The sequence below is a fragment of the Protopterus annectens genome, chromosome 7.part0 (genome assembly GCF_019279795.1).
Source record: "Protopterus annectens isolate FY-2018-M chromosome 7.part0, PAN1.0, whole genome shotgun sequence".
Classification (NCBI taxonomy): domain Eukaryota; kingdom Metazoa; phylum Chordata; order Ceratodontiformes; family Protopteridae; genus Protopterus; species Protopterus annectens.
Window position 1 is genome coordinate 1,800,782,634 of NC_056739.1, and position 72,089 is coordinate 1,800,854,722.

Consider the following 72,089-nt stretch of genomic DNA (forward strand, 5'->3'; position numbering starts at 1 on the left):
AGCTCTGTACTGCAATGTTTAAATTTATATGCAAGAAGATGAGGAGACTATAGAAAATGGTGGCCTGACTTGCTAAATAACCTGGATTGCAACATTTTTATGGGAATAATACAAGAGAGACTGGATGGAAGGATGAAGGATATTATGGAAGAAAGTATATATAGTATAAAAGGGAAGGGGTGTCAGGAATTGCAATTGGTTATGAGATAAATTGTGAATGATCCGTCATCCTTCCTTCAATTCTCCCTTGTAGTATTCTCATAAAAATGTTGTAATCCGTGTTGTTTAGCATGATGGGTTACCATTTTTTTCATTCTCCTCATCTTCTTCCATATAAATTTTAATATCTCATTACACAGGAAGGAAGGTTGTGAAACTTATGGTGGGTGATATTACTAAGGCATTTGATACTGTAGGACATGATGCTTTGTGAGTAAGATATTATGGAGAAGTATGGAACAAGTAATAGTGTGTATGTCAGCATATCAAAACAATAGAGTGAGAGTGTTAGTAAATGTGTGGCTGAGTAAAAAAATATGAATGAAGTGTGATATAAGACGAGGGTGTTCCATGAATGGAATGCTGTATGCACTGGTGATGAATATGATAGGGACTGAAGTAGCGTATAAAATTAATGATGCTAGTTATGTGATGCAGAAGGAAGTGGTGATACAGTTATAGCTGCAGACATAAAACTATGGATGAAGGAAGCATTGGTTTGTCCGAATGGATGTGTAAAGGAAATGAGAATGACCTTGAATAACGATAAAAGTGAGAATTTGGGTGATGTTTTGACAGTTGGGTGTGTGTATCTTTCTTTAAATGCACTGTCTTTGCTTGGCATAAAATATAGGAACAATGATGCAATTATGATACAATGGGAAGGGTGGTTAAAAGAAATTAAAGAAATATGTCTTTTCTGTAGGATTGATGAGCATTCTGGAAAATGTTTTGTGGCAGTCAATAGTAACTGCTACCATATGCACATACACAACACGCACATATATGTATGTGTGTATATATATATATATGTGTATATGTACACATATATGTATGTATGTATGTATATGTGTGTGTGTACAGGTATAGGTGACAAGTTGTCAAACAACTTGTCATACCCAAAAAGATATATACTCCATTGTATGCGGGGAGTTAGAGTAGAATATCATGTTCTTCTAATGAAATCTGATGTAATGTTTTATTTTTTTCTGCAGTAGAAATGTATTAATATTTGAGATTGGTCTTCGCTCTGTCTTTTCTTGGAAGATATTGAGGAGACTATGTCAATGTAAGTTTGCCGTTTGCAATTTCTTCCTGTTATCTTGTAGGATCTTAAAACAGTAAGTGTAAGGGTTCAGTATTGTTTAAGCTAAAGATGCATGTAAATAGCCCAAGTATTTTTTTTTTTTATTTTAAACAGTTCTAGCTATGTAATCAACTTTATTTTCATATTCCTTGTGTACTTTCTATTCCTATATATATATATATATATATACATATTTACCCTTTTAACTGCATTGTTTGCCTTATTGTTTAAGCAAAGTTATTGATTCACTTTTAAACTCACACGGTCTATTATATACATATATATATATATATATATATATATATATATATATATATATTTTTTTTTTTTTTTCTTGATATTTATTATCTGAGAGGAGGGTAATCATTTACCAATTTATGTTACCATCTGTGACCCCATCTCTTGTTAGATCATCTGGGCCTACTACCAGTGAAAAATATTAATGTATATGATTTTATATTTTGCTTAAATAGGAACAGCAGATAACTGAAGGTCCCTGGCCATTCCAGGCTGGTGGTGGTACTACTTTACCAGGAAGAAAGCTGTGGAGAATTTTGCCAGCATTCTTCATAAATTGTGTGTATGTGTGTTTATAAAAATAATAACTTGTGTGAAAGACAGTTACCATGGGTAAGGGAGCACCGAAAGACAGTGTAGTCCATAGAGAAAGTGTGAAAAAAGGGCCTGGGGTTGCTAGGACAAAAATTTAGCAATGTAAGTGGCTTGTGAAGTGTAATCTGAGAATAGAGGTTTGAAGACTCATACCCAGGGCAGCGGTGCATATATTCCCTTTAAGCTCTTGGGGCTAGGTTGCATGTGGGAAACTGATTACTGAGTTAGACTTGCATGTACATTCTTTCTTTTATTTGTACCTGATTGATACCTGCAGTGAGACTCAAGAGACCATAGGTACCTGTAGTGAGACCCGAGAGACCATCACTCTTATGCAACCTAGTACCTTTTCTTCTGTACCATTCTGACTGAGATGGGTATTTTGAGGCAGTATAAGAACTGTCTCATGCTGTCTGATGACCATCTATTACTTAAACAGCATAACATAGTCTGTGAGAGCTATGCATATATAATATCCTTGTAGACAAAAATCTCACACACAGTAAACTCAGACTCCAAAACAGTCAGCAGTACATTACATATCTCCAAGGCCATCACAATCCACATAATCTGTCATATAATGAGGTTCTAAAGATTAACTTGATTAAACATTAAAGACCTCTAAAATGCAACACAAGCAGAAAGCACACTTAGCAAGTTGAGACTAACCCTTCACATAGCACAAGAAGTCCCAAAGTCACAGATGCTTGGCCTGTAAGGCAGGCATCTAACCACCCAAACATTCTAGTTATAGGTGACTCCATTGCAAGGCATACAGACGTGCCTCTTACTAAGCTGAGTAAGAACAGAGTTATAGTTATTTACTTGTCTGGTGCTAAGATCCGTCAGATCACTCACGCACTAAGTCCATGAATAGCAAGTACCAATATGACTCTGTCATAGTTCATGCCAGTGTCGATGACTTGAGATGCATCTCTGTTGATTATATGAAGAAAGGCATGTTGGAGCTCTGACTGTGTGTCCAAGGCAGATATTTATTTTATTTATTTATTTTACATTTGTTGACCGGGCTAGTCTAACTGGATACATGTCCATTTTCAGTAGAGGCCCGGGGAGAAAAGCTCCAAGCGCAATAATTACAACAATGCAGTAAAATTAAAATTGATACAGTGTTTACATTAAAATATAGGGTTAAGCAGAGTTATTTAGAAACATTTATGCTAGAATAAAATACCATGAGTAGAAACAAAAAAAAAAAACAGAAATTTTTTTTTTTTTTTTCTGAGAAAGAGCAGGATAGGCAAGAGATATCAGTCAGGGTTAGAGCAGGATGGGCAAGAGATATCAGTCAGGGTTAGAGCAGGGGCAAGAGATATCAGTCAGGGTTAGAGCAGGATGGGCAAGAGATATCAGTCAGGGTTAGAGCAGGATGGGCAAGAGATATCAGTCAGGGTTAGAGCAGGATGGGCAAGAGATATCAGTCAGGGTTAGAGCAGGGGCAAGAGATATCAGTCCGGGTTAGAGCAGGATGGGCAAGAGATATCAGTCAGGGTTAGAGCAGGGACAAGAGACATCAGTCAGGGTTAGAGCAGGGACAAGAGATATCAGTCAGGGTTAGAGCAGGATGGGCAAGAGATATCAGTCAGGGTTAGAGCAGGATGGGCAAGAGATATCAGTCAGGGTTAGAGCAGGGGCAAGAGATATCAGTCAGGGTTAGAGCAGGATGGACAAGAGATATCAGTCAGGGTTAGAGCAGGATGGGCAAGAGATATCAGTCAGGGTTAGAGCAGGATGGGCAAGAGATATCAGTCAGGGTTAGAGCAGGGGCAAGAGATATCAGTCAGGGTTAGAGCAGGATGGACAAGAGATATCAGTCAGGGTTAGAGCTGGATGGGCAAGAGATATCAGTCAGGGTTAGAGCAGGGGCAAGAGATATCAGTCAGGGTTAGAGCAGGAGCAAGAGATATCAGTCAGGGTTAGAGCAGGATGGGCAAGAGATATCAGTCAGGGTTAGAGCAGGGGCAAGAGATATCAGTCAGGGTTAGAGCAGGGGCAAGAGATATCAGTCAGGGTTAGAGCAGGATGGGCAAGAGATATCAGTCAGGGTTAGAGCAGGGGCAAGAGATATCAGTCAGGGTTAGAGCAGGATGGGCAAGAGATATCAGTCAGGGTTAGAGCAGGGGCAAGAGATATCAGTCAGGGTTAGAGCAGGGGCAAGAGATATCAGTCAGGGTTAGAGCAGGATGGGCAAGAGATATCAGTCAGGGTTAGAGCAGGGGCAAGAGATATCAGTCAGGGTTAGAGCAGAATGGGCAAGAGATATCAGTCAGGGTTAGAGCAGGGGCAAGAGATATCAGTCAGGGTTAGAGCAGAATGGGCAAGAGATATCAGTCAGGGTTAGAGCAGGGGCAAGAGATATCAGTCAGGGTTAGAGCAGGGGCAAGAGATATCAGTCAGGGTTAGAGCAGGATGGGCAAGAGATATCAGTCAGGGTTAGAGCAGGGGCAAGAGATATCAGTCAGGGTTAGAGCAGGTGCAAGAGATATCAGTCAGGGTTAGAGCAGGATGGGCAAGAGATATCAGTCAGGGTTAGAGCAGGATGGGCAAGAGATATCAGTCAGGGTTAGAGCAGGGGCAAGAGATATCAGTCAGGGTTAGAGCAGGGGCAAGAGATATCAGTCAGGGTTAGAGCTGGATGGGCAAGAGATATCAGTCAGGGTTAGAGCAGGGGCAAGAGATATCAGTCAGGGTTAGAGCAGGGGCAAGAGATATCAGTCAGGGTTGGAGCAGGATGGGCAAGAGATATCAGTCAGGGTTGGAGCAGGATGGGCAAGAGATATCAGTCAGGGTTAGAGCAGGGGCAAAGCCAGTGGGATTTAAGATATTCTTTAAGATGCTTCTTATAAAGTAGAGTAGAAGTAAGGTTGGAAAGTTCAGAAGGAAGATGGTTCCAGCTCTTTCCTACGGTGTTTGTGAAGAGTGAGTCCCCAGCTTTGTTGTTGGATTTAATGGAAGAGATTTGAAGTTTATTTGCTGAACGTAGGGTTGCAAGGTTTTTGTAAGGGGAGATGAGATTAGTGAGTATAGGGGTATGCTTGGGGTAGTAGAGTATCTTATGGGAGATAACAAGTTGTTGAAAAAGTAGTTGGTTTTGCAGTTCTAACCAACCCAGTTGTTTGAGGTTGTGGCAATGATGAGTTCTATATGGGGTACCAGTAGCAAATCTGGCTATGTTATTATAGCTGGTGGAGAGTTTGGAAAGGTTGGTTTTGGAAAGATTAGTATATATAGCAGAAGCATAGAACAGGGTAGAGATTAGATGGGTTTGGGCTATAGTAATTTTGGCTGCAGGGGTAAGGAAGAATTTTATTCTGTATAAGGTCCCTAGTTTTTTGTTAACAGTCTTTATAGTGGAATTAATATGGTCATTGTAGCTAAGGTTGTTGTCAATTGTAACACCCAGCAGGCGGGTTGTAGTATCAGGGGATATGATAGTTACATTGTTAGAGGTTAATGTGAAGTGTGGTTGAGGTGACTTGTGAGTAGGAGAAAAGCAATAGTTTCGTTTTCTTGGGGTTGAGAAGAAGGCAGTGTTTCGTGAACCAGTTCTCAACACTGTTAAATACTGTCTGGGTGAGGCACTGGAGAGAGGTTATGGACTTGGCTGAACAAATTAAGGTGGAGTCATCTGCATACTGTATACAGGTGGCTTGAGAAATACTAGTATGTAGATCATTGATAAACAGAGAAAATAGAAGTGGTCCTAGAATAGAGCCCTGTGGTACTCCAATGTTTACAGAGAGGGATGAAGAAATATTATGATTCCAGAGAACTGCTTGCTGTAGGATATAAACCATTGTAATGCTTGTGGGTCAAGTGATTGGGCTTTTAGAATGTTGATAAGTATGGTATGGTTCACCATATCAAATGCTTTTGAAAGGTCTATGAAAAGAGCAGAAGAAAAGTAGTTATTGTTACGATTTTTGTTTATAGAGTCTGAGAAGGATAGCAGAGCAGTTGTTGTGCTATGGTAGGGCCTAAAACCATGTTGGCAATTCGCAAGTAGATTATTTTGTAGTAGGTGGTCAAGCAGTTGTCGGTGTATACATTTCTCCATTATTTTAGCTAATGGAGAGAGTAAGGCAATAGGCCGAAAGTTAGAAAGCTCAGTTGAAGACCCACCTTTGTGTAAAGGGATTATATGGGAGATCTTCCACAGAGAAGGGATTTTGCTTTCTGAAATTGTTCTATTTATAAGTATGGAGATGGGTAGGCTATGGCTTTAGCTGCAATTTGTAGGTATTCGGCTGGAAGACAGTCTGCGGAGGGGGTGCATGGCTTGAGCTTTTGAAGGAGGTTTCCAATGAGGGATGTAGGTACTGGGTGTATATGGAAGGTAGGTGATGAGGTATTAGGTGTATTTGATGGGAGGGTGGAGGTGGTAGGTAATGTGTTAGCTAGGGATAGGATGGCTTCAGTAAAATAGTGGTTAAAGGCATCAGGAATCTGGTTAGAGTTATTATGGTCGAAACCTGTAGGGTCAGGAGTTTTAGAGAGTCCTGGTTGAAGAAGTTTGTTAATGCTAGACCAGAATTTTTGGGGGTGTTGATGGTGGGTTTGTTGTAGGTGGAAGTAATAGTCTTTTTTGTCTTTGAGAATGTCCTTCTTAGTTGCATTTCATAACTGTTTAAAGTAGAGGTGATCTGTTGGGTTTCTGGAGGTTCTCCATTTGGCCCAAATTTTATTTCTGAGAAGGATCTTTTGCTTGGTTGCCTTTGTGAGCCAGGGGGCAGTTTTGGTTCTTATGCGGGAAGAGCGAGAGGGAGCTTGGTAGTCTGGTATTTGGAGAAATCTAGTATTGAAGTAGGTTACTGCTTCATCAAGTTCAAGATGAAACATAGGAGACCAGTCACATGCTATGAGTTCATTTTGGAAGCTCTCTGGATTAAAGTTTTTTTGGAGCGGGAGGTTTTAAAAATATTTGTGTTGGGGGTATAAGATTTTTGTTTGATGATGTAGGTTAGCATGTGGTCACTCATATCTGGGGGTGTTCCTGGCTTATAAGAATCAATATGACTATTTAGAAGGATCCAGTCTAAGATGGTTTCTTTATTGTTTTGTTTATGGATTCTAGTAGGAGTGGTTATTATTTGTGTAAATCCATAGAAATGTATGTGGTTGGTAGGATTGGGAGAATTACATGTTTTCCAGTCTATGTTAAAGTCTCCTAAGATAATGGTTTCTTGGGGTAGGTGGGAAGTGAGGTAACTAAGTAAGTTTTCTAGAGTATTGATGTTATTTCCAGGGGGGAGGTAAGTGCAGATTATATAGATAGATTTGGAGTTATTGATTTCTAGTTTTGCAGTGAGGGTTTCTGAGTTGGGAACTGAGGGAAGTGACAAATTGGAGGGTGAAAGTTGTAGTTCATATTTATACAAAATGGCTACTCCAGCACCCTTTTTGGTGCTGCGATCACATCTCAGGATGTTATATCCTGGAGGGGTGATTTCCTGGTCGAGAGTAGAGGGCTTTAGCCATGTTTCAGAAAGACAGAGAATATCAAATGAGTGAACATCTAGGAGTGCATGTAGGTGGGAAGTTTTCTTGTTAATGCTGCGGATATTAATTTGAGCTATTAGGAGGGAGTTAGGTGGTCTATTTGGTGTAAAGATATTTGAAGTAGTTAGGTTGAGGGGCTTTTTGGTAATGTCAGTATTGGGGCCTGGGTTAGGATGAATGTCACCATCTATTAGTGGGTGTGATTGTGGATAGTGTATAAACTTGTAGATTTTATCATAATAATTTGTGTTTTTTTTGGTAAGAATGTAAGTAATATGGGTAGATCTATGATACTTTGGAAGTATATAAATGGAGGTAGAGGTTATGTTAATATGGTTGAGATAGTTATCGAGAGAGAGTGATAGAGTTCCTTGAAGGGGGTGGAGATGTTCTTGAAGAGAAATATGTTCAAATGAGGTTAATGTGTAAGGTATTGTAAGAGAAGCAAGAGTTGTTGTTAAGAGTAGTATATATGGGTAGAAGAATTTATGTGTTGGGTCCATGTGGAGGTATAGATGTGTTATAAGTGAAGGAAGGATAGAGGAGTGAAGTAGATAAGGGAGATGGAGGGAGAAAGGAGGAAAAGTGGTGTGAGATAGCGTAGGTTAAAGGATAAAGGTACTTATAAGTGAAGTAAGATGGATTTAATAGCTTAACTGAAAATAAAAGTAATATGGTGTAAGCTAAGAAAGAGGTTAGAGTGTGTTATATAACAAATATAATAAATATGAGCCTGGCATTGAGGATCAGTCTACCTTTTCCAAACATTATGCTGGAATTTGGGCAAAATATAATTGGCTTTAATAATTAGCTTAGTTTTAGTGTCATTTGAAGAGGGTCCAATATTTGTCAGCCTGGGAGGATATTATCAACAGACTGTGCTGCTTCACCAAGGATAACCTACATCTGCACCCACTAGGGTTTTAATTACTGGCAAAGATATTGTCCACCCCCATTGTAATTTTTTTATCCAATGCCAAACTAATAAACCTACCAACGTAAAGAAGCAAGCAAGGAAAACATAAAGGTGTAACTGACCACTGCTAGGAGCCTAAACAAGAGACTTTATTCCCTACAAGACCTTCTCACCCTTGAGTACTGGGTGTCTGTGTAGTAACTTAGGCATGGTTTAAAATGTCGGCAAGCACTGTGGCTGTGCAGGGCTATAACTCCTAAATAGGAGGTGAAAAAAGGTGGAGGTGACACAATCTTCGTCCAGAAGAGACTCACATCAAGACTGATAAAGCAGCATGATGCATCATTGCTGTTTCATGCCCAAATAGACACCATGAAGGTCCTGTAACATATATTAGCTAACTGTAGAACTCTTTGACTCCAGAAAGCCACAATGCATCAACAAGAACTGAAATTACTCATTATTACACCCAGTACCATTTTCCTAGGTGCTCTAAACTGCCCAACTATAGACTGGGAAACCTACATCACCATTGGTGCACAAGCAAAGGGATTCCTGGACTTTGTCAGTACAGATGCCCTGGAATAATTAGTCAGAGTACCCACTGGGGGGACAACATCTTGGATCTTGTCCTTACTAATATGGGAGGCATATTTCACTTCCCCTGTGTACCTTTATCACTTGCTAGGTCAGATCATAAACCCTCTTCTTCAAAATAAAATTGAAACCAAAGACTCCTTCCACCAAATGTACCTTCAAAAATATGTTTGACAAACTCTGCTGAACATATGGAAATGTAAACCACCAGAGTATACCAGCATGCAAACAGCTGCATAGATGTTGCTGTACCATGTAGAAACAAGCACAGTGCAAACTTCAGAAACAAACTCAAAAAACAACTACTATCTCATATAAATACACCCATATTCTGAACAATACCCCTTAGCAGTGATATTCATCCCATCACAGGACCCACTTCAGCTAACCTATCTACTCATCCCAATTCCTCCAAGTCCCTAAACAGTCACACTTAACGTTCAAAGCATTCAGAGCCTTTCGCACCTGGATATCCCACAATCAACCAGACATTATTGCCGCCACAGAAACTTGGCTCAAGCCACAGACAGAAGACTCAGAATCCGTCCCTCCCCCAGGTTTCTACACCTTAAGACTAGATAGGCAGCACAAAATAGGAGGTGGAGTCACACGCCTGTATCTTAGTTCCCACTGCATACCCCCTTTCTCTGATCCCCAATTCTCCACTGTTGAAATCCTCATCTCATTCCTAAAAAGAAATAAATTCCAAAAAACTATGCATTGTAGTTCTTTATATTCTCCCAGGCAGTAATATTCCCATTCCAGAAGACATCTGTACCTGGATCTCCACTACAATTAAGAGCAAAACTACCATACTGGGCGATGTAAATATTAATTGTTGAAATTCTGCTCAAAGTTTCCATCCTCTAATAACTTATACAACTTCACTCGATTACATCTGCTACCAGATTCAGTAAAGATACCGTGAAAAGCTCCATCCTAGATTGGATACTGGTCAGTGACCCAAACAAAATCTCCTCAGCAGGTACCCTTCCAAACACTGAGTGACCATCTCCCAGCCTTTGAGCTCAGAACATAACCCTCCCTTCAAAAAGAACATCAGTATAAACAAACAAGGAATTTGGCTAACTTTGAACCTCAAACATTCATCAGCCTGCTGAAGCATATGAACTGGAATATCCTAAAAGCCATCTCCCTAGAGGAGGTTGTCACTTACTTCAGTAGTATATTTTTGAAACCCTAAATAAACTTGCTCCTCCAGATTGAAAAGGATAAAATTTAATTACACCCTTTGGCTAGCCAAATCAATAAAACAGATAATGCAAAATAGAGAAAAAATTTGGAAACAATGGCAAAAAAACAGCCAACCTACAGAATTATAGGCAACTCCACAATCATGTTAAAAAAACAAGTAACCAAGGATAAAAAATAATACTATATAAAATATTGACCGAACAATAGGTATAACCCCAGAAAATTCTGGACAGCCATTTCACTGCTAAACCCTGGGAGATAAACCAGACCTACGCCATTTCCTAATAAAAGTCACCTAGATATAGCCCATCTCTTCAACCCCCATTTTACTAACACCATATCTAACGTCTCATCTAACTTCTCCCAGCACCACTCAGACTCAGATCCATCAAGTCTATTCCACCTCTCCCTCCCCGTCCTCTCTCGAGTATACTAATTTTTCCACTAATCAAACACCTTCTTTTACCTTAAAACCCATTCCCACTGCCACCATAAAGCGACTACCCCTCAAACTCAAACCCGGCTGTAATGCAGCAGATGATCTGCCCACAGAATACCTCAGACTAGCTGCAGATGCAATTGCTTACCCCATTAACATACTTATAAATAGATCCATCCTTGAATCTTATGTCCCAAAAACCTGGAAAATGTCATTTATACTGTGCTATTGCTATTCTTTCTCTTGATTCCAAGATTCTTGGAAAATGTATACAAAGTCAACTCCTTGACTTTCTCACCAACAATCAAATTCTTTCACCTACACAACATGGCTTTAGACAGTGTCACAGCACAATGACTGTATTAAGTTCTTTCACAGACATAGTCAGCAATGCTGGAGACTCTGGCAAATTTGTCTCTTCCCTATTTTTGGACCTTTCTAAAGCATTCAATATAGTAGCTCATCCACTACTTAAAGTTACTTAGCCTCATTTCTGATGTGTTTGTACATAATTAAAGCTGCTTGAACAGAACTAAGTGAACCAAGAGCAAAAAAAGGGCCAGAAATGACTAAAGTTAATGAAAATTTGCACAAATGATTTATTTGTTAAAAAAGATAAAACTGAGAATTCCAAGGGCACAAAACGCAATACCAAGCAAATGAGTAGCACGGAAATGTTTATTAAGCAAATGAGAAGCATAAAAAGCTTATTAATCAAATTAAATGTTTGAAATTAAGGTATTTGATAAAACAATCATCAGAAAAGCACATAAGGGGTTCAGAATTACCTTGGAATTGCAAAATGAGCATGTTTAGAATTAAAACGAGCACACGAAAGTATAAGGGTCATGAAAAGAGACTAAATGAGTAAAACGAATATAAATAAGGACAAAAGGCACATTACGCATAAATAAAGCAAGGTGACTGCATGTTTTTTGGCAGATTACTGTCTTTTGGCATAATCTACTATTTTGCATTGATTGGAGCTGTTCAGAGCATAACTAGAGTTATTCGAAGTATCTCCAAGTGTGTAAAAGTGCTTACAATGTATGTTTATTACTGTGCATTTACTCTGAAGAGTTTGTTGTGTACAAAGTGCAACTATTTCTTAAAGTGCAGTCAAAATACAGCCATTTCGAAAAAGTTTCTTGGCCTGTGTGTGTCTGTTCGCAGAGTGCCACCATTACAGTGTGTTTCTTGCACTGTACAGAATTACTTAGCAAAGTACAACCATTTTGGGGAAGTTTAGTGTGCTGTGTATGGTTTATTCGCAAAGTGCAGTTACTTCGAAATGTTTCTTATTCTCAGCTTCACCTCCCCAGCTTATTTGCACAGTGCAGTTATTTTGAAATGTTTCTTACAGTGATAAGAGGTGATTTTTTCAGTACAGTGATTTCATGAGTATTACAGTGCCCAGGAAACATATTTCGCAAAGTTCAGTTATTCAGAGGCTTGTTGTGCTATTGGGCGTTGTTTCAAGTACTGGCATATGTATATGTGTGTGTGTTTGTGCATACTGCAGAGATCTTCACTGAGATATGTTAATATGGCAGAGGCATTTCACAGACCAGGACCACTTGTATTTGATCAGAATATTGCAGTGAATTGAAGAATATTTGAGCAAGAGTATGATATATACATACAAGCAGCTTATTCTGATAAAGATGCACGCACTAGGGCATTCATTTTGCTAAACCTGGCTGGGTCAGAGGCCACTGAAAGAGAGCATTCATTTGTATATGCATCAGTAATGTATGAAGGTGAAGGGGAAACTCATTATATTTTGTACAGGCTGAATCAAGGGAAGACCCTAAGTGTTTGAAGCGCAAATTCAGAGAAGTGTGTAACCCCCAGACCAATGTTACATTAGAGAGGCATTTGTTTTACACAAGAGATCAAAAGCAAGGAGAAACTTTTGCAGCTTATATTACTGACCTGAGAAACAAAGCTAAAACATGTAAGTTTGGTGATTTAAAGGAAGAGTTAATAAAGGACAGTATTGTGTGTGGTATTAATAGTGCTGCTGTGAGGAAGATTTTGCTTTGTGACAGTGATTTAACTGAGCAAAGCGACTGAGATTTGTCAAATCCATGAAGGTACAGAAAGGCACACAAATATGCTTGCAAGTGATAAGCATGGTTTCAGCAGGCTGCAGAGCAAATGTAGGTAGCATGCAACATGTGACTAGCAAAAGCTGGCCTAAGCGCATGGTAGCTGCAGCCCCTACGGGTTTTCCTGGAGATCCATAGTTTTCTTGCAAATTTCAAGACCATCTCAGTAAAGCAGTACAAGGATGAATCAGCAAAACCCAATCAAGCTTTATTGTTAGCTGTCACAATTGTGGTGCCAGTCATGAGTCTAAAAGAGAAAAGTGCTTAGCATTTGGTCAGCAATGCCATAAATGTAAGAAATGGAACCATTTTCAAAAATTTTGCAAATCAAGTAAGCCTCACACTGTTATAAAGAAGGGTCATTTGAAAAAGCAAATTGATCAAGTAGGACTGCAACATTCTACTTTGTGTGGATGGTGCATCAGTAATTGGTGAAGAGATTGATGCAGTAGATTTATTGCCAAAGAATGAAGTATTTTGTACTGTCCAGATCAATGGTAAACCCACCGAGCTCAAAGTAGACACTGAGTCAAAGTGTAATGTTATGTCTGCAGATACTTTTGCTAAGGTGAGAGCTGGTGAGCAACTTAAATATGACCAGTTGTGTGAAACTTGTTGCTTATGGAGGTGAAGAAATTCAGACTGAAGGCTCAGTAGTGCTTTCATGTTATTTAGCCAAGAACTGTTACAGTTTATTATTCTGTGTAGTCCGAAGACCTGTGCAGTCATTACTGGGTGTCAGAGACAGTTTGAGAATGAATCCGCATCCTTTTACCAAAGAAGTTCATCAAATAACCACATGCCCCAGATCCAGCTTCACTAACACTATTTTTTCACAGTATGCTGATGTTTTCAATGGCAAGTTGGGCAAACTTCCAGTTGTGTATTCTATGAAGTTAGACCCAGAGATCAGTCCAGTATTCAGACCAGCAAGAAAAGATCCAATAGTTATGCAGCATAAAGTCAAATCTCAGTTGGACAAAATGGTGAAGCAAGGTGTAATTTGTCCAGTTACAGAACCTACTGAATGGGTGTTGTCCATGGTGACAGCTCACAAAAATGGCTCAGATGAAATCAGAATATGCATTGACCCAAGATATTTGAACAAAGCATTAAATATTCCACATCATCCTATGTATATAGTTGAAGAGGTCGCTGCTCTAATACCGAATGCCACTGTATTTTCTGTCTCAGATGTAAAAAGTTCATTTTGGCAAGTGATGTTTGATCACAAATCTTTATTACTGACTACATTCAGTACCCCATTTGGAAGATATAGATTCTTCAGAATGCCATTTAGAATAAATTCTGCAAGTGAAGTCTTCCAAGGTGCAATGGAGCAAATTTTTGTGTGTTATCCTTGTGCCATAATAGTAAATGATTTATTGGTCGGAGACAATGGTAAAGCAGAGCATGACAGAAATGTTGAGAGTTCTAGACAGAGCACATGAAGTGAACTTACAGCTCAACCCTCTAAAGTGCAAATTCATACTACCAGAAGTTACATATATAGGTCATTTGTTTACTAGCATTAGCTTGAGACCAGACCCGTCCTAGCAAGCAGCCATTCTTGAGATGCCAGCGCCCAATAATGTTCTAGCTCTGCATCATTTTCTTAGTATGGTCAACTATTTAGGCAAGTTTATACCAGACTTCAGTGAGTTGACAGCACCTTTGAGAGAGCTCACAGGTAAAAATGTTACATGGTCATGGTTAGAACAGCACCAGAAAGCATTTGAAGGCCTTAAGCAGAAAATTGCCACTCCACCTACATTAAGATACTCTGATGTCAACAAACCAGTAACTCATTCCTGCGATGCTTCAAAATTTGGCCTTGATGCATTTATTCTTCAGGAAGACAGCCCAATAGCCTATGCATCTAGAACACTTACTCAAGCTGAGATATAATATGCTCAAATTGAGAAAGAACTTTTGGCAATAGTGTTTGTGTGTTCCAAATTTAATGATTTTAGCTTATGGTTGAGATATTCAGATTTAAACTGACCATCAACCACTAGCTACTATTTTAAAGAAGCCTATGCATTCAGCTCTAGCGAGATTACAAAGGTTGATGCTTAAATTGCAAAAATTGTTTGTTTGTCCTTTGGCTTTTCCCGGTTAGGGGTCGCCACAGCGGAACTCTGGTCGGTTGATAATGATTGGCAGTAGATTTTCAGGAATGCCGAGGTGCCAGCTCAATGTCCAACCTTCAACGAAAGCACGCCCATTTACGCATGTCTTTCAAATGCCCACCCCACTGCGGGGAGGACATGCAGACTCCACACAGAAGGCACTCTCTGCACTCCAGCCGAGAATCAAATGGGAGAACCTCTTGCTGTGAGGCAACAACGCTACCGCTGCCCCACCGTGGATGCACTTAAATTGCAAAAATACGACTTCAAAATGGTCTACACAAAAGCCAAACTTCTTTATCTGTCTGATACCTTATCCAGATTGCCTAGAAATACAACAGAACAGCTTGACGCAGAGAATTTTGACTTCAGTGTCATGGAATTGTGTAATTTTTCTACCAGAAGACTTGAGCTAAGAGGTCATACAAAGACTGATACTGTTTTGCAAAAGCTCAGTCACTACATTATTGTTGGATGGCCGTCAAAGCAATCTAGCATACCATCTGCAGTTCAAACTTACTTTCCTTACAGAGATGAGATGCTGATGGAAGATGGAATTATTTTCAAAGGTCCTAAAATAATTGTTTCTGCTTCCTTATAACAAGAATATATCCAGATTTTGCATCGTGGTCACCCAGGTTCTGAAGCTACCAAAAGAAGGGCAAGAGGACTAGTATTTTGGACTTCTGTAGCAAAATACATTGATAAAGTACTTTCTTCTTGTTCAGTATGCAAGAGTACTAAACCGCATTTGTAAAAAGAACCACCTCAGCTAAGTCAAGTTCCTGAACTACCTTGGTCAACAGTAGCTACTGACATAAAGTGGAACAATCAACATTACTTAGTATTGGTAAACTCATTTGAACTGATTTAAGATTGATCTACTACCTAACCTAATTTCCACTACTGTTATTCCTAAAGTTGAAACATCATTTCTCAGTTCACGGAAGTCCAAAGAAGCTTATCTCTGACAGTGGTACCCAATTTACCAGTCAGTTGCTTCAGAAATTTGCAAAAGAATGGGACTTTGTACATGTTACTACTAGTCGTCCAGAATATCCGCAGTGAAATGGACTAGCTGAATGTGCAGTATAGAGTGCAAAACAATTATTTAAGAAGTCAGTGTGTGACAATACCAATGTCTTTTTGAATTTACTCAATCTCAGAAACGTACCTCATGATGATATACTTGGCTCGCCTGCTCAGAGACTTCTGTCTAGGCAAACCAGAACAATATTGCCTATCATTTATAGTTTGTTGAGGCCTAAAGCTAAAAACAACAAAGCAAATAAAAGCCCGATTATTCAGAAAACATTCTTTCCAGAAGTCCAGCTATGACAAATCAAGCAGATTTCATGGCCCATTGAAAAAAGGAGACACAGTGAGGATACAAATAACAAAAGGTTTTGACTGGATTGGTCAGGTAACAAGTATATCTGCAGAGCTGAGATCCTATTTTGTGAAATCTGAGTGTGTGGAGTACAGGAGAAATCGCAGAAATCATCTTCCTGTATCAGAACCGATATTGCAGCATTGTTCCTGTGATACAAACTCTAAATCTCAGAGCAATCCAGACAATGTTCCTGTTCCAGAATGTGTCTAGACTCCTACTAGCATTCCTGATGTTCCTGATGTCCCTAAAGTTGAGCATTTAGCAGAGACAGTCCCAGAAGCTAAATCTAGTTCTAATTTCTGTCACACGATTTGGTCGTACATCCAGACCTAGTGTGAAATACCCAGCAACCTGGGCGTAGTTATATATATGTATCTAGTTCTGTATAACTGCATGATGAAAAATTATTTGTATCACTTGCATGTCAGTCAATGTTGTCAATAATGCATGACTCATTTCTCAAAGAGGGAGGATGTAGAATAATGTTGTACCTTTAGGAAGCAGCACATGCATATAAATAGCAAGAATAAGCATATACTAGGTTCAGTGCTGTTTTGAGAGTACAGCCAGTGTGTGATAGCTAGTTTGTTTATAAGTTAAAGTCACTCAGCCTCATTTCTGATGTGTTTGTGCGTAATAAAGCCGCTTGAACAGAACCCACAGTGTTCATCTATTTCATCCTGAGTAGACGAGCAACACAATTCATAGTAATTGTTCTTATTTGTTACATGTAATGTATTTTCAGAGCTTTTCATGTAATGTATTTTTGGAGCTTTTTTCCTCGGGCCGCCACTGAAAATGGGCTCTTAATGGTCCAGTGGACTATCCCAGTAAACAAATGCCAGTAAAATAAAACCATAATATCAACAAACATATTACAATAAAAGGAAGAGAATTTGACTAAAAGTAAGAAGAGTAATTCTCAGATTGATAGAGCCCTCATAATTGAAATAAAAAACCCAGGAACTTAAAATCCACCAAAGCCAATGATAATCACAAAGCCTTTTTTAGATATGTTCATAATTTCAGAAGCACAATGCAGCAGTGTGCTAAACTGATTTTGAACAATGTTACCTACAATAACACTGAAGATATAGCGAAATTACTGGCTAATAATTTCACTTCAGACTATACTTCTGCCCCCCCCCCCCAATATCCTGGGAGATGCACCTGAAATTGACTTGCTTCTAACTGTCACACAAGACCAAGTCCTAAAAGCCCTATCAAAAGCTAAAAATACATTAATGAGCCCTGACAATATCCCTGGAAGCATTTTAAATAGAATGAAGCATAATTTAGCCACGCCCCTAAGGGCACTATTCAATCTCCGCATCCATACGGGTTTTGTACCAAGTGAATGGAGAACAGCTGCAGTTATTTACCCCTGGGGGGATTTTCGACTGGAAACAGACTGCCTGCCTTGCTTGGATTACTTTCGAATTAGTAATGCTGTACAATTATATATTTTCTATTATTATGTTTTGTTTTGTTTTGACTTAAGACGAGTTTAAGTTTGCTACTTCTACTACTATTGTCTGATCTGATTAATATACAGTGATTAACTAAAGATATATGGACTGAAAATCCTGCACACAGAGAAGTTTCTTACACTGCTTTGAGAACAGCTACAGTCATTCCTCTGCATAAGAGAGGACTTTCGACAGATCCAGACAGTTACAAACCCATAGGTCTGACCAGCTTCGTATGCTAAGCAATGAAAAGACATATAACAGGATTAATCAGTAAGGACATAGAAACCTCCAAACAATGGATTTGACTCAGTTTGGATTTGTTAAGGACAGGGCATTCTTACTCCTTGTGATGGACTTCTCTGAAAAGGTCACCCAAGCAATGGATGAAGGTAAAACAGTATACACCACATACCTCAACCTGGTCAGAGCCTTTGACATAATCACCCAATCAGGCATAGTAGGAAAGCTAAATAAACTGGGAATAAACGCTTATGTCATCTGCTGGATTGCCAGAAGGAAAGAGATCAGTCTAGTGGAAGCTACCACCACAAAGAGACCAGTCACCAGTGGAGAACCCTAGGGTTCTGTGCTGGGACTTCTCCTGTGTAGCATCTACGTCTGTGTAGTATAAGCCAGTACCAAAGGACTCTAGCTTACTAAGTTTGCAGATAAATGCAGGCTAAGAGCAGTTATTGACTCCTGAAATGATTTAGCCATTCTACAGAAATGTTTGTCCCAAACAAATAACTGGTGCCAGAGTCATGGACTGAAAGCAAATGTCATTATTATATCCTTTGGAAAGTCATCTACCACGGGGAAATACTATATTGGCAATACATCCCAAAGAGTTGATCCATTTATTTGTAATTTGGAAAGTTTTGAGCAGTGACTTAACTTTTGACCAGCATGTGTTCACTGTTATAAGAAAGTCCTTCCACATTGCACAGTTTAGAAATAAAGGGAGTGTGTCTTGATCCAGATGTGTTAGTGTCCCCCTTTACTCGGCCCTCATTAGGCCAGTCATTGAGTATAATGCCACCTTTGGCATGTAGATTTTCAAACACCTACAACAACTGGACTGCCCACAGAGGTACCTTACTAAAAGGATATAAATATTAAACGTACTACATGGACTGACTCAGTGCTCTGTCACTATACTCTATATCTTACCAGCTGCTAAGAGGTGATCTGTGTCTGGTATACAAAGCATCCTCCAACCCATTACTAATGGATTTACTGCATATCAGCAGGTAAAGTGGCATCAGAAATACTTGTTCTAAGGATCTAAACCTCTTATGCAACATCAGCAGAACAGTTTGGAGAAACAAGTATATTTCATAGAGGATACCGTTGTTCTGGAACAGAGTCTCATCCATATAAAACAAGTCTCATCCCTATCCATACTAAACTGCAATTGGGATCTATGGATGGGTAAAGGAAAATTTACCCAAGACTGCCCCCTGTACTACTAATGGACAGAGGCAGCTTCTAAATGTTTTATCCCATGCATGGGTGCCTCAAGTTTTCTTTGGTATGACCCCAGTTATTCTCAGTAGGGGTAATATGTAATTATTGACCTTGGGGTGGGTAAGACCAATCTGATACCAAATGGGCTAGATTAATACAAGCACCAAAATGGAAATTAACTAGGCTTAAAATGGTCCACAAGGGCAGCTATCTAGTAATTACCTATGAATCTATGAACACTGGTGACAGTGATGTCATCAGTCCTTGACAATTTATTTGGTAGTATTAGTGGCATTCAAGCCGGATGATCCACCTGGGTTGTTTGGTAGCAGATGTATTCAAAACCCATCCATGACAATTGATCATCACCGTCTATATACTGCCCAGGTCTCTAATGGCATTATATAGTTTGGGGGGGGGGGTGTACTTTAGATACTAGGGTGTTCTTGTTTCCTGTAGAGTATAGTATTGCATTTCTTTGTATTTAGCTTTACTCCATCATCCTGGTACCATAAAGTAATGATTGATGGATCCTTTTGGAGGATATTAGCACCTTTAGGTGAACCTGTGACATTTCTGAGTTTACATTCATCAGCAAATTTGATCATAAATAGGTATATGACATCAACATTTACATGAGTGCAATAGATGCTAATCCTAGCATGGATCCTGGGAAATGTCATTGGTGACAAGTCAGCATCCAGCACTTACCCATCATGGGCAACCACTTTGAATACATAAAAACTGGTGCTGCAGACTGTTCTGTGCTGCAGTATCCATTAGGTTCTATTTGCATATATTTTGTCGTCTTTTTCATTATTTGTAAGTTAACATCAGACTTTTATTAAGTACCTTCAAAATGTTTAATTTTATTATATCCTGTAGTCACAATGTATTTACATTTCAAGAAACTGGTAGGTGCATAAGTCAAGAATTTTTATGTTATACACCATGGTTCAAAATGTAGCTGTGGTCCACACACACAACCACAGATATTTCATGTTTCAGGAAGTCATGCCAACAGTGTGGCATGCAGATATGAAGCTCTGACTATGACCCAGGTGAATGCAGGTCTATTAGTGGCTCAGGTATGTGATAGTGGTGGCAGGGAGAGAGGGGGATGAATGGGCATAGCCTGCTTGCCCCTTTCTGATGAGCTGGATATGGAACGTGTGTTTGAAGGCACATGTGCATGTGCCATTGCTGGTTTAAAACAGTGAGCTGCATGCAGTGTCTTGCTGTGAGTGATAGAGATTAGGGTGATGCCCATTATGTGTCCCACTTATGAAAGTGTTAACCAGGCATAGAGGCAAAAGCGAGGAATGTATGTAGGCCACTCCTTTGTATTTGAAAGCTGGTCTACTCCCTGCCATCTGACTTTTACTAGAGAGGGAATAAATGAGATTCTTTATAGTCCATAGGTCCACCACTTTAAAAATAGTTATATACTGCAATGTTAGAAGTTTACAAGGTATTACTTTCCACATTAGTGTTTCATTTAGTGGTCAAAGTGGATATATTGATTTCTTTTTGCTCTTAATTAAGATTAGAACCCTGTTTAGCAGTATATCTGTAGTGATTAAGAGATGTCCCTCACTTTTTTACTGCATATTGGTATTACCATAGTAAGTGACATATAGATCAGATGAATGAATGGAAAACAAAGTGAAAAAGCTCACCCAGAGTCTGCCACAACTTGTTCATAGGTTCATACTAGGCTATCTGCCCTAGGGCATTTATAAGCCTAGCCAGAGTATGTTTGGCTTTCGCCACCCATTTTAAATTAGTTTTCTATGCCCTTTTTCGAGGTTAGTATACTGTGCCTCTGTCTAACAGTGACACAGAAGTGATACCCGGGCTAAACCTACGATCTCCCATCCACTCATCAAGATCCCTCTTGAAGAGAGTCAATGAGGGACTCTGCCTAACCTGGACTGGGATTTTATTCCAGAGTGAAGGGAGCCTCTGTGTTATGAATCTGTCCCTCCAGCATGTCCTATTTATTTCAGTGCTGAGGTTCAAGTCTCTCGAGCGCGTAGCTCGATGGGATTTGGATTTTCTGAGGTGCAGCATGTCCATTAATTCCAGGTTGGACATGGCTTTATACATCAGTCACAGATCGCCTCTGAGCAGGCGGTATGCCACTGAGTAGAGCTGGAGTTTCTTTAACCAGGCAACATATGGCATCTGTTTAAGCCCTTTGATCCTCTTGGTGAGGTACTTTTGGGGTCTTTCCAGTTGCTGCAGGTGTCTGGTAAGGTACATCCCAAAAGGGGCATTGTACTCAATTATGGGCCTGATGAGGGATGAGTAAAGAGGCACAATGACCTCCCCTGATCTAGACGTGAATCCCTTCATGATTGTCAAATGAGAGATTGCTATCAACTTGGGTCCCCAGGGCCCTAATTACTTCTTCTGTACTTAATGGACCTATGTGGTAATTTGTGGGCACTTTGTTTTTGCCAAAGGGGATGACTATACACTTTTTGACGTTTAGCTTGAGGCCATGGCTCTGGCACCAGTTGTCTGTCTCATTGAGGCCCTTTTGGAGGATGCTTGTTTTGGCTGGAGAGTCAATTATGGCACCCAGTTTGCAGTCATCTGCGAACTTGGTCAGCCACAGTCCTTCCGTGTTGGCCTGTACCTCCGAGAAATATATACCGAGCAAGAGAGGTCCCAGGACTGAGCCTTGTGGGACGCCACTTGTAACTGGTTTGGAGTCTGACATGGCTCCAGCAATTCTAACCATGTGGGTTCTGTCCTTGAGCCAGTTTGCAACCCATCTAGTGACATAGGGGTTTATATTTAAGCTGGTGAGCATATCTATAATGCCCGAGTGGGGTATTGTAGAACATGTCAATTAAGGTTAGTTAGCTGTGAACTGAAGGTGGAGCTAAGAACTAAAACTTCTTTTTAAAGGGTGAAATAAAATGTTTCAAGGCTTTACTGGAAAAGCTAACCCATACTCTGCCACAACTTGCTGTGAGGGAAAAGTTAGCTTATTTTTGCTTTCCTGTATTTTGTATTGCTTACTTGTCGTCTTCTATTTTGTATATTGTGATTTATTTTCTTTACTCTGTGCTTTATTTGTATTCTGCTTTTAACTGTATATTTAAACTAGGAAAGAGACCACAGCTGTGTCTCTGGTAATTGCACAGAAATTAAGTTTTCCCCCAGCCTCCCACCATGGTGCTGTTCTGTTTTTAAATTGAACTGTCTCTTTACTTGCCTGTCTCTTATGGTGATTGACCACATCTCTTTCCCTTTCAGCTTTCATTGGCTAGTGTGAGTAAAAATTACCATTTTGTGAAATCAGTCCCCTTCTGCTATTTGCATCTTTTGACCATCCCACTTCCAGTCTGTGTTGCTCTTTTAAAATTAGTGTCTCCACTTAGATAGCTAAAGCTTAAGTTACCTCTTTTCATATCTAACTTCTTAGTGCACACTGCAGCTCTTAGGTTATTAACCCATTTTTTTACATCTTATCTTTAAAATCTGCAACATCTACCCCAAGACCACCAATTATTGGAAGTCCACATTCTGTAGTCATCTTGGGATTAGTGCTTCTGTTTTGCATCTAGTAAGAGGTAGAACATAGGTTCATAGATTCATAGGATGATACTAGGCTTTTGGCCCGGATGCTTTTATAAGCCTAGTCAAGAATTTCACTCATGCTCCCACAAAGTCAGCACCTGTTTTCCCTGTCCAGCAGGGACCCAGGTGGGATCCCAGGGGCATATTTTCTGTTTCCTATCCAGTCGTCCAGGTTCCTCTTAAAGAGGGCTAGTGAGGTACTCTGCTTGACATAGAGAGGGAGTCTGTTCCACAGATGGGGGAGTCATTGAGACACAAATCTATCCCGTCATCAAGTTCTATTAATGTCACAGACCAGTTGGAGACCTTGTGTGTGGGTTGCGCAAGTGCAGTTTGACTTGTGGATATACAGCAACTCCATCAAGGCTGAGTCTGAGACGGCCTTGTATGCCAGACACAGGTCACCTCTGAGCAGTCTGTACAAGACTGAGTAGAGGGACAGGGCTTTTAACCTATCTGTATAGTTCAGGTGTTTGAGACCTTGATTTTCCTGGTCAGAAACCTCTATGGTCTCCAACTGATGCATGTGCTTGGCAAGGTACATGCCGAAGGGGCCATTGTACTCGATAATGGGTCTGATAAGGGAGGAGAACAGGGATGTTATGACCTCCTTGTTCCTGGATGAAATACCCTTACTTAAGAGGTGGGCCATGTAGAAAGTCTTTCGTACAACAGAGGCAACATGGTGGTCAAAAGTCAGGTTGCTATCAACCTGAGTGCCCAAGTTCCTCATGACTGATTGCATGCTTAGTATGTTGTTATTAATGTGATAATTATTGGGGAAACCATTTTCTCCAAAGGGGATAATGATGAATTTCTTGACAATCAGTTTGAGGTCATGCTTCTGGCAACAGTAATTAGTTTGAGTAAAGCCCTCTTGGAGGATGTTCACATCACTAGGGTAATTTATGACAATGCCCAGCATGCAGTCATCTGCAAAGTTGGTCAGCCACATTCCACTGGTTTTGGCTTCCATGGCCTTGCAGATCAGGCTAGTTAGGCTGATTGGCCTATAATTGTCTGGGTCAGTGGACGCTCCGCCTTTGTATAGAGGGATGACAGTGGCTGTCCTCCATTCTGCTGGGACGAAGCCGATGCACAGGCTGTGGCTGAATAGGGTGCCTAGTGGTGCTGAGAGCTCTTGCCTGAATTCATGTAGGACACAGCCAGGGATGTTGTCGGGTCCCATATAGGATGTATGTCTTGCCTTTGAGAGGGCATTAATAACCTGCTCCCTGGTGATGAGGGAAGGGGGGCAGGTGCAGGGGATGTCCTGGTTTACTGATGGGGGGACAAGGGAATGAAGTTTTCACTGAACTTGTCTGCCACCAGGTTGGCTGTATCTATGGCATTTGTGTATGTGATATGCTTGACTACCAGTTCAGAGCAGATTTGGGAGTTACATGTGGATATTATTTCCTGGAGAACTGCTTCATAGGCACCAGCTTGGAATTTGTGCTTATATTTTGCTTCTGGAGAGAGGAGGCGCAGAGTGCATTGATTCCTGAATGTTGCTGATTGGGCAGTGAGTGTATGTGTTTGACCTTCTTGATTGGTCTGGTTGCTTTCAAGACATCCACCAGGAAAAAGCTACAACAAGCCTATAGACCCATGCATCATCTGGGACAAAACTGTTGATCACTCAAGAGCCTGTGGCCTGCTTCTCATCTTAGAATTTGTGCTACTGTTTTGCTTCTGGTGAGAGAAGAAGCAAAGGAGTGTTCTATCCCAGCAGCATGAAGCCATGGTGAGACCACCACTAGTGGCAAACAGGCAGTAGCCATTCGGGCGACTCCCCTCTTTTCATCATTCTTGACAAGCTAATTCTTTCTTTTCCATAAGTACTGCTTAATTTGCTACTGACTAACATGACTTTTGAATATGTGCCTAAATACTTCATCCATAAGTCATCACAGTCTACTTATTACTTTCCCCTCAAGCGTTTGGCCGTACCTTATATAAACGCAGACACTTTGAGTTCACATTTTTCCTGTAAAAGCCCATTGAAATTTCTCCAGTACCTAGTCGCAAACAGGAAAACAAGTTTGCAGTGACAAGCACTGCCCCCTGAGTTGCAAACTAGATACTCGTGACATTATTTTTTAATCTCATTCCAATGGTCTAAGCAATAAAAAAGGGTCTGTTGCCATGGATATGAACTTTCCCACTCTCTCCATTACCGGCTTGGTGGATATGGGCATCCTGAGGCAGTGTAGAAATTGCCTCTTGTTTACTGACGACCAACAAAGTGATATGGTATGTGAGAGATGTATTTACACAATGTCACTGGAGGCAAAGCTCTCACGTAAAAGCACGGCTAATGTCAGTCAAGTTGTCAGTATTACACAGACTGCATCCATGACACACAATTCTAAGCAGACATAGAGACTCACATATGCTGAAGCATGTAAATGTAACCTTCCTAAACCCTAAATACCTCCTAGATAAAGTACACATAATAAACACCTTTAGCAGCCCTGAATGCACGCTTTCAAAGCACATAATAAACACCTTCAGTAGCCCCGAATGCACTCTTTCAAAACAACACCCACATCAGCACATACATCCACATCTCATGAAGCCTCTACTTCTAAGTCCATAAGGTAAGCCACCACATAATCCAACATTCTGGTCAATGGAGACTCCATTGTGAGATACACTGATGTCCTTCTCACCAGGTTGAGGAAGGAGAAAGTCACGGTTGCTTATCAGGGACCAGGATCCACCACATTAAGCATGCACTCATGTTATTGGACCACAAGTACCAGTATGATTCAGTCATAGTTTATGTGGGTGTAAATGAACTGAGATGTACCTCCCAAGACTATATGAAGAGAAATCATGGTGCTCTTGAAATGTGTGTCCCAGGCTGGTATGAGCCTAGCATTGAGCAGCATTTTACCTTCTCCAAGGATGATGCCATAATTCAAAAAAAAGTGACTGACTTTATTATTGGCTTAGTTTCTGGTGTCATTCTAAAGTAGTGCAGTATTTGTCAGCATGGAAGGAGAAGACCAACAGACTATGCTGCTTTAACCAGGGTCATCTGCACCTCTCCCCACTAGGCATTCTAATATTAGCTGAAACATGGTCCTCCTCCATAGTGCTTTTGTTAAGCAATGCCAAACTGAAAGTACTGCTGACATGGCAAATCAATATCAAGAAAATCTAAAGGTGTTACTGCTCAGTGCTACGAGTCTAAACAAAAACTGCACTCCCTAGAAGCGCTCGTCACGATAGAGAATACTGACATCTGTACTGTCACTGAGACATGATTGAAAGTCACTGACAGCACACTGACATTGCAAGGATATAATGTCATCCACACGTTTAGACCAGTTACTACACAGACAAGGACTAAAGTTGGAGGTATCTCGATCTGTATCGAAATCACATATACCTCAAGGCTGGTCGAACAGGACAATGCACTTGAACTTCTCCCCATTCACATGACAATAGGCAAAATCCCATACCACTTTCTTGCCAGCTGTAGATCACCCTCTTTGACCCAGGAAACCCATAACATGTATTTATACTAATTGGAAACACTCACCATCCAGCTCAAAGCCATATTCATGGGTAACTGTAATTATCCCACTATTAATTGAAAATCATATATGACACCAAATGCACAAGCACAGAGATTCCTGGATTTTGTAAATACAGAATTTCTGGCCCAATACACCAACCAGGGGTGCAAACATACCAGATTTGGTCCTCACTAATATGGGAGAGTGCTGCACACCCCATAGTGTAATGTCTTCTCTTTAAGGTCAGACCACAAAATGGTCTCCTTTGAAGTAAAAAAAAAAGAAAAAGAAAGGGAACCCCGGCTAGTCCTGGAATATTCAGGAACTACTCTAAGGTTAACTTCCTCCTATTAAGTGATAACCTCACAAAATTTCAAGCCTCTGTCAACCCTGAGAACACTGCTGGCTACATGGAACTGTTCACAGAAACTCTATACAAACATGTTAATAGATACACAGAGGCAGCTGTACCCACCAGGAAAAGTACAGAACTACCTCAGAAAACAAGCCACCCTGGTGGTATCACAAAATCAATAGGCTGTATAACAGAAGAAAAAGAAATCATGGCAAAAATTATGAGGTGCAGCACCCTGCAGGATAAAAGCACTTTCATGAGCCTAAACAACTCGGAGAACAAATAAAGTTTACCAAAGCCAAATTGGAGGCAAATTTGGCCTCCCAGGCCAGGGACAACCACAGGACATTCTTTGTCTATGTCCACAATCTCAAAGACAATACACAGTTGTGTGTAGAGCTCATTGTTAATGGAGCCACATATACTGAGCAAGAAGATATAGTAAACCACTGGCAGACAAATTCATCTCCAGCTTAACCCCTCTTTCCACCTTCAACCTTCCCTCAGGAAATACCATCAAAAATAACTCCCCCTTCTATCACAGGGTCCTTAATGCTCTCGCTAAGGCCTAGAACACTGCATTAGTGGGCCCAGACAATATCTCAGGATGCCTTCTAAATAGCATGAAACATGACCAATCAGGCCCTCTGGAATTGAAATTTAATTGTAGCCACCAAACAGACTTCATGCGTCATGAATGGAGAAGAGCAACAGTCACACAAAGGTGTGCCATCCACAGACGCTGGAAACTACAGACTCCAAGTCTCACTAGTCTCATATGCATAGCCATGGAAAGAGTTATCATGGGAATGATCAGTAGTCACATAGGAAACCTTCAGACACTGGATCCAACCCAATATGGTTTCTTAAAGGCAGGTCATGCCTACTCACCTGGTGGACTTCATTGAGTAGGTCACCAGTGCAGTGGATGAGGGCAAAATGGTTCACACTGCCTACATGACCTTGGCAAGGCATTTGACACAATACCTCACTTGGGCTGTGTTGACAAACTCAAGAGGTTAGGTACAGACCCTTATTTCATCCATTGGATAGCCAGCTGGCTCATAGACAATACTCAGGAAGTTAGAATCGGGGAGTCCACCTCTAGAAAGAGGCCATTCACAAGAGGAGTTGCTCAAGGGGGTTGGTTCTGGGACTGTTTCTTTCTGGCATGTACTTCTCTGAAGTCAAGGCCAATGTCAGTGGCCTCTGGCTGACTAAGTTTGCAAATGATTGCAAAGTTGGAGCTGCCATTGAATCTCCCACCGAGACAAATATTGTCCAGAAAGGGCTGACACAGACAAATAACTGGCGTCAGAGCCATGGAATAAAAGTAAATGCCAAGAAATGCACAATAGTATCCTTTGGGAGGTCATTCACCCCTGGTAACTATCCCATTGACAATACACCCGTAAGAGTTTACTCAGTAGTCAGGGACATGAGGACAACACATAGACAGTAATGTAGCCTTTGACCATCACATATCGACAGTAGTGAGGAAATCATTCTATGCTGTGCAATTTATAAGCAAATGTATGCCATCTAGATCCAAGTAAGTCATTGTTCCACTTTATACAACGACCCCCCATTAATATTCCAAAATGTGCATGCTGATTGGTCAGCATGCATGTTGTAAATCAGAGTTATAGTAATAGAAAAAGGTCCGGTCGCCCAGACTTTTTCCATTAGTATAACTCTGTTTTTACAGCAATGGAGAACGCAAGATCTCCGTTGCTGTTTAGACACTCTCTCGCTATGTTAAAGGAGTTTAACATAGTGAGACAGCTTTAAAAAAAGTAACTGAGATCTTCCTATCTCCGTTGCTTTTTTTAAAGGTGTCTCGCTATGTTAAATGGGTTTCTCGCTATGTTAAACTCCTTTAACATAGCGAGACACTTTGTAAAAAGCAACAGAGATCTTGCTTTCTCCGTTGCTTTTTTCAAAACTGTCTCGCTATGTTAAATGGGTTTAACATAGCTAGACAGCTTTAAAAAAGCAACTGAGATTCTCCGTTGTTTTTTGTAAAGCTGTCTTGCAATGTTAAACTCCTTTAACATAGCGAAACAGTTTGTAAAAAGCAACGGAGATCTTGCTTTCTCCGTTGCTTTTGCCCACAGCTCTGATGTACTGCGTAAGCATACACATGCGCAGTACATCAGAACTGCCGCAGAATACCAGACAGCTGTGGAAGGGCAGCAAGGAGGCAATTATTTTTTTTTTCTTAAATAATGTCATTGTATAATAGCAATAACCTACTTCTGGGTGTGGGTAATGCTGGATTTACCCACTGTTGTCTTTGTTTGGCCACTCGGGCTTCGCCCTCATGACCAAACCACACCAACCGTGGGTAAATCCAGCATTATCCACACCCAGGCGTGGATTATTGCTATAGTATTCGGCATTCATCAGACCTGTCTTACAATATTGCCTTTTGTATGTACCTAAGCAGGCATATGCAGCAACTGGAACATCTAAGAGGTTCTTCACTAAAAGAATGCAGGGCTGAAATAACATGTCCTATGCAGACTGCCTCAAGGCCCTGACCCTGTATTCTGTCTCCTACAGGCTGTTGAGGGGAGATCTATGCCTGGCATGCAAGAAATTGTCAGACCCTACCCTGATGAACCTTCTGCGGATCCCCAAAACAAACAACACCAGAATTCCCCATTCTAAAGATTTAAACCTTGCCTGTGATATAAACAGGATCTGCTGGAGAGGCAGGTGTGTGTCCCAGAGACTATACCTTCTCTGGAAGAGACTCCCCATCATTGTGAAGCAGAGTTCTTTATTAATTAATTCAAGTTGTAACTTGGACAGTTGGATAGGTAACAGGAAATTCATCCCTGATTTGGCACCTATGTCTCTAATGGACACAGGCACCCTGTAAATGCTGTATCTCCCAAGCCCCTGTTCACACTTAGCAAGGGTACAAGAACTTTACAGAGATTTGGTGTGCAAGGCTAGGCTTAAAAAGGACCTAGTGTTCATTAGCTTAGTAAACACTTATGAACCTGTGAACCTATAATTGGAGGATGCATTATTAGTGTTTATGTATTTTTTATTGGAAAGTAAGGAGTCCCCGTAGACTATGATGTTAGCAGATGACATTGTGATCTGTAGTGAGAGTAGGGAACAGGTGGAGGAGACCCTGGAGAGGTGGAGATATGCTCTAGAGAGAAGAGGAATGAAGGTCAGCAGGACTAAGACAGAATATATGTGTGTGAATGAGATGGAGGATAGAGGAATGGTGAGGATGCAGAGAGTAGAGGTGGCGAAGGTGAATGAGTTTAAGTACTTGGGATCAGCAGTTCAGAGTAATGGTGAGTGTGGAAGGGAGGTGAAGAAGAGAGTACAGGCAGGATGGAGTGGGTGGAGAAGAGTGTCAGGAGTGATTTGTGACAGACGAGTACCTGTAAGAGTGAAAGGGAAGGTCTACAAGAGGGTAGTGAGACCAGCTATGTTATATGGGTTGGAGACAGTGGCATTGACAAAAAGGCAGGAGTCAGAGCTTGTCGTGGCAGAGTTGAAGATGTTAAGATTTGCACTGGGTGTGACAAGGATGAACAGGATTAGGAATAAGTATATTAGAGGGTCAGCCCAGGTGGAAGGTTTTGAGACAAAGCCAGAGAAGCAAGATTACATTGGTTTGGACATGTGCTGAGGAGGGATGCAGAGTATATTGGGAAAAAGATGCTAAGGATGAAGCTGTCAGGTAACAGGAAAAGAGGAAGGCCTAAGATAAGGTTTATGGATGTGGTGAGAGAGGACATGCAGGTGGTTGGTGTGACAGAGCAAGATGCAGAGGACAGGAAGAAATGGAAACAATTGATCTGCTGTGGCAACCCCTAACGGGAGCAGCCGAAAGAAGAAGAAGAAAGAAGAAGAAGAATGAAATCTGCCTCAGACAGACATTTTAACAAATTTAGGTGTTTGTTAATAATTTGCACATACTCATACAAATATTACTGATGTAATTTTGAATTTGTCATACTCTTGTTGAGTCCCTGAAAAAAAATCACAAATTAGGATTAATTAATCTTTTTTTAGGAGACAGATAAATATGTCCCATAAAAGCTCAGTAATAGTCTACCTTGATTATGTGAATCTGGAATATAATCCTTATAAATATGAACTGCAGATTTAATTGTAAGATGTTTCTTTCAGATTCTGACTTTCTTTAAACACTGTGCAAAAATGTTATAGTAGATGTTCATCGTGTTTCACTGTTGCAGTCATTACACTTGGGTTATCCTGCTGGCAGGCGACCCGCAGTCGGCCCGAGTTCCAAAGTCTTGGTCTGGCGTCGGTTGCTGTCGCCTCTTCCCTGACGTCAGTGCGCCAGGGGTATAAAAGATGCAACCGATGCCATTTTCTTCAGTCTTTCTTGTCGCGTGGTGCCCGAAGCAAAAGCATTTCGCAAGTGCCGGTCGGCCGACTCCTGAGATTTTCAAAATTGAGTTTCAGAACCGAAGTCTTCAATAAAGCTAAGTACCCCATTGGGGAAACTTTTTCTTGCTCCAGACCGATGTCAGTAAAAGTTAATAATTGTATTTCTTGTGGGAAGCAAATACCTCATAAGGACTTTCACTCTTACTGTATTCCTTGCCTAGGCCCTGATCACGACATTACCAGTTGTTGGTTTTGTGCTAGATTCAATAAACGCACTATTAAATGTCGGTTTGATTTTGATTTACATTATTTTGGCTGAAGGTTTAATTATATAATGCCGTCAGAACAACCGACGACCGGAATTTATAAAAAATGCAAAGACAAAGAAAAGGACAGGCATCCTAGGTCCAAAACCGATGACGAAGCCTCAAGGCCAGTCGCCGGTTCTCAGTGAGGCACTTTCGCAGCCCCTGACACCCGCTACCTCAGAGCCACAGGCCGTAACCGACAGCCACGTGGAGACACCGAGGCCTGTGGAAACTCAAGGTATTGGGCCTATGGAAACTATTCCCTCAGATGGGTCCGGAGCCGCTGAGCAGGCATCGGCTTCTGAGGATGTTTTCAGACCTTCACAGCTTACAATTAAGCCCACTACAGCAGCCAAGGCAAAGTCAAAAACACCATTAAAGACAAGGAAACAAGTACAGCATTCTCCTGAACAGTCATCCATGTCAAAGAAACAGATGCTTAAAATGGCCGAAGACCTAATTACTTTAATCAGGGGTTCCCATCCCCCTCCTGACAAAAGGCCTAGGCAAGACACTGACTATAATTCCTCTGACCAGGTGTCTATTTCCTCTGATTCCTCTTCTGATTAGGGATATTCTCTCCCTCCCTATGAGGACTCTGATGCAGAAGAGTTTATACCATCTGCCTCTCTGCCTGAGGATTATTCTTTTGGGGAAACCCTGCACACCATGAGGGAGCATTTCCACTGGGAGAGCCAGGATTATTCTGAATCCAAGAAAAGGCTCAGAGACTTTCTTTTATTACCTCAGCACAGGCCCCTGGCTATCCCCCCTGTGCTTGATATTGTTGATGATGTTTTCTCTGAATCCAGTTTGAATCCTGATTCTTTACCCCCTGCACCAGTCAAGCCAGACAGTTCCTACAGGGTCCCTGACTCTCATAAATTTCTTTACAAAAACCTCGCTGCAGACCCAGAAACTTTTTCTCAGGGTCCTAAAGGGGTTAAGGCTTCCACTGCTAAAAATCCTGTCCCCTCGGATAGGGTTTCCAGAGCTCTGGACAGATGGGGTAAGAAAGTTTACTCTTCTGCTACTTTAGCTGTAAGGGCTTTAAATTGCCAGTTTCACATGCTTAAATATCAACAGTACCTCATGTCATTATTAAAACAGAAAATGTTTTCAAATTCAGAAAGTCCTGACAGTAAGGAAATGCAGGATTTATTGCATGCAGCTGAACAAGTGGGAAAGCATACTCTGCAATGTGGTTTTGATTCATTAGAGGCTTCTTGTAGAGCCACAGTTACAGGCTCTGTTATTCGAAGGCATGCTTGGTTGAAAGAACAAAGTTTACCTGACCATGTTAAAGTAAAATTATTGGATGTTCCACTACAGCATGATACTTTGTTTGGTGTTAAGGCAGAAGAGGTGTTAAAAGAAAATGGAGGATAAAGCAAAATCAATGCAGACAGTGAAGGATTTCTTACAGGTTCAACCATCTATATTTAGCAGAAACTGCCCTTCAAAAAATTGGTCCTTTCCAGTGTCAGACAGACCACAAATAGGAAGATACAGACGCCCAAGAGGCAGATCTCAGCCCCAAGGAACCTATAGACCTAAACAATGGGGTGCTTCAGCCCCCAAAGGAGGGGAAAACAAATCACAACCTTATAGGAAACAGTCCCAATGACTTCCCTCTACAGATACCAAGCACTTACCTTTTGGCAGCACCCCTAGGGGGAAAGCTAGCACTTTTCTCAAAAAATTGGCACATAATCACCCAGGACAAATGGGTACTGAAAATTGTTTCTCAGGGTTACAGGTTCCACTTTCACACACTTCCAAAATCAAAAGGTATGCCGGACCTGCCACAAAACCAATGGGGAGAGGTGCAAAAACAGATTGCTGCTCTTATGGACATGGGAGCTATTCAAAGAGTGCCACAGCAGGAACAGGGACAAGGATTTTACTCAAGACTTTTCTTAGTACCCAGAAAAGACAAAGCCTGGACACCAATACTGGACCTGTCAATCCTAAATACTTTCCTGGATGTTCCAAAATTCAACATGTTAATACTACAGCAACTTCTGCCCATGCTGGGCAAGAAGGCTTGGCTAGGTACTTTGGACCTCAAGGAGGCATACCTGCATGTCCCAATCAGACAATCTTGCAGAAGATACCTCAGATTCATTGCAGGCTTAATGCATTACCAATTCTCTGCACTGCCCTTTGGCTTATCTACTGCGCCCAGGGTCTTCACAAAGTGCCTAGCACCAGTAATTGCATTTTGCAGACAAAAAGGAATTCAAATATATCCCTACTTGGACGACTGCCTTATTCAAGTAGAGAGCAAGGACATTCTTCTAAAGCATCTGGCATTTGTAAAAAGATTGCTAATTTGCCTAGGGTACACAGTAAACGAAAATAAATCAAAACTAGTGCCCTCTCAAGAGATAATATTCCTGGGTGCAAGCTTAAATACAACTGTCCAGATGGCTTATCTCACGCCAGACAAACAAAGACAACTGATTCATTACTTTCAAATGATGGCAACAAAAACCCAGCTCCCTGCAAGAAAAATTCTGCAGGCCCTGGGCTTCATGGCATCCTGCATTCTACTAATTCCATATGTAAAACTGCATATGAGGAAACTACAATGTTATCTAAAAAGTGTTTGGACTCAGCATTGTCACAGCCTGGAGACAATCATAACTTTATTTCCCTGCCTACAACAGGAGTTTCGATGGTGGTCCCAGGCCTGTCACCACAACAAGGGACAGCCTTTCACCTTACCCATAGCCAGGCAGACCATCCCAATGGATGCATCGGATTATGCCTGGGGGGCACACATGGCAGGAAAATGTATTCAGGGCATGTGGCCCAAGGAGCAAATGCATCTTCACATCAATCAGAAAGAGATGCTAGCTGTACAGAATGCCCTGACAGCTTTCAAGGACCTACTACATCCAGGACAACTACTAATAAAGACGGACAATACCACAGTTATGTGGTACATAAGCAAGGGAGACACATTCCTACCCCCTATGCAGGCAAGACATGACTTTGTGGAACATAGCACTGACCTATCAAGTACATCTGCTGGCACAATTCCTGCCAGGAACAAAAAATACACTGGCAGATGAACTAAGCAGAAATCTCATGGATCCTCATGAATGGAAACTAAATCCACAGGTGGTCAGCATGATAACAAGGAAATGGGGACGCCCAGATATAGATCTTTTTGCCTCCCCTCACAATTGCCAAATAGAAAGTGGATGCACTATCATTCAGCTGGAAAGGCCTGACGGTCTATACCTTCCCTCCGATGCCTCTTCTTACCAAGGTGCTCCTAAACGTCAGACAAGAAAGGCCAAAAATGATACTGATTGCCCCAGATTGGCCACACCAGCACTGGTACCCAATCCTAAAGAACTTGTCTCAAGGCCCAGCTTGGCTTCTACCTCAAATTCCTCATCTACTGACTCAACAAAACAATCAGATTCTGCACAGTCAACTCAGAGCCTTGAATCTGGCAGCATGGCAGGTAATGTAGCCACTCAGACTGCACCTCTCTCTAAAGCTGTTATGGATGTCATTTTAGAAGCCAGGAGGCCCAGCACTAGGAAATCTTATGCAGAAAAAAGGAAGAGATTCTGTGCTTGGAACCAGGCACAAGGGCTTAAACCACTTGTTCCAAATATACCTCAGATTTTACAATACCTAACTGAGATGCTGGACAAAGGCCTGTCTTTCTCATCAATTAAAATCCATGCCTCTGCCGTTTCAGCTCATTACAATAAGGAACATCCTATTATGTCACATCCTCTACTACGACAGTACCTCAGAGGGGCAAAAAATATAAGCCCCCCCCCCAAGGAGAGCACCAGTACCAACTTGGGATCTCAATTTTGTTTTAGAAAAACTCACACTGCCTCCTTTTGAACCAGCCAGCACAGCTGATCTAAGATTCTTATCATGGAAAACTGCTCTGCTCCTAGCAATAACTTCAGCAAGAAGAGTCTCAGAGTTACAGGCATTAATGGTTGTGGAGCCATTCATCACTTTTCATCAGGACAGGGTTTCTCTTAGGACAAACCCAACATTCATGCCAAAAGTAGTTTCCAATGTGGCCCTGAACCAAACCATTCATTTACCCACTTTCTACCCAAATCCCCAGAATAAAGGGGAGAGACTTCTGCATGCTTTGGATATACACAGACAGCTACGATTCTACTTGGACAAAACAAAAGCTTTCAGAAAAACTGAGCAACTGTTTGTAACCTATGCTGTAGGATCACAAGGAAAGCTTATTACAAAGCAGACAATTTCAAAATGGATAGGACACTGCATCTGCTTCTGTTATGCACAACATGGCAAATCAGTGCCTAAGGGCATTAGGCCACATTCTACCAGAGCAGCAGCCACTTCGGCAGCCTTTCTCAGAGGAGTACCAACCAAAGACATTTTAGAAGCTGCAACCTGGAGCTCAGTGCGCACTTTCACCAAGCACTACCACTTACCTCTCTACTCTAAATCCAGAGCAGGCTTTGCCACTGCAGTTCTACAGGGCCTGGTAGCCTCTCCAAATCCAATTTAGACCCAGCCGCCCAACCTCAGCTTTGGGATTCTACCCAAGTGTAATGACTGTAACAGTGAAACACGATGAACATAGTACAGTTGTGTACCTACCATAAATGTAGATGTTCGAGTGTATTCACTGTTGCAGTCCAGGTTACCCACCCACCATCCCCCTTTTCATTGCTGGGATCTTTCTGTACTTCTCAACTCTATGCAACCTATGTGGTGTATTTGCTTGTAGATGAAGGGAATGTTTATAGTAATACATGCATGTTTTTTGACATAATTTTATCTTTCCGGCCTTCCTACCTGGGGGCACCTGCCATCTGGGGCAAGAAAAACTGAAGAAAATGGCGTCAGTTTCATCTTTTATACCCCTGGTGCACTGACGTCAGGGAAGAGGTGACAGCAACCGACGCCGGACCAAGACTTTGGAACTTGGGCCGACTGCGGGTCGCCTGCCAGCAGGATAACGCAAGTGTAATGACTGCAACAGTGAATACACTCGAACATCTACATTTATGGTAGGTACACAACTGTACTTTCATGACCTTGAATGAATTTAGAACTTTTTACAAAAACCTTCTTGGCATTTCATATTATGGTTTAAATTACTGACTTTATATGAAATTGTCATGTTTGTTTCAGAAATACAACTAAAGTCCTAATAAATTTTCAGACTCACACATTCAGAATGCCTAGGAATTTTACCCTGTTTTAAAAGAATATTTACTAAATATTATTTTGCAGTACATATTAAACTTACTTTGCTTCCAGTTGTCTTCATCTGGTTCCTGCAATTAATAAAACAACTTGCATTATAGTTCTTTGTATTTTTGTCTGCTTTGTTTTGTTTAGTATGTGCAATACATATAAAGCGAAAGTCAGCAGCAGGGGAAATGTTTTAGGCTGTAATGGTAAAAGGTTGTACATTACAAATTAAATTGATACGTATAAAAATAAAACAAGATAAAACAAGATGCAATCTTCTGTGTTTTAGAATAAAATAATTAATGCTTTGACAAAGTTTCAGAATTATTAAACCACATTTGTTTGTTTTTCTTTCAAGCCCAGATGCAAAGCAATAGGTGACACCAAAACTCAAAGTCTAGCACTAAAGGTAGTAAGATTCAAAATTATTTGCATGTACTACATTGTTTCAAAGAGAATGAAGTACAACAGTAGAGTTAGACCAAAAAGGATAGAACCAAGTGGCGGCAACATGTTATAAAAATCAGTTCCTACATATAATAACAAAAACACTAATCAATGTTTTTGTTTGTTTCAGAGTGCAACTAAAACAATGCCCAATGGTAGATCTCTTGCATCATTTTAGATTTTATTCTATTTGCCAATTTGCATGTTGGTCTGAATTTCAAAATACATCAACTAAATGGTACAATTTATATTTGGATCCAAACCAGTGTAGTTTTTTGTTGTTTATTGTCACTTTTAATCATGTATATAACATCAGCATTTTAATAAATGTTGTACAGAGTCTTCAAACCTCAAAATATTAGGTTAGACTAAGGCAAACACATGTTGAAACCTACAGCATGCATCTGTGCCTGGTAATGATACCTATTGCTGGAACTGCATGCAATTATATTTGGAGGCTAACACTTAAGTGTCAGAAATGCTTTTGCATATTACCAAAATAATGGGTAAGTGGTACAGAGGATGGCCTGATATAATACAGAATGTATGATATCCAAATGCATATCATACAAACATGGTGTGTGTAGGTAATTAATGTGTTTTGAAGTATGTGCTGCCTTGTTACATTAAATATTAAATCACAGCAATAGTATTTAAGGTACTGTTGTTTAGCATCTAATTTTAAATGTTCTAAGGACATGTGACATTAAGTACTTGCTAAATTACCTTGGCCAGACATATTGCTCAATCTGAAGTCCAAGCTCTCTGTCTACCTTGTGGATGTGTCTGTAGTTTGTGTGTGTGTTATATTTCTGTATATTTGTCTCAGTTGGATAATTACTTATTTAATTCATTATTCCCATACAAGTGTCTGATTTATCATATTGCTCCCTGTTTCTTTTCTGTCTTGGCTCATGTCTTTTGACCTGTCCACCTACCTGCTTATTAAATTAATAGATAAGTAAGTACAATTGCTGTGGTTTGCTGCAAGTTGATGACACCTACCTGAAGAGGCATAGCCATCAGCACACTGACTGACCAACCAAAGAGGATTAACATCCTGAGCTCCATCTTCAAAGACCAGACACAAGGCTGTTTGAGGAAATAGGTTTTGATTGAAAGTTAGGTTACCAGTCTGAAGTGCAGAGCACTAGTAAAGGAATTCTCCTTACTGTACTCTGTACTGTGCTGTGCATTCACTTACTGCCAATGCTTTTATGTGCAAAAAAGCAAAGGTGGTGCCAAACTGCTTCCAAGAAGTCTCAGTTGTAAAGCAATTAATGATTGTAGGTTCTGTGAATTAGCCCCTAGAAACCAGATAATATGTACTGGGAGAGCCAAAAGCAAATGCCGCTCATTATAATGCATGTTAGCTTTGGCACTCAAAAGTACTGTAATTTTAGAACAGTGTTCAGGTATTAATGATAATAATTAGAGAAGAAAGACAAAGAAAGGGAGCAAATGAGGTAAGATATCCTAGCGTTTCACATATTTCAAATTACTGCAGTATCAGATATTTGAACTGAAGTATGCAAAATGGAGTTTATCTTTTTATAGTATTTATCACAGACAATAAAGCTCAAAGACAAATGATAGAAATGTTCATTAAAGGAAACCGAATAAAAAGATAGATCTCCCTCCCCGTGTATATAATGTATGTTCTATTTAAAGAATTCACAATGCCTTATTTTTTATTTAGCGTATTGTGTCTTGTCAATTAACGTGAGGACTGTAATACGTTCTTTTTACTCTATATAAATAAATATTATTTATTTATTTATTGACATGTGTTGACCAGGAAAGTCCACTGGGTTTAAAAGCCCATTTTCAGTGGAGACCCGGGGAGACAAGCTCCACGGTTAAAAACAAGCAAGCAGATATAGCATACAAATATAGCAAACAAAAATATGGCACAACAAAAATTTTATAGTTACTATACAAGCCTTTGTTAAAGGTCTCACAGTTACAGCAAATAATTATAACAAATCAAAATATAGAAAAGGCAGGTGCATAGTTGAAATAGTTGCCTGTGTAGCTTGTTGGTGCAATGAGAATTGGGGTTATGGGGGTTTAGATGGTATTTCACATGTACATCTTGGATTTTGTAAAAAGTGGGTTTTAGTGCAGTTTTAAAGGACTTTTTTACACTGTTGTGTAATAACTATAAAGTATAGTGGAGCTTTCCTCTCATAAACAGGCTCAGTTCCATTTCATCTGCCATTTGAACTAAATAAGTACATAAATAAATAAATTAATTAATTAATATGAAGGGATGATAGAAGCATGTGTATAACATAATTTTCAGATGATTATAAGTTCAAGTACTGTATCTGTCATTTATTATCAGTAAAGCAAAAAAATGTACTCGTCCTACACACCACAAGACATATGAAGCTATTATACAATATTCAGTGTTTATATGGTTTGACAACACTGTTGCTTTATTCTGAAATATAAGTTAAAGAAAAGATTTAATGACATGTATTAGGTAGTATCTTGCTGTCCTTCAGGTAACTTATTGAGTAAAGAAGAACTAGGCATATCTAAAACCTAATGATGGGGAGAAAATGTCAAACATGTATTTCTTGATTTATTCAGAAATAGGAAGAAAAAGACTCTAAAGGAAATAAAAAGAAATATTTTGACAGTGTGATATTAAAGGTCTATTCAGAATGTAAGACAAAAATAGTAATGAACAAAGGATTCATGTCATACAGCTGACCCTACTGAATATGAGATCATTAAAATTTGTCTCTTTACATTAAACACTGACAAATGAGAAAGCCTGGCTTTGTGGGAGGCAAGCTCCACAGCACTTCCCATAAACCCTATTTTTAAATATACCACTATAACACTGCACAGTCGTGGGTTAAGTGAAAACATCAGTAAATAGATAGTACATACCTGTACAAAGTCTGCAGTACTAAATGAAAAGTCAAACAGCTTGTGCGGTTCCCAAAACTAAACGGAAAAACAGAACCACACAAAATATAGCTAACTTTAATATCCAACCATGAATAAAAAAAAAAAAATCTCACACTCAAAAGTAGCACAGTTGCACTCCACTCACATAATGATATATAAACGAAACTTTGATTAAAATGGTATTTAAGTTCAGTGACTCACTAATCATAGCTGTGATATTATAGGGTCAAATTAAATGTCAGCCTTCTGCAGAGAAACTGGTGTTAGTGAGGTACAACTGACCATTCTAAAAAAAAAAAAAAAAAAAAGATTTATTTCTGTGCACCGTCCTAAATAAAGCATGAGAGGATGGGGTTGTCTCCAAATGGATCCCCTGTGGTACATCACAATTCCAGATGAAACTACAACCTCCATAAGCTGGAACTTGAACAAACCATTCCACGAAATGTGTAAAAAGTGCAGGTGAGTATTTTAAACCTTACATGCAGTTTAAATTGTTTTTTTTTTGTTTGTTTGTTTTTTTGGGGAGGGTAAAACTACACACATTTTTGGGTTATGCCACACCCTTCCTACTTTGATATAACTCAGACATAGACATCACTGTTGTTTCAAGGACAGTGGTACGGTGCTTCTTTTAATTAAATCATTGGGTCTTCATTTCTATAAGTCACAAATCCTGTCTGTGTTGGATTTACAACAAATACAATGTATAATATTGGGATAGCCAAGATATTGAACAAGTGGTCTTGGGGGAGGGGCAATCAGTCATTTATGCAATATAACACATTTATTTGTGCGTGCACACAGCTGGTGTGGTTTGGTCATGAGGGTGAAGTCAAAGTGATCATACAAAAACAGATGGAGGTAAACTTGCAATACCCCCCACACACACACACACACACACACACAAGCATTAATATTATATAGTGGCTTTATTTTAAAAAATCCTTACTTTTTTGAAATAATGACATTGTATTATAGAACTTAATTTTTCTTTCATCCTGTCTTGCTAACTGTAGTCACCAGGGGTGACTTAGCATTGCATTGTGTGCGGATGCCTGTGTATAAGATGATACCTGCATATTACATCTGAGTATAATTCATACCACCTCTTTTTGTTTTTTTAAGGGGGATATGATTACAGATGGCAAGTATGTGTTCAACAATTAGTGAGGATGCTTATACTATACGAACACAGTAAAGTGATGTCAGACATTTTTTTAAGCAGATATGTACATATATGGCTCTGTATCATTTCATTAAAGGTAGATTTGACTTAACCACAAATGGTTGAAAAAAAAGACTGAAAGTACATTTGACAAACAAGCCATTTCATTGATAAACTGTAGAAATCTATAGATTTTGATAAACTGTAGAAATTTATAGACTTTTTCTAGTGGTATTTTTGATTATGGGAGTTATTAGGGGCATAATTTAGAAGATTGGGAATGCCGACCATCTTGTAAACCCCACAGGTTTGTAGATGTTTGTTTTTTGTGTGCCAGCACCAATTCACTTTGTGTGGTGTTTTTTTTTTCTTCAGTGGTATGATATCATGGAATTAAAATACATAATTATACAGATCTCATTGATATATAGAATTACTTAGATAGCAAGTAGTGATTTAATTATTACAAAAGAAATAACATGAACAATAAGTTACTTTGCCCTCTCATTCAGTTTATCAGGTTACTTTAATGTGTAAAATTTACTGTCCCCTTTCAGGTAGTGTACAATATCAAGAGAAACATAAGAGTTTGCATGATTTGTGGATACTGAACCCTCAAACTTATCGGATATGCCTCTACTTAATAGCTAAATTTGGTAAATGTAATAAAAAGATTGTCTGACCTGTGACCTGCCCTGAAGTCCCATTTCATGTCCTTTAAACCATGGTCTATTAAATGGAACTAATATCTAAAAGGTGGCAAAACCATGACATTAAGCTAGCATTCCTATACAGTATGCACTTGGATCACTGCAGGGAAAGTAAACTACTCACCTTGCATATTGACATTCAGAAGATACTGCAGAATATGCTTCTAGGGTACTAAAACCACCTAATGCTAGGCAGTTTCTGGTCAACATGACTGCCGACAATTCATGTCTCTAAATACAAGTGAACATCCTGCAAGACCCTGAAATCTTTATTAGTCCAGATGCTGCAGCATACTTGGATGATATTATGGATGACATCAGAAGTATAGTAATAGAACATTTCCAGAGGGACAAGCATTTTGATATTGCAGTTTTACTCAAAATGAAAAAAAAAGTCTCCTAACAGTGATCCTGTGCTGCAGAGCATAGATAGCTTAGTACCCCCAGTGAAGCTGCAACCTTTCTCCATCCTGTTGCTGATATTGGCACTTGCCATAGTTTTTATGGTTTACAAGCTGAGCACTGTAAGCTGATAGATGAATTTTCATTGTATCATATGACTGACTGGCCATATGTATCAGGCACATCCAGTTTCCTGAAATACTATGGTGCTTGGTAGCACTGCAGTATAACACCTTTCAACCTTTAAAAAAATAATGCTGTCTTCTACATGCCAGACTCCAACAGTGAACCACAGTGGGCATTTAGTGTAGTTCACAATGTAAAAACTAAATTCGGACAACCACTAAGCCCCAAAACATTAAATTCTTTATTGGCAATATAGATGAATGAAGCCACTGTATTCAACATCCCAAGGAAATGTTGGAGACTGCAAGAAAGGCAACAACAACTGCATACAATAAGGAACATTACCACAGTGTCAGCTGCATATAACATGAATCATATTACAGTGTAACAACTTCATATAACAATGAACATTCCACAGGGTCATCTGCATACAAGGAATATGTTACAGTATAACAACTGCATACAATAAAGAACATTCCACAGTGTCATCTGCATACAGGAATATGTTAGTGTAACAACTGCATACAATAAAGAACATTCCACGGCGTCAGCAGCATATAAAGAGGAACGTGTTACAATGTAACAACTGCAAACAACATTCAACAGTTTCATACAAGCAATATGTTACCATGTAACAACTGCATGCAACAAAGAACATTCCACAGTTTCACAAAAGGAACATGTTACAATGTAACAACTGCATGTTACAAAGAACATTCCTCAGTGTCAGCTGCATACAAAAGGAAATATGTTACAATGTAACAACTACATGTAACAAAGAATATTCCACAGTGTCAGCTGCATACAAGGATCATGTTACAATGTAACAGTTGCATAGAACAAAGAGCATTCCACAGTGTCGGCTGCATACAGCAAGTGGCACGTTATAATGTAACAATTGCATACAACAAAGAACATTTTACAGTGTCAGCTGCATACAAGGAACATGTTAAAATGTAACAACTGCATACAGTAAAGAACATTCCACAGTGTCAGCTACAGAACTCCACTTTGTTGCTTATCAAGATCAAGCTGTTTAACTGTGTTCCTTTATATAAACTGATGCTTTCTGACCATGGGGACATGATGTGTAGAACTGTACCAGACAGTTTGTGGGAGTATTACAACATCTGGACTGCTGAATGTAAATTTGCATATTACATATGTCTGAGGTGGTGGTGGTGCTGCAGTAGCGTTGTCGCCTCATAGTAAGACATTGTCCTGTTAGATTCTCAGCTAAAACGTCTTCTGTGTGGAGACATGCGTGAATGGGCGTACCTTCGTTGAAGGTTGTGCGTCAGGCCTGGCAAGTCGGTACGTAAAAATCTACTGCCAATCATTAGCGGACCTGAGTTCCGCTGTGGCGACCCCTAACCGGAAAAAGCCGAAAGATACAACAACAACAACAACAACATATTGCTCCCATATTATATGTATGTATGTGTTTGAGTTTGCAAATTATTTCAGTAAATGTCTTTATAAAACTTTGTAACTCTTAGCATTACACACAGAGCTATCTGAGGAGGAGCACCTAATCTGTGATATATAGCAATAAGTAGCCTTTTTTTTTTTTTTTGCTTATTTTTAGTAGTTATTGCTTAGTCTAGATATTTATAGCTATTTTGTTGTATACTGCATACTTGTACTGTATTTCATAGCTATTGGCTCACTGTTGTGATAAACATTTCTGTAGCATTTTCTGCCTAAAATAATTTAGGTCGTAGCTGTAATATTGTCCATATTCCTGATTGTGTTTGTGATAAACATTTCTGTAGTGTGTTCTGCCTAAAATAGTTTAGGTAGTAGCTGTAATATTATCCATATTCCTGGTTGTGTTTGTGGGCCTAGTTGTTTGTTAGAGGCTGTTTTCTGAGCTCATTATCCAGGCCATCTTAGTTAGCAAAGACCATCCCCCACTTCAGTGAGAGTTTAGTGTTTATGGTCATTGTCTAGTTGGGTTGCCAGGTCTACGGCTTGTAGAAAACACCTCATTGGTTCTTTTGAGCTTTTTTTAAAGTTGTTTCAGGTTTCAACTTTCTGTTACTTAAGAAGTTAACTTGAGTGTTTCAGCCATTACACACGCAGCTATCTGAGGAGGAGCACCTGATCTGTGATATATAGCAGTAAATAGCCTGTTTGTTTTTTTTTTTTTTTTTTTGCTTATTTTAAGTAGTTATTGTTTATTCCAGATATTTATAGCAATTTTATTGTATACTGCATACTTGTACTGTATTTCATAGCTAGTGGCTCACTGCTGGTTTTCTGCTGTGATAAACATTTCTGTAGTGTTTTCTACCTAAAATAGATACCTGCTGGCCTTGCAGTTGCCCGCCCCTAGTCTAAATTTGATCTTGGACACTCCTCCCAGTCTAGTGTCATTAGCTCATTCTACCTAATACAGAGAGAACATCTGAGAAGGCCAACCCACTTAGTTTCTTTCTGTTCCCCCTTTCTGACTGTGCTTCTCAAACTTTTTGGAATTATAGAGTATATTTTAGTGCATTTATTAAAACTGTATTTGCCTTAATATTGCTACAACTCAAGTGTTCTTGGTTGCACTACATCTGAATTGTTTTAGTGTTGTTTTAGCTGCTTTTCTGTATATATAGACTTTACTGTATATGTAGACTAGCTACTTCTTCTACTGTATTACTGCCTCTTAAATCGTTTTTCAGTTGTGGACTTGCCTTACTTCATTAAAAAGTTTTAAATTGCTAATTTTGTAGCATTTAAATTGCATTTACTGTTTAGGGCTACACACTCAAGTGCATTAGTCTTTTCTGTGTTTATTTACTATATTATTGCATTGGTTAGCCTTTCTAAACATACTGGAAAATATTAAGATACAACCAAACACCCTAATACTGGGTGATTTCAACTACCCTGCCATTAATTGGAAAAACTACACGGGTACCAACACCTTCTCCCAAAGATTCTTGGAATTCATAAATTCCAATGCCCTGAATCAACTAATCCATTGTCCCACCAGGGGCTCCAATGTCCTAGACCTGGTCATTACCAACATGGGAGATGCATGGTCCAAACCAGTGGTCACCCTCTCATTGGCCAGGTCTGACCATAAGCTAATCACCCTTGACATCCACATCCCACCCCCCCCCATCCCCCAGTAAGGAAACCTCCATAAAAAACTTCTATAAAGCTAACTTCATGCTACTCAAGTCAGAAGTAACAAACTTCATGACACCCATGCAGACCAGACCTGAAAGTTCGAGTACTGAATCCTACACTAAGGCACTGTATGAGCACATCCACTCGTACATGAATCATGCCATCTCAAATAGATCCAAGACGCCCTCCTCCAAAAAAAGGAAGCCAATCTGGTGGTCCCCTGCCATAAACAAACTATACAACAGAAGGAAGAAACTGTTGCAAAAGAGAGGAAAATCCCAGGATGCAAAAAACTCCCTTACCAGCCTCAGTAAGAAGCTGAGATCCCTCATAAAAATCCTCCAAAGCTAGTTACGAAAATAAAATTGCCAAAGATTCCAAAAACAACCACAAGGCATTCTGTAGTTATGCCAAGAATTTAAATGGCAGTACTCAGATCTGCTCTGAGCTACAACAGAATGGCATTAAATATACTGATCCCAGATTGACAAATTGGCAGATTGATTTAGTGCCAGCCTCTCCCCCCTCTCACTCTCTAGAGGGCCTATCTCAATACCAAAACATTGCCAAATTCCAGTAATCACGGCCACACAGGTAAAAACCACACGCACCAAAGCTAAGAATACAGGATCCATTGGACCAGATGACATCCCAGGTTGTGTACTACATGAACTACAAAATGAACTGACACCTCACCTAAGTGTCATGTTTAATCAAAGCCTCACCTCAGGCTTTGTGCCACTGAGTGGCACACAGCTACAGTTATCCCACTCCACAAGGGTGGATCCACCTTGGATCCTGGAAACTACTGTCCCATCAGTCTGACGAACCTGATCTGCAAGGGCATGGAACACATTATCATGGAACTTCTAAACAAAGACATCGGCAACCTTCAAACACTGGACCCCACCCAGTTTGGGTTTGTGAAGGGCCAATCTTGTCTCCTGAACCTGATTGGCTTCTTCGAATCAGTCTCCAGAGCTGTGGACGAGGGTAAGGCAGTCGACACAGTCTATCTGGACCTCGCCAAGACCTTCGACACCATCCCCCACTCTGGAATCATAGATAAACTTACTAAGCTGGGCATAAATCCCTACGTCACTCGATGGGTTGCCAGCTGGCTTACTGACAGAACCCACACTGTGAAAGTAGCCAACTCCAAATCCAGCTCCAGACAGGTGGAGTACCTCAGGGTTCAGTCTTGGGACCGCTTTTGTTTGGCATCTACTTCTCTGAAGTACAGGCACACTAAGGGACTCTGGCTAACAAAGTTCGCAGATGACTGCAAACTGGGAGCCATTATTGAATCCCCAAATTATGTAGATATTCTACAAAAGGGCCTTACAGAAACAGATGCTTGGTGCCAGAGCCATGGGCTCAAGCTTAATGCCAAAAAATGTATAGTTATCCCCTTTGCGAAAAAAACATGTACCCATGAATTAACACATAGGTGGCAGTACACTAAATACTGAAAGTGTGATTAGAGACTTAGGGACACAGGTGGACAGTGGTCTCACCTTCGATAACCACATTGCCAGAACAGTCAGGAAATCCTTCTATGTGGCACACCTCATCACTAAGGGCTTTTCATCGAGAAAAAAGGAGGTCATTGCCCAATGTACTCATCCCTCATTAGACCCATTATAGAGTACAACACCCCATTTGGAATATACCTCACAAGACATCTGCAACAGCTGGAAAGGCCACAGAAATACCTCGCTAAAAGAATCACAGGCCTAAAGCAGATGCCCTATGCTGACCGTCTAAAACAACTCCAGCTATACTCTGTGGTATATCGTCTACTCAGGGGAGATCTCTGCTTAACATACAAGGCCATGTCAAACCCTGAGCTGTTGTACATGCTCCACTTAAAGAAATCCCAATCCCTCAGAGCCACACGCTCTAGGGAATCTAAACCTTGTCATCACAATGAACAAAATATGCTGGAGGGATAGGTTCCTGACCCAGAGACTCTCCATACTCTGGAATAGACTGCCCATACATGTCAAGCAGAGCGCCTCCTTGGCCCTCTTCAAAAGAAACCTTGACAATTGGATGGGAGATAGGAAATTCATCCCAGGATCATCAGTCACCCTGCTAGACAGCGGTCCAGGGAAGTAAATACTATGGGAAAAAATATCCAGGGAATTGTTATGACTTGAATTTATAATTGTCTAAAAATATCAACATTTATATATTATATGGATATCTATGAGTTTCAATATATATAACTCTTTGTTTAATAAAAAATTTCTCTAAATTATTATTTAAGCCTGATTTTAAGGTTCTTTGTCCATGATTCTCTCATACAGAAATTTTGAGATAAAGTGTTAGGCAGATACAATCCTTTCATGGTTTGGTAAATAGCAATTATGTAATTATTTGTAAAATCGAGGGTGGTAGCCCAACCATCTTAGTGTGAAGTTGGCTTTTCATAAAGGAGGACTGTATGCCTGGAACATCAGAGTGGGTGTTGAATCTTTTTGGAATTATTTCTGAGAAAACATGGACACCAGTCTACAGAGGAATCCAGAGAGAATGAAGCTACCTGGAAACACATTAATTCCTGCTTAGAAGGGAATTACTGGATTTTGTATGGGAGATTTGGTCCCGTTGTTTATGAACTCTTTTGAGGCTTTGAAAGAAAGAACATATTTTGTATATTTTTCTTTGCTGTTACAGACATTTCTTCTGGTGCATATTTGCATGAAAAAGTGTACAACACTGAATTTTATTAATAACTCTACATTTATTTTATGAACTTGTGGATATGTGTGTATGTATATTACATATATATATATATATATATATATATATATATATATATATATATATATATATATATATATATATATGGGTCTATATCTTTCTCTTGCTCTCTCTCTCTCTCTATATATATATATATATATATATATATATATATAGTTTTACTTCATAATCTCTTATTACTGAAATCCCGAATTTCAGTAACCCGAGACTATAAAGTCGAACCATTCACAATTCCGAAACCCACAATCACGAACATACATGCACCATACACCACATAACACACACACCATTCCACCCACAGCACACAAACCATAAAACCCTACACTATATATATATATATATATATATATATATATATATATATATATATATATATATATATAAAGCCGAAAGACACAAACATATATATATATATATCTGTTATCCCAATGTCTGTTATTCTTAAAGTGTATTAGTTCTGGTTTAAGCACTTGGGCTTCAGGCCAGTTATTTTACAATAAGAAGGTTCATGGTCTGCACTCTTGTGGGAGGAGAGGCTGGACTCTGCCCTTCTGAGCTGGGAATTTCTGGTTAAAGGTTTATAGTGCCTGAATATTTGAACTGTATCTTACTGAAATTGGTACACCTTGTTTGCTGTAGCATAGACTAGATCCAGGCCTGCTGAATCTAGCTTTGTTTATATGCTTGTTGTTTGTTTGCTTGTTATTTCCCTGGAACGCTAATTCTGCCTAATACGCGGCTTCTCAGCGCTTCTGTGGATCACTAGTGATATCTGCATTGCTTACTGTACTTATTTCCTTGTTTCACTTAAAGTAAAGTTACTGTTTGTCGTTTTTGCATTTAAGTTACCTGTAACACATTGCACTTAAGTTACCTGGCACTTGCTCGCTAAAGCAATTATATAAGTCAGCACTAAAAATTAAAAGCACTACACCCTCACTCCCCACTGGCCCTTGTTTTCAATTATTAAGGAATTCCCAATATTATTCTAGCATGTCCAAAGGTCAGTTGTCAATCTCCTCTCCGGTCCAGCTGGTGAATCTGGGAATCTTGAGGCAATGTTACAACTGCCTCATGTACACAGACAACTCTCTCCTCCTCCCAACAAATTCCAACACATGTGAGAGATGCAACCATATAGCCAAACTGGAGGCTAAGCTCTCTCAACTCAGTACTGGCATAACCAGTCAGGAGGAGAAGGAAACCACACTCACTACAATTCCAGTCTCACATAGACCTACCACGACAGCAAACCAAACACATAATCACACAAAAACATACTCGGAGGCTCTAAATAAAGATCTGCTTAAGCAGCAGAGACCTCCAAAGCAGACACCCAAGCAACAGCTACCCCAAAACAAAACACGTGCAACACATATCTCACAAAGCCAGTGTGCTGAACAGTCACAGCCCTTAAGACTAAACAACACACGTGATACACTTGTAATAGGTGACTCTATCGTCAGGCACACTGACGTCCCACTCACCAGGCTGAACAAGGAGAGGGTCACAGTGAGCAGCCTGTTGGGCACTAGGATCCGCCACATAACACAAGCACTCAGGTCACTCCAAGGCAAGTACAAATATGACTCAGTCATTGTCCATGCTGGTGTGAATGACCTGAGACGTACCTCCCTGGACTACATGAAAAGAGACATAAAGGAGCTCTCTGAGCATGTAGCCCAGGCCGGTATGACCCTGACCTTGAGTAGCATCTTACCCTCACCAAGAATGATGCCGCAATATGAAGACAAGATGATCAATTTCAACAATTGGCTTAAGTACTGGTGTCATTCAAAGGGGATCCAATGCCTGTCAGCTTGGGATGATATGCTCGACAAGCCACGATGCTTCGCTAGGGACTGCTTGCACCTGTCACCCCTGGGCTTTCGGATATTGGCAAAGGCTCTTGCTACCCCCATAATGCCTTTTTTAGGCAAGGCTCAAAAGACAAACCCACCTCCATAGGTATCACAAGGGATAAGAAACTAAGAGTAATGCTACTCAACGCCAGAAGTCTAAACCTCATGATGCACGCACTCGAAACTCTCCTTAGTATGGAGAACATCGATATCTGTGCAGTAACAGAAACCTGGTTCAGGGCTCCTGAGAGCACCCCAGCACTACCAGGTTATACCTCATACCATGCCTTTCGGCCTCAAAACTTGGACCGAACCACAAAAGGAGGGGGAGTATCGATATTCATCAAAGATACCCACACCTCCAGGTTGGTGGCAAAGCACGAAGCATCAGAGACTATCCATGTGCAACTAACAGTGGGTAAAACTGCCTTCCAGTTTATAGCCTGCTACAGACCACCCTCCCAAACCCAGGAACCCCACTCGGCCTTTCTGAGAACACTGGAAAATATGAAGGTCTCTCCAAACACCATTATATTGGGCGACTTCAACTACCCAAACATAGACTGGGAGCATTACTCTAGCTCCAACACCCTAGCCCAAAGGTTCCTAGAATTTATAAACTCAAATGCTATGGAACAACTTGTTACCACTCCCACAAGAGGGGAAAACATACTGGACCTGATCATCACCAACATGGGGACTCTATGCTCCAGACCAGAAGTGTATCCCTCACTGGTAAGATCAGACCATAAACTAATCTCACTGGATATTCACATCCCGACTCCACCCCCTGCCCAGAAAACCACAGTGAAAAACTTCTCTAAAGCAAATTTCACACTCCTCAAAACCGAGGTGGAATCCTTCAAAGCCCCTGGGCCTGTGGAAAATATGGCCCAGACCGCAGAATCCTTTATAAACGCATTCTATGAACACCTTCAGGAATGCATGGATCATGCGATCCCAAATAAAACCAAGACCCAATCCTCCAAAGGCAGAAGTCCTGTCTGGTGGACCCCAGCCATAAACAAACTATACAATAGAAGGAGGAAGCTACTAAATGATAGAGCAAAATCCCAAAAAGGGAAGGCAAAACTGATCAGTATTAGCAAAAAACTACGGGCACTCATAAAATTGTCTAAGGCCAGCTTCAAGAGAAAAATTGCACAGGACACTAAGGATAATCACAAGGCTTTCTTTAGTTATGTTAGGAACCTGGGTGGGAATTCTCAGATATGCTCAGAATTAGTCCAAAATGACAAAAAATACACTGAACCCACAGACATTGCCAACATCCTAGCTGACAGGTTCAGCGCAAACTCCCCCCCCCCTCCCCACCAAAAGGGCAAATATCTATCCCAGAAGAGTGCTGCCCCCCTGACATCTCAGATGCTCAGGTAACAGCCGCCCTCTCCAAAGCAAAAAACACAGCATCAATGGGACCAGACGGTGTCCCGGGCTGCATCCTACATGAACTCCAAGAAGAGCTAAACCCAAACATAAAACTACTGTTCAATCTCAGCCTTACTACAGGATATGTGCCCAAAGAGTGGCGTACAGCAACAGTGGTCCCTCTCCATAAAGGTGGTGCCTCAACGGATCCTGGAAACTATCGCCCCATAAGCCTGACTAGCTTGGTCTGCAAAGCTATGGAAAGGATCATCATGGACCTCATAAATAAAGATATTGGGGACCTACAGACACTGGATCCTACCCAGTTCGGCTTTGTTAAGAGCAGATCCTGCCTCTTAAACCTGGTTGATTTCTTTGAAACAGTCACCAAGGCCATTGACGAGGGGAAGGTGGTCCACACAGCCTACCTGGACCTCACAAAAGCCTTTGATACAATACCCCACTCGGGCATTATAGATAAGCTCACCAGCTTAAATATAAACCCCTATGTCACTAGATGGATTACAAACTGGCTCAAGGACAGAACCCACATGGTTAGAATTGCTGGAGCCATGTCAGACTCCAAACCAGTTACAAGTGGTGTCCCACAAGGCTCAGTCCTGGGACCTCTCTTGTTCAGTATATATTTCTCGGAGGTACAGGCCAACACGGAAGGACTGTGGCTGACCAAGTTCGCAGATGACTGCAAACTGGGCGCCATAATTGACTCTCCAACCGACACAAGCATCCTCCAAAAGGGCCTCATAGAAACAGACAACTGGTGCCAGAGCCATGGCCTTAAGCTAAATGCCAAAAAGTGTATAGTCATCCCCTTTGGCAAAAACAAAGTGCCCACAAATTACCACATAGGTGGTAATCTATTAAGTACAGAAGAAGTAATTAGGGACCTGGGGACCCAAGTTGATAGCAATCTCTCATTTGACAACCACTTGGCCAAAGTGGTTAGAAATACATTTTATATAGCCCACCTAATCATGAAGGGATTCACATCTAGATCAGGGGAGGTCATCGTGCCTCTTTACTCATCCATCATCAGGCCTATAATTGAGTACAATGCCCCTTTTGGGATGTACCTTACCAAACACCTGCAGCAACTGGAAAGACCCCAAAAGTACCTCACCAAGAGGATCAAAGGGCTCAAACAGATGCCATATGCTGCCCGGTTAAAGAAACTCCAGCTCTACTCAGTGGCATACCGCCTGTTCAGAGGTGATCTGTGCCTGACGTATAAAGCCATGTCCAACCCGGAATTAATGGACATGCTGCACCTCAGAAAATCCAAATCCCATCGAGCTACGCGCTTGAGAGACTTGAACCGCAGCACTGAAATAAATAGGACATGCTGGAGGGACAGATTCATAACCCAGAGGCTCTCTTCACTCTGGAATAAAATCCCAGTCCAGGTTAGGCAGAGTCCTTCATTGACTCTCTTCAAGAGGAATCTTGATGAGTGGATGGGAGATCGTAGGTTTACCCCGGGTATCACTTCTGTGTCACTGTTAGACAGAGGCACAGTATACTAACCTCGAAAAAGGGCATAGCAAAATAAATTTAAAATGGGTGGTGAAAGCCAAACACATTCTGGCTAGGCTTATAAATGCCCTAGGGCAGATATATATATATATATATATATATATATATATATATATATATATATATATATATATATGCAAAACCACTCGAAAATAATAAAATATAAAACTTTGTTTATGTTGGTCGAACTCGGCCATTAAGGGCAGGGGATGTGGTACGCTAGTGGGATGGGGGAGAAGTAATAAAACTGGGGGGCGGGGCTGCAGTACAACTACTTTCTGAATTTTGCCATTATAGTCAATGGCATGCAGAAAGTAAACATAGGAAGGGAACAGTGGTTTCTAAGGGGTAAGGCTTGGGAATAGTGCAGTAACTAGGGCTTAAGGCAGTGGGGTATGCTAATGAGGGGACATATACTGAATACAAGTTCAACAGGAAAATTTCTAAGTGTCAGACTGCACCTAACCGTGTAGGTGCTCTAACACCATTGTGTAGGCAGGAGGAGCAAAGAACATGAAAAGTGGATGTGTCAAGCTTGCTGGAAGCACATTGGAGCCCTGTTGGCTGGTGTCTGCTTAGCTAAGCACATCTAGGAGAGGGGTTGTGTCTGAGGCTGTGTACTCATACTCCATAAACTGAAGAGTGTGTGCACGTGCAGCGGAGGGACATATGTTGCTCTTTACACTACCAACAGGCTGAAAGAGGAAGGGTAGAAGGAAAAGGCAAAGGAAGTAGTAGAACAAGGGAAACGCTGTGCAAATCAGCAATATGGGAGTCTGCAACCCACGACTGGCCAATGAAAGCACTGAAATAATACAGCTGACAGGTGGCTGCAGAGCTGAAGATGGGAGGACATGTAAAATAGAATTAAAGGGCAACAGCACAAAATAAAGGTGAGCTGATGTAGAAATCATTACTATGGGAGTCTTGCAACTCAGAATGGGCCCTGCAGATATAATACAGTTGGTAGGTAGCTGCAGAGCTGTAAATGGGAGGAGAAGCAAGTAAAAATTAAGTACAAAAAGGGCAACAGCAGAATAAAGGCAATCATCCACAACACAGTTGAACTATGGTTTACACAACGTTGTCTTCTTCTGAACCCCAAAAAAATTAAACTCCTCCTCTTTAACCCCACCCACAAGTCCTCTCCACTTGATTTCGCAGTTATATCCACTAACGGCACCATCATATCACCTGACACTTCTACCAAACTACTGGGAATCACCATTGATAACAACTTGAGCTTTGACATCCATATCAACAACACAATAAAAATTGTCAACAAAAAACTTGGCTCCCTCTACAGAATTAAATCATACCTTTCTCCCACAGCTAGAACAACTATAGCCCATACTCATCTAATCTCTACCCTCCTTTATTCCTCAGCTATTTTTACTAACCTTTCAAAAAATAACCTCAGCAAACTGGAAACTTCCTACAATAATATTGCTCGATTCGCAACAGGTAACCCTTACAGAACCCACCACTGCTTAAATATAAAGCAGCTGGGATGGCTGGAACTACAAAACTTGATTAAATTCCATCAACTAACCATCGCCCATAAAACTCTGTATAAACCTTCCTGCACTCCTAGTCTATCTATCCTCATCACTCCATACACAAACCTGAAATCACTGCGTTCTTCTCACAAAACTCTTTTGTACATTTCTAAACCTAACAACAAAGCTGGGGAATCTCTCTTCTCCAATGCTGTTGGAAAAACTTGGAATCTTCTCCCCAGTGACCTCTCCTCTCTTCCCTCCCTATCACTCTTCAAAAATAGACTAAAACCCTTCCTTAGAACTCACTGGTTTTGCCCCTGTACTAAACCTGACTAGGCAACTATCTATCTAATTAAACTAAACTCTGCCTAGCCTTCACTACTCAGAAATTAGTACATATTTTATTTTATCCCAATAAATTCTATTTTCCTCCCAAACTTCAATATGCAGAATCTCACTTTACATTTCCTACTGAGAATTATACTTGTTTTTCTTCCTGTTACACTATGTATATACTTATCCTGCCTCCCCTCTAGACCTTAGTCTTTCTATTTATAAATGACCTATAACTGCAGACTGTATAGTAGAAGCATTCTGGCGCTACAAGATTTATTGTTTATCCTCACAGAATAATATGTTTAACTGGCAATATTGTTTTTTTCTCTTTATATATAATTAATTATGCTATTTAGTTATCTTTCCTATTATTTTTGTGTTTATGTACCTGAAATCTGCTAGTTTTATATGATTTTTTTTTTCTTTTAGTCTCATTTTATATATTGATTACTAAGTTTTTCATTTATCTGTATTGGAGCTTATCTCCTCGCGGCTCTACTGAAAATGGACATGTATCCAGTTAGACTAGCCCGGTCAACAAATGTAAGATAATAAAAACTAAAAATAAATCACCAGTAATGTTTCTAACACTCACATTGGCTAAATTCAAACCATGAGCAAGTAAGCTGGCAACTGGAATGAATCAGAAACAGCCAATCTGACAGGCAGCATTAGCATCACACCACTATAAAGTATGGAAACACCCTTCAGTCTGCGTTTCCCAACAAACTCTGCATCTTTGGAGTAAACCTGGGAATTTAAACCAACAAAATGCTAGGGGCTGCCATTGCGCAGATACATCATTATGTGCTGGAGGCTGAATGTGGTGAGGAGGATAATGCTGCCAACCGCCACAGACCCAGGAGGAGAGTGTTCAGATCCACGGTGGCCTATCAGGGGCTACATGACCTGGAGATTGTAGAGCATTACAGGGTGGACAGTGACATACTTCAGCAAATTGTGGAGCTGTGGCGGCCTCGCCTCACATCCAGAACAAACAGAGGGGAACCCATCCCAGTGTATACTAAGGTATGTGTGGCCTTAAGAATACTAGCTACAGGTACTTTCCTAAGACCTACTGGGGATATCATGGGGGTGTCACAGGCATCTGCATCCAGAGTACTCCATCAGTTCCTGGATGCCATGCTACCACATGTCTGTGAACACATCTACTTCCCCAACACCCATGAGGAATTGACCGACAATATGCGTCTCTTCCACCGTGTAGCTAAATACTCGCAGCTACTGGGTGCCATAGACTGCATGCACATCCACATCAAAGCACCACCTGGTGAGCAGGATAGGGTCTACATCAACTACAAGGGCTCCCCCCCCATCAACTGCCAGGTTGTGTGCAATGCCCAGGGTGTTATCATGCAAGTGTGTGCTGACAGCTCTGGAAGCTGTCACAACTCCCACATCTGGCATTCCTCACAGCTGTATCAGGGGTTTGCCGGGGGGTGGGGGCATTCCATTTGGCCATCTAGTGGGGGATGCTGGCTATACACTGGAGCCGTGTCTGATGACACCCATCAGAAATGCATACACCCCCAAACAAGAATGCCATAATGAGGCACATGCACAAACCAGGATCATTATAGAGCTTGTGTTTGGGATGCTTAAGTCACTGTTCCGCTGCCCTGACATATCTGCTGGAGACATGCAGTACTCTCCAGCTACATGTGGACAAATGTTCATAGTATGTGCCATGCTACACAGTAAGATCCTGTAGAAACAGCTGCAGCAGGAACAACACAGGGAGAGGCCACACAGCCCCCACCATTGCCAAGATCACCACAGGCACAGAGGGACTTGGAGGAGGAATGTCTTTAGCCGCTACCCCTAGAGGCAGACAGAGGCATGCCCAGTATGCCTATGCCTTGGCAAAGAGAGAATGCATAGCACACACACTGACACTGTAAGGACCCAGGGACTGATACCTCTCACTGACTTTCACATACAGTAAAAGGGATGCCAAACATGACACTATTTATACTTTACCATGTGTAGGGAGTGTACTAAGTGTGCATCCCATATAGTCAGCTCTCCAGCACCATCGTCAGTACCACCCCAGGCACAAGGTAAGTCACCCTTACTATCAATTACCGAATGGAGTAGTATGTTCTGATAGTTATATCTATGTTCTGGATGCAAGCATGCAAGGGAATTGGCTGGCCAAATGGGATAGCAGCATAACAAATACTGTTGTCCCCATACTAGGCAGTAGTACTCAAGGTGACAACTCCCACTGCAGTACATGTGGTGGCTCAACTAACTGTGGGTATCCACAGGTCACACACATGGATGTCATTGAGAGTTCCCATACCCACCCCCAGCCTCACACAGCAGGACAGGTGTAGATGTCCATAAAGAAAGGTCAGACAAAGCTCCACAGATGCTGGCAATGGTGAACAGCTCCCCTACAGACCTTCACAGACATACTACAACAGGTCTGGCAGTTGCTGTATAGTTTCGAAGAGTAAGAAGTCTGAAATTGAAATGTATGCCATTACAATCTAACTTGTGTACTTTACTGATATGCCTCCATTCTGCAAGATAGGGCACAATACAATACTAAATGGAAGCGAACAGAATACAACTGAAATACCAGTGCAGTCAGTGCAAATACATAAAGTTGTCAGGTGTGCTCCCCCAATCCCATGTATAAATGGTAGCAATGTAAGTTTGTAGAATAATATCAGTGCTGGGTACAGCACTGTGGTTGACAGGGCCATGTTCCAACAACTACAGTGCCAACCAATCTGCTTCTCATCTACACCTATGTTACTAGTTGTACACACTCACTGTCCAGATGTCAATATGTGTCACTGTCAGAAAGCTGGGCAGGCTATTACCCAATATCAGAACATGTGCTGCAGTCAGTCAGTGTACAAATTCATTTTGTTAGCTCTCAGCCCTATAGGCTCTGTTGTGCTTGTGATAACTGTGTAACAGTAGAGTACCAATAACTATTTATGTAGCAATCCTAATCACAGTCCTGTCAAATGTAAAGGTGTGTCTGTTTGTAAGCCATTCCCACTCACTCCATTTCACATTGCCCTCCTTTATCACTGCTGCTGATGTCACTCATCTTTAAAAATACCTTTGGACAGTGCTCAAATAGGTAAGCTTTATGGCACGGCTGATAAATGTGTAATACTATAGTGCAGTAAACTAGTTAGGTAGGAGTTCTAATCTCGGTTCTGGCAAATGTAAAAGTGTGTTTGCTTGTATGAGAGTGTCTGTAGTTGTACAGACATGATTTTGAGACCATTGGCACTTACTGCACCACTTAGTACACTTCCCTTTCCCCTCCTTTATCACTGCTGCTAATGTCACTCACCTTTAAAGATACCTTTGGACAGCTGTCAAATTTGTAAGCTTTGTGGCGTGTCTGATAAATGTGTAATACTATAGTGCAGTAAACTAGTTAGGTATGAGTTCTAATCTCGGTCATGGCAAATGTGAAAGTGTGTTTGTTTGAGAGTGTCTGTAGTTGTACAGACATGATTTTGAGGCCTTTGGCACTTACTACACTTTCCTTTCACCTCCTTTATCACTACTGCTGATGTCCCCTTTAAAGATAGCTTTGGACAGCTAACAAATATGTAAGCGTTGTGATGCGTCTGATAAATGCATAATACTATAGTGCAATAAACTACGGAGGTAGGGGTTTGAATCTCATTCCTGTCAAGTGTGTGTCTCTGCCTGTGGTTGTGTCATTAACATTGTGATCCATGTCCATTGGGGGAGGGTTTTGCTACACTTTTGTGTGGTCCACCCCAGCAAACTACCAAATGTCCACCGTACAGTGCCCACTTTTGTGGTAGCTGTGGACACATTTCAGTTCTATAATCTGTTTATGTGATATTACTATAGAACAATATGGAGTCCAAAACAAGATATGTGGCCCTTGTAGTCCTGTGATACAATTCCACACTCAGGAATCATAGGCCAACACACTCATCTAATCAGTAATCCCTATGTCACTAAGTACAAACCAGCTCACAGATGGAACTCACAATGTGAAAGCATTGGACTCCATGTCAGAGTGCAGAACAGTCAGGAGTGGTGTCAGACTGCCAAACAGTCATGTGAGGAGTACCAGAGGTTCTTGTCTTGTGTCCAGTGTTGTGTGTGGCTCTGATATCCAGCCCAACAGGAATGAACTGTGGTTAACAATGTTTGCAGACAATTGCTAATTGGGGGCTATGTTTACATCCCCAGATTATGTTAACATCCTGCATAAAGTCACCACTGACACCTCCAACTGTTGTCAGAACACTGGCCTTAGTCTCAATGTCAGGAAATGTGTCCCAGTCCCCTGTTGAATCTGTGTTGTCCACAAATGACCATATTGGTGGTAGCCCAATGGAGACAGATTTCCTTATAGGAGGTCTGTGAATGCAGCTTGACAGCAGCCTCCCTTCTGACCACCACATTACTACTGTGACAGAAACTCCTTCCATGTGGTACATTACATAACTAAGGGTGTATCATCCAGGAATGAAGAGGTCAATGTCTCCCTCTACTCCCCGCTCATTATGCTAATCAGCAGGACCAATGGCCCACTTGCAATGAAACTCAGCAGACACCTTCAACAACTGGGTAGGCTGCAAGTGTACCTGACATGTATGAAACTAGGCATGAAACAACTGTCTGATATGGAAAGAGGCCAAAACCTCCAAGTGTTACCGGTAACATGTTGGCTACTGACAGGCAATCCCTGCTTGACTGACAATGCCATGTCTGCCCAGCTGTCTTACAAATACCACAGATAGAAAACCCCAATCTGTATGCACAACATGCCATGGATACCTCAACAGCATTACCACATTCAACAGGGACAGGTCCATAACCCAGACACTAGCCACATTATGTGATATATGTTGCATACAAGTCAAAGCAACTCACTGGCCCTCTTCAAGAGAAATTCAGGTGAGTGGATGGTGAATATAACTGTCACCCTGGGGATCACTCAAGTGGCAGTAGTTGATAGGTGGCATTCTGACAAATGTCAGGTGCCATGATACCAGTGTACTCACATGACCTACTCTACTCATATACCCATGGACATTAGCCTGGTTCACACCCAGAGACACCTGCACCAATGGAACTCAGTACTGACAAATGTGTCTGTCTGCACTACTGAGCATAACAGGATCTGTGAGTTTGTAAAGTTGTAGTTGAAAATACTTTGAGGATCTTATCACCCACTACATCCCCCATTTCTATACTTAGAAGGCTGCTGCTGTAGTGCACTGTAAAGTTACCTTGTGACACTCTTCACCCCATGGGCTACCTTATGCTTACAGTACCAGCATAACACTGTTCTACCAATGAGTAGACGTGTGGTTTACCCTCTGAGTCCTGGCAAGTGTGTGTGTGTGTGTGTGTGTGTGTGTGTGTGTGTGTGTGTGTGTGTGTGTGTGTATTTGTTGGAGACAACATTCTGAGGCCCCATTATCCAAATAGACTGCACATTGCCATACATTACAAGGGATGATGATGTTGCCCACTTAGCAGAGCCATGAAACAATCTTCATCCTACTAGCTCTGTGGCACATGCGATAAATGCATATCAGTGTAATAGCAGTAATTAGGCAGGCAAAGGTTTGAATCTCATTCCTGGTAAATGTGTGATTGTGGGTTTGTCATAACATTATCATGGGTATGAGTGAGTACTATATCCAATGTGGGTGGGGTGCTGCGTTTAATATTTTTACACCATGGTACCCTAAGTACATGTCCCAAGGTCCACTGTATGAAGACCGCTGTCACCATCGACCATACAGGTAACTGATGACACTCTTCAGCCCAATAAGGCAAGTGCTGTGTGCCAAACTCTGTAACAGTATGAACTGAATGTGATAGGCAGGGCTGCTAACCCCAGGTATGGCAAATATGTGTATTGCTGTATCTATGTTGTTCATTGTGTATGTTTCTGTAGCTGATGGTATTTCCTGGCCATTCTCACCCAGGACATCTCCCATTGCCATACTTTGCAAGGCCAGTGGATGTTGTTCACCTTAGAGGAACTGTGGAGCACACTTCACCCTACTTTCTCCATGGCATGTGCATTAAATGCAGAGCACTTTTAATAGTAAGACCTAGGTAGGTAGTGGTTCTAATCTCAGTTGTGCCAAGTGTGTATGTGAGAGCGGTATTTTGACTGTGTGTGTTTGAGTGACAAATGTGGCCATGGTTTGCAGTTTTACACCATTGTACTCCCAGCCCATGTGCTATCCTACATCCACGTGGCTGATGCCTAACTCCCGCCACATGCTGTGGCACAGACATCCCACAGTCGAGGATTGCCACCATCTCACCCAGCCATCCATCAATGACCTCAGCATAATAACAGTGGGCATCTCCAAGATCATGGATGATGTCACACAGCATTAAGAGTTGCATTTGTGACCCTGAGAATATCTCCAGTGTTAGAGTTGACACATGCCTGTATCTCCATGACAGTCCAAAACATGCATCTGGTGACACCTGCTGTGGCACTTGTGGCAGGGGCATGATGGGCAGCAGTCCATCTATGAGCACCCCTGTCCATCCACGTGTTGATTCCAGCCTGTTGTCTGGCCATAGAAGGTGTATACACAATATATAGTTCTCTTAGATTTACACGACAAATGCATATCATAGTCATATTCACAGGTAGCATATGGATATGTACAATATCCCTGTAGCTGGCCTAGCAGTGGCACAGTCAGTAGTGTTTGACAGACACTCCAGTGTTTGTCATATGTGAGCTGTCCTTTCCCGGGGTGAGTTAGGGTCCTGAGCTTTGTTCTATGTCACACCAGAGAGAGGCAGATGCTATGGCTATAGGTGCTGTTTAGCAGGACATCACTGCAACAAGTCTTGCTCAGACATAACTCTTTCATAATTCTATTTCCCATTATTAGAAAACACATACTACATTAACTTATATGCTGACTTGTTTCACATACCTTTTTATTATTTCACATTGCACTGGGTTGTATCAGAAGATTGCTCCACGTCTTTTTGTTTTCTCAATGTGGAGTACTGGTAGACAGATGTTTGGAATAGGTGTCTGCATGCCCTTGTGGGTAATGCTCTTGACCAGGTGTTCCCCACTTGCTAATTGCATGCAGAGCAGTTGGGTAGTTCTTCCAATAGCCAGTGTTATGGCAACACACTCCTATAAATAAGTACTTAATGTGGGCATTGTCCCTTTGCCTTGGCTGTGAGGAACACATCCTGGAGGTGTATGGCTATTGAGTATTACACACAGCAGGTGGGAATAACTCTTACAACAAAACTTGTGGAGACGGGTCAACTAAATGGTGGAGACGGTTACAGACTTAGGGACCGAATGTGAGTATTGCTGTTATACGGTGTGAATACTGCTAGTTTTACGGGCTTTGTGTGTACATGCTACTTCTGCATGGATTTCAGTCTGACAAAGTTATGTGTCTGCATAGCTGTGAACTGTAGGCCTATCCACATAATGGCCAGAGGTTTGCCTGTTATGTTATTTCCCAGACGGATGTTGTCCTTGGCAAATCAGTGGCATACTCTGGTCATTGCTGCCAGTAAATGGCAACATTCATTTATGTTCCTGACTTCATATCCCTCAGAATAGACATGTTGCAACCAACCCTGTAACACCAGCAACTTTCTCAGAGTATAACACCAATATTTCAAATATGGCCCTGTTTGTACCTCTGTCCTCCACTTATATGACAGGCTTTGTCCAGTTGTCATGTAGTAGAAGGTTGATAGGTATGGTCTATCAGTATTTAGTGCTGACATTCCTGCTATCATCTCAGTGATGTTGTGGAATAAGACACATTAAGTGAGGTAGGGGCCATACATATGAGTGCAAAGGCTGGACAGCATGTAGAACCCTGTACAGTCAATAGGTGGGTCTGCAGAATAATAGGACATGCTTTAGAATCAGTCTGTTAGAACATGAGAGATGTTAGTTATTACATGGACAAACGTTCTGTAGCTGTTACTCCTCATACATTTCACCATGGGGACTGTAGTGGGTTACAGTGTACTTTTCTGAAAAAGGTCTGTTTCCCAGTTTGATCGAACATGTAGAACCATTGTTATGTAAAGAATCCATTTACATTGTATCATTTGATACTGTATCCCCTAGGGGGTTAATTGAGGAGTGTAATTGGAGGCTGTTTAAGAACATACATAATGAAGTGTCAATTGCTTCCTGTATTTAAGGCAAATATGTTTTGTAATGTAATACTTGACGGCAAAACACATTAAAACATTTGTGTGTATTGATGGCTGGTTGTCTGTTTTACTATCTATAGTCATTTTAGTTATATTGCTAAGAGGTCAGTGTATGTCTGGGCATTGTGTATGGCCTATACTGAATTTGTAGCAGTGTACTGTGTACTTATTAGTTGTACAGTGTGTGTGTGGGGGGGGGGCAGATGTCAGTGGCATGGGTCCCTTTGTATCATTACCAATGAGTTTGTATGTCCACAGACTGGTCCCCCAACTTCATCTGGTATGGTCCAGAATTGTATTAAGGTGCTCTTGGCTCTGACAGTGCTCCAAGTTATTGACAACTAAATAATTACTGATTCCACGGTCTTCCTTCCCTATGATAAACCGACTGCACTGTATGCTATGGTTGAAAACATCATAAAATAGTACAGCTCAGATGGCTTAGTGGTTATATGCTTTGACTATTGTGTATAGGTTCCTGGGTTCAAGACCTGCAAGGACTGTGTATTTTATCCAGGTGTATATTATTTCATTTACATAACATGCCTATATGTGCTGTCATTACAGTAGCAAGGGGTGTGAGTATACTGAATGGGACACGTGTATACATGGGTGGTTGCACATGTGATATGCACTCCCGCATCCATTGTACACCAGCTACACTACCATGGAGACAAATATAATATACCAGACATTAGACTATTAAAATAGTACTAATTAGTTACCTTTCCTGTAACTAGTCTAGTCCAGATACAGATTTGCTGTATCCAGGACTGTATGTTAGCTTCTGAGCGTTGCCCAAGTCTGCTCCTCAACTTGTCACTTAGATATGCTAGTTCTCTCCTCTCCCACACTTTCAATAGCTTATTACTTTAGCACTTTTAATAAAGAAGCAAAGCTTTCAGGTCCACACCCTTCCTCAATACTAAAACACATTACATCAGCAATTAAGACTTTAAATAGGACCACCAAATCCATCACATGACTACAGCCAGCCAAGCATGTGATAGAGCAACAATTAAAGCATTAAAAAGTTACTTAAAATAAATAAAAGTTGAAAATCAAAGTTTGTTCTGTTGTATTTTAACTAAAATAGGTTTTAGAGATACAGCAATGTTTAAAACGGGGGGGGGGGGGTCAGCCATCAAACGTAAAATCCACTCATATTCTTTAATTTCAAGCACATTGTTTAAGTCCCCTCCCCTAATGAATTTATATACTATAACTATTACCCTGAACCTAAATTTATGGGAAATATCAGTGCACAATATGTGCTTACATAATGCATTATTCTCATTTCCCCTACGTATATCCGATTTGTGTTCTATAATACGCTCCTTCAATTTTCTAGTGTTTTTACCCACATAAAATGAGGGGCATGACACACAGGTAGCTAAATAGACCACATTGGCAGTAGTCCAGCTTGCTGTCAGCTTGAAATTATAGTTTACCTTAGTGATGGGATGTTCAAAAGTCTCACTTCCTTTACCTAATAGATCGGAGCAGCATGTACAACTCGTACAGCAAAATGTACCCATTCTTGTAGCTACTAAGATTGACTTAACAGGAAAATCTTTATAGCATAATTTGCTTTTTAAATTTCTCAAATTTCTGTAACAAAAATAGGGCCTATCCCCTGCAACATTCTTCACTTCGAAAGAGGCCATTAGAATTAGCCAATTCTTCTCTATTATTTGTTTTACATAATGTGACCGTACATTAAAAGGCATAACATATCTAGTTTTCTCCATAATAAGCCTACAAATATCAGTAACTATTTGGTCATCAACTCCCATCTGAAAAATGGGTTTAGCAGTCGTACCCCTTTCTGTTTTGACCCTATTACTTAATTCTAACACTTGTGCATGGTCATATCCGCTTGACATAAATTCAACTTTCATATCTTCCAGTTGCTGAAGGAAGACATGTTTTTCAGAGGTGTTATGTTAGCACAGTTTAGAAGGGCAAGCAAACTTAACACGGATGATTCTGTCTTCCTTCAGCAACATAATAGAGAAGAATTGGCTATTTCTAATTAGTAGCTACAAGAATAGGTACATTTTGCTGTATGAGTTGTACATGCTGCTCCGATCTATTAGGTAAAGGAAGTGAGACTTTTGAACATCCCATCACTAAGGTAAACTATAATTTCAAGCTGACAGCAAGCTGGACTACTGTCAATGTGGTCTATTTAGCTACATGTGTGTCATGCCCCTCATTTTATGTGGGTAAAACCACTAGAAAAATTGAAGGAGTGTATTATAGAACACAAATCAGATATACGTAGGGGAAATGAGAATAATGCATTATGTAAGCACATATTGTGCACTGATATTTCCCATAAATTTAGGTTCAGGGTAATAGATATAGTATATAAATCCATTAGGGGAGGGGACCTAAACAATGTGCTTGAAATTAAAGAATGAATGAGTGGATTTTACGTTTGATGGCTGACCCCCCCCCCCTTGGTTTAAACAGAGCTGTATCTCTAAAACCTATTTTAGTTAAAATACAACAGAACAAACTTTGATTTTCAACTTTTATTTATTTTAAGTAACTTTTTAATGTTTTAATTGTTGCTCTATCACATGCTTGGCTGGCTGTAGTCATGTGATGGATTTGGTGTTCCTATTTAAAGTCTTAATTGCTGATGTAATGTGTTTTAGTATTGAGGAAAGGTGTGGACCCGAAAGTTTTGCTTCTTTATTAAAGGTTTTTTTCTCTTGACGTTGGATTTTGTTGCTGCTATTTTTCTTCTTACAGCAAGAACTTTGTTGTTTCTACTTTAGCACTTTACCAGATGTCTTGCAGCAAGTATTTTAGCACACAAAAGTGCTGACAGCAGTAAACGTTCTAAGAGGAAACAGCTCCGGTAATTGTTATTAATGGCAACCCCTCCAGGCATGTCTTCAGGGCAGTTCCTTGTGCTTTCACCTCTTAACCTGCTGAACTTGGCCACCCTGAGGCAATGAAGCATCTGCCTCATGTACACTGATAGCCCTCACCTCTTACCTCTCTACAGTCAGACTTGCAAAAGATGCACTTATATATCCAAATTGGAAGCCACACACTCTCCAGCCAAGACCAGAATAGTTGGTCAAGAGGAGATGGTCAACACTTGCACCACACTACATGGAACACACAGCCCTCCAGAACACACACCAGCACTGCCTTCACATAAAAACACAAACCACACAACCAACTTTGCAGAGCCTCTCAATAAAAAGCTGCACAAATAGCAGAGACCTCAAAGGCAGACATACAATCCACCACTACCACACAACACTAATCACAAGACACATGTTTCCTAAAGGGTGTGTCAGTCAACCAAAGTATCTAAGGTAAAACAGCATGGCCAAAACACTAGGCATAGTTGACTTGATAGTGAGGAACAATGATGTCCCACTCACTAAGTTGAAAATGGAGAAAGTGGCAGTTAGCCGCCGGTCAGGCACCAGGATCTGCCACATAACACACACACTGAGGTTCCTCAACAACAGGTACACGTATGACTCCGTCATTGTACATGTGGGTGTGAATGACCTGAGATGTACCTCCCTGGACTATATGGAAGCAGAGATGCAGGAGCTCTCCAACTATGTAGCCCAGATGGGTATGCCCTAGCCCTGAGCAGCATCCTACCATCACCCAGAATGATACCACAGTACAAGCTGAAAAGGATTGATTTCAGCAATTGGCTACATTTCTGTTATCATTGTAAGGAGATCCTCTGTCTGTGTGCCTGGGATGACATGTCTGACAGACCGTGATCCTTTGCCGGAGATGGCCTGCATCTGTCACCCCTGGGCTTCCAGATACTGGCCAATGCTCTTGCTACCCATATAGTGGCTTTTTTAGGCAGTGTTTCAAAGACCACATTACCACTTTAACAGCTACAAACAAATGTAATCTGAGGATCATGCTGCTCAACACTAGAGGTCTACATTTCAAAATGCACTCACTAAAAGCACTCCTTAAACTGGAGAACATCGACATTTGTGCTGTAACAGAGAACTGGTTCAAGGCAGCAGGAAGCACACCTGCACTACCAGGCTATCACTCATTCCACACTTGTTTGGCCCAGAACTTGGACCGAAGCTGCAAAGGTGGTGGTGTTTCAGTATTCATAATGGATGCATACACCTACAGACTGTTAGCACAACATAATGCATCTGAGATACGTCAGGTGCAGCTAACATTGGGTAAGACAGCAATACAGGTCATAGCCTGATGTAGGTCCACAAACATGGCCCAAGACTCACACTCCCCATTCCTAAGCACCCTGGGGAATAATAGGTTCCAACCCAACTCTGTCATATTGGCCGACATCAACTACTCCACCATTAACTGGAAAAACTACTCTTGTACCAATACACTTGGCCATTGCTTTCTGGAATTCATTAATTCCAATGTCCTGGACTTGCTCGTTCCTACTCCCACTGGAGGTAGCAACATCCTTGACCTGGTCATTACTAACATGGGCGAACGTTGCTCTACACCAATAGTCAACTCCTCCCTGGTTAGATACTAACACAGACTAATCACCTTGGAAATCCACATCCCTCCCAACACCCCACAAAGTTAACCACCATGAAATCTTTTTCATAGCTAACTTTGGGCACCTACAAACAGAAGAGGCTAACTGCATGGCACCCATGCAGATGGAGACTAGTTGCATGACCGCCGAATCTTACACCAGTGCACTGTACGAACACATACAAATGCATAGATCTTGCCATACGCAATGCAACAAAGATGCTGTCCTCAGAAAAAAGGAAGCCAATCTGGTGGTGCCCTGCCATAAACAAACTCTATAAAAAAGAAGGAGGAAATTGATGTGGAATAAGGTGAAGTCCCAAGACTGGAAATACTCCCTTATCAGCCTCAACCAAAGGGCGAGATCTCTCATCAAATCCTGTAAATGTAGCTATGAAAACATGATTGCAGCAGATACTTAAGACAACCACAAGGCCTTCAATAGTTATGTATAGAATCTCAAAATCCAAATATCTGGTGCAGTGCGAATAACAGAAGACCAGGAACCAAATGGAAAATGCACCAAACAAGCCTGTATACGAACTCTGTTTATTGCAGTAAAAACACACCAAGATTAAGCACTTTCATCTTTTATTCTTGTATACCTCTGGTGTTGTAATTATAAGTAAATTCCAAAAATGAGGTAGCTGGGAATTAACATATGTATTCCACAAAGAATTTTGGAACAACATCCAGTTGTATTGCAGGTTTTTCAATGACATCTTTATTTTGTGGAAGGGAAAAGTGGAAGATATCCCTAGCTTTATTAACCATCTGGAGAAAACTACCTCATTTTTGGAATTTACTTATTACAACACTAGAGGTATACATTACTTGTACATGGCAATTTCCCATACACCTACAGGTTTCATATCTAACATATTTCGTAACAGTACTTTTTGTAATTTTTACCTTCATTATACGAGCAACCATCTACTTTCACAGAAAAAGAGCTTAGTCAAAGGACAGGCTATAAGAATTGCACGCATGACTTCAGAATTGAGTGATGTGAGGCAGGAATTTTTCACATTAAGAGATCTGTTTTTAGAAAGGGGATACCCCAAACAGATGGTGGAACAAATTATTGAGGAGGTTTACACAAGATGGGGAAAAATATAAGCCCCTGTTAGGAAACCACCCATTAACTAATATAGCCCCCACAGATCCTGGTGAAACGAAGATTTATGAGCATGCATGTATAGTGCAATACAGTCCTATATCATATGAAGTGAAAAACATATTAAAAAAAGAACTGGAGTATATTTAGGGTAAATAATGATGTGTTAACTGCAGTGGGAGATAAACCAGGTTTTATCAGCAAGGTGGGCATGAATATTAAACATCTTATGGAAAACAAGTTGAATTTACTGATAGAAGGTGGTTGTGGTACAACACCTTGTGGGAGGTGCTCCCAATGTACTAATATTTTCAAAGCACCTCAGACCCACCTAGCTAATAAGATGGCATCCAAGGTTATATTCAAGAAAGGAAATTGTTTTACCACCAGAGTGGTGTACCTTGCTCTATGTGATACGTGCAACGGATTCTATGTTGGGAAAACAGAGAGTGCGTTGAAAAACAGAATCTATGAGCACATATATGATGTTAAAACAAGAAGGATACAAGTTCATTATATAGGCATTCCCTCACTTGTTCTAATTTTAAAGGTTTTAAATTGGTATTTTGGATACTGTGGACATAGATTTCAGGGGGGGGGGTGTGTGACTGGAAGAATTAAGTAAAAAAGAGCTGGTTTGGCAACTCAGACTACCAGCTAATTTTCCACTAGGTATAAATGATTCCTTGACGATACTTCAGCCCTGAAAGAAAAATCTATGAAACTTTAAGTATTTTAACATTTTTACATGTATTACTGTGCCTGCATTTTTAAACCTATGCTGAGGGTATTTAATATATATGTGTTTTTTTTGTAAAAAGCTAAGTTGGTTTGAATAGTAACATCCTATGTATTTAATATTGCTCATGTGACCATTTTACATATGACTTTTTTTGACAATACCATTGGCTTACTTTTATCTATTATGTAACATGTACTGGTATAAAAATGGTTCTTGAATCAGTGTGTTTTATTCTGATGAAGTCTTCTATGTACAGATTCTCCGCAGCACAGTAGCATAACTCTCAGATTATGTATGCTTGTATCTGTTAAGGTGGTTCTTTCTTTTGGCTTCCGGACATTAACCATAAAATGCACTAAGGTGATATTTCTGTCAATATATGTTAGTAGGAAAAGTGTTACTACAGCAAGCTTCTCAGCTTATCTAGTCACATCATTTGGATAGGTCTGTATTGTCATGCCTTTGTCCCCCCACTTTGTCTGGCTTGTTCCAGATTCATTGCACTAAAGAGCTGTCAGCATACCACTCCACATCCAGACTGTTTGAAGACTGTCCAGGACCCATACTTTGTTTCTGTTCCACAGTTTATTTGCATTTCTCTGGGTAACACTGTTATGATGCAAGGATTTATGTCAGCGAAGACTGGCATACATGTCAATTCCCATCCTCATATCATTCAAACAGTTCTGCTGATACAGTCCTTGTTGCTGTACAACTGTTCAGTTATGACAGAAATATTCTGATTATGTCCATATATGTGGCCCATTACCACCCTTTGTACAACCTTTGTTCATTAGTCTTGCACTAAGAGGTTGATATGTATGATTCTGAGGTATGTCACCCAAACTCTGCTACACTTTGCTGTGAGGGAAAGGTTTGTTTGCTTTTTATTTGTTGTATTTTTTTTATTGCCTTTTTCTGTTCTGAATACTGTGATTTGGGTACTTGCATATTATCGCAACCACAGTTCCGACAGGAGAAACGGCTCTTTTCCGAACCCTTTTCCTACAGATAAATGTACTCCAAAAATCTGAAAATGTGTACATATATATATATATATATATATATTTCATCAAGAAAGATGTACCATAAAAGTCTGCTTAAATAAGTTATGACAGCAGCTGTTATAGTCTTGTACCTTTCTTTACGTTAAGAAATCTGTCTTTGAACCTGTGCTCAGCAGAAACATTCAAACATGGTGTTTAATGTACAAAAGTGGTCTGCCGTGTACTTACATGTCTGCAATTATTCAGAGCCACAAAAGTATGTAGTGCAGCTACACAGTCTGTTTCAGTAACGTTAAGTGGTAGCGCATTATAAGTATGACACAACTGGCCAACCTACTGCTGAACAATCCAGTTTTTCGCAGCATGTCCATAATTTTGAATCATTTCTGTTTTGGTGTAAAGGGTAGGATTTCCAAAAAACGTCACTGCCCCTAACACTTCTTAGCTGTTGTTTTGGAAAAGAAATCCAGGATAATGACACTTCCTACCATCTCATTCAACTGTAGAGCAGCACAACACACATGTATACAGTACCTTGATGTGAAGGAAGTGCACCTTGTTTTGTTGAAAAAGTCCATTCTGCAGTCTGTTAAAGAAAAGTTGAAATTATAAACCGTAAACAAGCAGGAGGTTAGGAGGGTGGCCTAATGGTTAAGGTGTTTGCCTTACAAACACAAGGTGCAGCGTTTGAGTCTCACAAGGGATAATTGGCCTGGCTTAAAATGACTCGCAAGGGCAGTTAGCCTAGTACTAATCTATGAACCTATCTATATAAGGTTGTCAGTGTTTCAGATGGGCCAAAAATACTCCACCCTTTCAGATGTGCAGGAGAAGCCGTAACTTATCGGCACAAGTATGGCTCGGAAAAGAGATGTTTCTCCTGCTGGAAATGTGGTTGCGATAATACATAAGTACAGTGATTTGTTTTGTTTACCTTGTGTTTTACTTGTATTCTGCTTTTAACTGCATATTAAAACTTGAAAAGAGACTATAGCTCTGACTCTTGTGAGTCGGGCAGAAATTAGTACAGGTCAATTGAACAGGTCAGTTAAGGTTAATTATCTGTGAACTGAGGGGGTGGAGCTAGGAACTAAACCTTCTATTTAAGGGGTAAAATAAAACATTTCAGAGCTTTACTAGAAAGGCTCACCCAGACCCTACAACACTTTGCTGTGAGGGAAAGGTTAGTTTGCTTTTTATTTGTTGTATTACTTTATTGCCTTTTTTCTATTCTGAATACTGTGATTTGTTTTATTTACCTTGTGTTTTACTTGTATTCTGCTTTTAACTGCAGATTAAAACTTGAAAAGAGACCACAGCTCTGTCTCTTGTGAGTTAGACAGAAATGAGTACAGGTCAATAGAACAGGTCAGTTAAGGTTCATCATCTGTGAACTGAACTGAGGAGGGATGGCTGCAGTGATGCAGTGGTTAGCATTGTCGCCTCACAGCAAGAGACTCTCCGGTTCGATCTTCAGCTGGGGTGTCTTCTGTGTGGAGTCTGCATGTCCTCCCTGCAGTCGTCTGGGTTTCCTCTGGGTGCTCCAGTTTCCTCCCA